The sequence below is a fragment of the Thalassophryne amazonica genome, chromosome 20 (genome assembly GCF_902500255.1).
Source record: "Thalassophryne amazonica chromosome 20, fThaAma1.1, whole genome shotgun sequence".
NCBI classification, from domain to species: domain Eukaryota; kingdom Metazoa; phylum Chordata; class Actinopteri; order Batrachoidiformes; family Batrachoididae; genus Thalassophryne; species Thalassophryne amazonica.
Genome location: NC_047122.1, coordinates 60,531,590 through 60,588,685, shown reverse-complemented (window position 1 = coordinate 60,588,685; position 57,096 = coordinate 60,531,590). Strand labels below are relative to the sequence as shown.

The window sequence follows — 57,096 nt, the reverse complement described above, 5'->3', positions numbered from 1 at the left end:
GTCGCCCCAGTCTGAGGTCAAGAGCGCTCTGGAGCAGGTTTTCATCCAGGACGCCTCTGTACATTGCTGCATTCATCTTTCCCTCAATCCTGACTAGTCTCCCAGTTCCTGCTGCTGAAAGACATCCCCACAGCATGATGCTGCCACCACCATGCGTCACTGAGGGATGGTGCCTGGTTTCCTCCAAACATGACACCTGAAGACAATCCTGCCTTAGAGGTCTACAGACAGTTCCTTTGACTTCATGCTTGGTTTGTGCTCTGACATTCACTGTCAACTGTGGGACCTTATATGTAGACAGGTGTGTGTCTTTCCAAATCATGACTGAATTTGCCCCAGGTGGACTCCAATTAAGCTGTAGAAACATCTCAAGGATAATCAGTGGAAACAGGATGCACCTGCACTCAATTTTGACTTTCATGGCAAAGACTCTGAATACTTTTTTGTTGTTGTTATTATTTAATAAATTTGCAAAAATCTAACTTTTTCACATTGTCATTATGGGGTGTTGTGTGGAGACGTTTGAGGAGCAAAATGAATTTCATCTATTTTGGAATAAGGCTGTACCATAACAAAATGTGGACAAAGTGAAGTGCTGTGGATACTTTCTGGATGCCCTGTAGATTACAAATAACAGTCATCTCTCTCTCTGTGTGTGTCACTGCTGCTGTTTTCTCTATCAAATATTCCACGGAATATGATGCCTAATGAAAAAAGAGCTCAAGGTGCATTTTTACTGTGTGTGTGTGTGTGTGTGTATGTATGTATATATGTATGTATATATATATGTATATATATATATATATATATATATATATATATATATATATATATATATATATATATATATATATATATATATATATAAGCACACAAAATGATAAAAAAAAACAATGAAAGCTCAATTACTGTTTACCAACATGAGAAACTATGAACTAAGAGGTGATCTTTTTTTTTTTTAACAATGGTATTCCAAATTTAATTTTTTTTTTGTATAAAAGACAGCAATAAAAAATGGGGGGGGGGGGGTGTTAAAAGAGCTGATTTTAACTTTTTCTTCACAAATAAGTTAAACGTGTTGTGCAAGGAACTGTTAAGACTGCAGCAGACAGGAAGTGGATGCTTGGCAAATGTTCAGCCACCATCCTTATCACCGCTGCGTCCAGTCTGACCACCACAGAGCCACAATAATGGGAACAAAATTCCCAAGTCATTCTTCTTGATGCACTTGCTGACATCATTATTCAGGAGATTTCTCATTCCTCTTGAGGCTGCTGTTGAGCCTCTGATTTGAATTTGGAGGAAGAAGGGAAAAGGCAGGCAAAGTGCGTACAAAGAGAGCACATTAGAGCACTGCGAGTTTCTGCTGCTCTCAGTATGAGGTGAGATGGGATGAAAGCAAATAGTGTTTGATGCAAGCACAGGCCTTCTGGTTAATGGTGTCGGTCTAAAACGCCGAGAGGGGAGGATGATCTCCACAGTGATGCTTTTTGCCTCCCTGGCTTCCATCCCAAGTGCAGACAACAGACGTCGTCATTTTCCAACTCAATTTACAGACGCATTATGAGATGCTGAGGCGTGCCTGAGCCTCACAAATGCAATCAGCCTGCCTGTGTTTTTAAGAGGCATCCAAGGCTGCTGTCTTCATCCACATCTTATTTTTCTTTGTTTTTCCCTTTTTAGGCAAAGCAGCAAGGACGACGTGAGGCGGTTTGTCTGTCGAGCGTTTACACTGATTCATTTTTTTTAATTAAGGTAAGTTTAAACATTTAATAAATAACTTGGCGTTTAAAAGTTTTAGGCACTTTAGAATTAATCAGTGACACCAAAAAAAATTTAATTTGCATTTAAAATGTCTACATATTTCTATTATAGCAAAAAAAAGTTTTTTTTGTGTGTGTGTAAAATTCATTAAAGAAACTTATGTCCAGTACATGACCATCAAAAATAACTCTAATAACCTGATTAAATATAATCATGTTTTCTTGCAAATTGTAGGACATGACTTAAAAAACAGATATTCTGCTTTAAAAGTGAAAGTTGGTGACACATTTTACCTACATTTATTTATAAATATTAGATATTAATTAGGGGTGGCAGTCGAGAACCAGCTCCAAATATTTCAATCTATCGGAATCGCGTTGTTCCAACCTTATTGACGCCTATGTCTCATTCTGACATGTCTACTTTGCAAAAAAAAAAAACCACACGTCATGATCCCACGTCTGGCATCACAGCGTCAAACTCGACATCTGGCAACAACGGAAATGGCTGCATTGACAGTAAAACCTTGCGTAGGCTTCGATTTTCCCACACGTAAGAGTCATCAAGAATCGATGAAGAACTTGACCAATATGTCCCTTTGGCTGTTCCTTATTCGCACTCGGGGTCGCCACAGCAAATCCAAGGTGGGTCTGCATGTTAAATTGGCACAAGTTTTTACACCGGCTGCCCTTCCTGATGCAACTCCACCTTACGTGGAGGAATGTGACAGGGGTGGGATTTGAACCAGGAACCTTTGTGGCACTAATGGATAAAATCTCATCAATTTGCATCCTTAGTATTATTCAGCTTTTCATTGTTCTTAAATTTGGTTTATTTGTCTGACAGTCAAAAGACATAAAAACCTAAAGCACAGAGTACATCACTTTATCTTCGTCACAATAAAAAACAAAAAAGAAGAATTATGTTCAAGAAGGAGCAGGAAGAAGCAAAAAATGGTTATCAAATCCTACTCGCTCTTCTGTTTTACATGTTCAAAAGGACCCCCCCCCCCATCCACCATCTGCATTAGATACTCAACTTCCTGATTATTAACTCATTAAATTGATTTCTTTTATCCTTGTGATTGTACATGTTCTGCTAACGCAGCAAAAATGCATTTGAATTTTTATTCCCCCTCGTCCAAAATGACGCGTGCCATCCTTAATGTCTGATAAGTTCAAATTTATTCAAATTCTCCTGTTTTAATGTTTTTCGCCTCTTTTAAACCAGTGAAACATTTTCTCCAAATTTAAATTTTACAGCATTAAGCATCACAAACTGTTTTACAATTTTTTTTTTTTAATGTTGAAGAAACAAATGCTGAGTTCTTCGAATTCATATTTTATGCACATCAGTGGGATTTGACATCATGATGGAGATCACTTTTTTATTGTATTTTCTTTGTTTTGACAGACTTTTACATGATATTTCTTTTGTTAAATTGTTCCTGAGTGGCGTTAAAAGGTCGTTTTAACTTTGGCGTTGTGTAAGCTGTCGATGCCCCGGGCTTCTGTTGCTCCGTCCTCATAATTGATTTCACACCTTTGTGCCTCGACAATATGAGCGCACGTAGGGGATACAGGACAATTGCTGGAAGGGGGGGGCATCCACATACTCCATGCCACGTGCACACGATCGCGCACGCCAGCACGCACCAGCTGCCTACAGTCCTGCACTGTGAGCATCCTAATTGACCCTCATGCTAAACATATATGACTAATTGAGAGCATGCGGGGAAAAGTGAGGAGAGAACAGAAGCAGGATGCCAGACAAAGGATGGGGGGCTGGGAACGACGGGAATCAGACATGAAAGAGGTGCTTTAAAAAAGAGGGCATGAACAAAAGAGGAGAAAGAGAACTCTTTGAAAGATGACATCTTTCCTTAGTCTCTCCACTTGGAATCCTATCTGTAGCCATCTTTCAGTTCCTTGATTCTCGGAAAATTCTGCATATCATTCATCCTCCTTTTCACCCTTCATTTCCCTCTCCATCACCCATTTCTTGTAACAGCTGTCTCGTCAACTTCATTTTTGATCTCCTTTCTTCCTCCCCCCCATCATATCCATTCTCCAATAATTTCCTCTTTTTTTCCCCCTCCTTCTCCCTCACATCCTTCAAACATGCCATGTTATTTAAATAGGCGGCTTTCTTAAATTACCCTTTAAGAGGAGCTAAAATGACAGCGGATTGATGTCGCGCTCAAATATTGATCTCTCCCCCCGCTCGCCTTATTTCCACAAACATGTAGACGCACAGAACATCGCTCATATCCGCCGTTCAGCAGCTGTATTGGCTGGGCAAATCGCTCGTGTAAGCGGCGGCGTGAATCTGTAGCGTTCAGGTGGAGGAGGTCTCTTGGAGCATGTGGACATTATCTCGAAACGAGAGGCTGGCTGCCATAGCAACCATATGATGAGGCAGGCAGGGCTATTTAAAGGAATTCAGCCACTGCTGGCGCTGTGATCAGCTTCACATGGGTCCACAGGAGGAAAAAAAAGGCAGACAAAGAAATGGACCGGAATATACGGTGAACACGGATCCTTACGATTCCAACATGACTGACGCCTGATGATATAAAGGAGACAAAACCTTCAGTTACATCTAAACAATTAACTTTAATTGCATGACATTTATTGAACAGTGTTTGTAGTATCATGAAATCAGTTCTGCCTCCTTTAATTAGACAGATGTTCATTCTGATAAAACCACAATGGGGGGAAAAAATCCATACTGATTTGCATGAAATTCACTTTAAGACTTCCACTACTGCTATGCCATTGTACACTATACTACTATATACAACTGTACTACTACTATTTAATAAACATGGGTGCGTATAGACCTTGTGATATTGTAGATTTTCCATGGTGACGTGCCAAATGTGCATTTTTATTTTTTCCACTTTGCAGGATACACCATTGTAATGAATGAAATTATTCATGATGACAAAAAAGAAACCTCTCTTTCTAACATTTATTGCATGAAAGAACGGCACCTGTCACTAAATGTTCCTGTGTCATTTAAGCAGACTGTATATTTGTCAAAATTTTGTGATTTTTGTGAATGGACATGTAAAGTTGGTTCTCCCTTTAAACTAATTTATCTATTTACATTTTGCATCTTTTGTGTTTTCAGTACCACATTTTTGTCTGAAACAGAATTTCAAAGCAGATTTTTTGAATTTTAATTTAGGTTTTTTTTTTCCCAGTCAATTCGTTCCAAGCAGAATCTCTCCTAACGTTGATGGTTTTAAGTTTTACTTAAAGCTGATTTAAATCATAAAAAGAACTTTCTTTGGCACCACTAGGATTTTATTTATTTGTCTTTAAATAGGGTATTCCTAATGTGACATTGCAAATATGATCAAAATTCATGTTGTCTGGAAAAAAAAATTAATAAATAGTTCCCCTGAAGGGGGAAATTTAGAAAAGAACAGACAGCCTTGAACTACTTTCGATAATGACACATACAGTCTATGAAAGCGATGCCATACATCACGTGGGAGCTTCCTCTGACTTGGGCGACAGATGCTGGGAAGCGCACAGTGACAGCCAATCAGAGTACAGAAAGGCACGGTGACATCTGATTGTTCACTTGAACAAAAAAATCTAAGATGATGAAAAATACTCAAACAGCTTATTACCTCCGCCAATTAAGTTGGAGGTAATGTTATTGCCCCTGTTTGTATATTTGTTCATCTGTTTGTAAAAACATTGTGAACAGTCTGGAACCCACAATTTTTCACATATCTTTGACATTTTTACTGAAGATTCATAGCCTAATAGGCAAAAAGGAATTAAATTTTCAAGGGCAGGGTCAAGATTGGAAAACTCCCGCTATTTAACATTGAACGAATTTTCAAAAATTCATAACTGTCAAAAAAGATTAAATTTCTTTCATATTTGACAGTGTTATGTAGGATTGTATCCTTTATTGGTTGACAAAGTTTGATCCAGATTACAGATTTTGTGGCTTTTTAAATTTGACATTGAAAACCCCATTTAATGTATATTATGTCTTAACCCAGTGTGATCCAATCACTCTTACATTTGAAGGTGAGGTGCAGACTGGCACTCACTATCGCCTGACAAAGTTTGATCTGGATTGTGGATTTTGTGGACATTTGAATTTAATATTGAAAAGCCCATTTGGTGCACATTTTCCATTACATCTCAATCAAAAGTGCCTCAATCACTCTCATTTTTCTGTTATGCATTTACCTACACCACCAAAATTGGATGGAGGTTCCAATTTTATGCCTGTTTGTCTTCTAGTTATCAGTCGGAAACCAAGTACCAAAAAGCAATGACAAATTGTGCATACCAGAGATAAACAATGTTCTGTGAAAATTGTCTGAAAAAGAATTCAGAAACTGAAAAAATTAGGAAAAACAAACAAACCTGACAACACCACAAAACTTATATTCAAGTGCATGAATGAAATACATATTCCATATATATCATGCAAGGTCGAAGGTAACTTCCGGTAATTTCAAAAGCTCATGCACACACGCTAACTTCTGCACACAGTATAAGAAGGAAAATAAAATATTCGGGATTTAATTTTCCCCCAGGTAGCTATAGTCTCTTCATTAAATGAGCTGTAATTTTGAAACGCGTTTGAAAATGAACCGACATTATAATGCTTGCATTTCAGTAGAAACTGCGTTCTATCTGAACACCTTACAACCAAATTACATACCGCTTAATAATGCTCCACGTGCGGCTATGTGACATAACGGCATGTATGTTTGACTGTTATCAAAATATGTACTGATTATCATCTGTATCACTCTAACGCTATAGCTAACAAGCTAGGCTACGCTGTACACTGTTGAGGCTAACTTTAGCGAGCTAACTGTCCCAACAATATTTTTCTCCACATGTTTGCCATCAAACATTGATCAAGTTGATGACGTCAAACTGTTTAAAAATATTTACCTCCAGCTGAAAATCGGCAGGCTGCGCCACGATGTTCTCTAACCACCTGCAGCTGGTACATTTCTCTCTGCCATTCAAAGACGCTCAGCGGTAGATGGGAAGTGATCTCAGCACCAACTTATTGCATGCAGAAAATTTGCAATAAAAGAAGGAAATAACATTTCTGATTGCGTTTTTGGTCTTAGCATTTGGTCTGTTGCTTCTGGTTGTCATTTAATTTGCTTGAACCAGTTTAAAGCCTTCATCTGATGATCTTTTTATAACATAAGCAGCGTTGCTGTCATACAGTACTGTGCAAACGTTTTAGGCAACTTTAATGCATCCTAAAAGTATTAAAAATTATGAAAACCTGATAATTATTCATAAATAAATTAAATGTTTGGTGAATTTCAACTTATGAACAGGAGTAACAGGAAGACAGAGGATGGGAAGGAGAGCCAGTAAGCCAGTAGCGGAAAGTATTTATATTTGTATTTACATTTTGCAAATTTTTTTATTTTCATTTTGATACTCTGTGTACTTTTTACCATGTGTGTTGCTATACAATGCTGCCGGAACCTCAATTTCCCTGAGGGACACTTCCCAAGGGATTAATAAAGTTCTGTCTAATCTAAGTGCCACCCTTGTTAGCACGATATCTCAAGAACCACTTGACCAATTTCATTCATATGTAGCATAAGGGTGTCCTTGGGTGATCCCCTGACACCAGTCGATTACGGTGACCTTGGGGTCAATTTCAAGGCCACAGCGAGATATTCAAGATATTGTCATTGCCACCATTGTTCGCGCGATAGCTCAAGAACCACTTGACCGGTTTCATGCATTATGTACTTGGGTGATGCCCCGACACTTTGTATTACTGATTTGTGGGGACCAGTGGGATAGGTCATCTCCTGATGACTTGTATTATAACTCTGGGGGTGCCTAAAACTTTTTGCACAGCAATGTAGAGGTCACAAAATAACATGATAATCAAACATTTAAATGTTTTTAAGCAGCTGTGCCGATGGAGGCCGACTATTGACGGTCAGGACGACAGAGGCCGATTCTTGGTCAAATCCATCAGCTGTCAATCATTTGGTTTGATCTGCAGCAAAGCCACGAGTCCTCACCAGCTCTAAAGATGACCATCAGCTGGATGCCTCGTATCGAAACATTTTCTCTGTAAGAGTCAACCTCACTGACTCCGTGTATGGGTTCAAGAGCTGACCTTTACCCCTCTGTCAATAAAAGCTCTTGCTTTCTCTGCCCTTTTATCCCTCTGATCTTCTTCGGTGTTTTAACTACGAGTGAACCTGTCGGTCTTCTTTAATGTCGGGGTTCAGCCCGCCGTGTGTTGCCTGCAAGAGCAGTTGGGAAAATTTAAAGTGGTTCACAGAAGCAAAATTACAAGTGACCTCTTATAACGCTCACCGTGCTCTCTGCCGCACTCTTTATCTCGCACTAATCCCAACTCATTTCATATGCTAAGTAAAAGCTTATATTCCTCTTCAGCGAATGAACGCACATCCAGACCCGCACATCCCTCACTGCAGTGCTGCGATTATAAAATTTGCATAGAGAGTTGTTGGAGCCGTTGAGCGCGTAAAGCGGCGGCGCTGAAGGTTGCGGGCGGCCTAATACCTGTCAGGTGTAGAGAGGTGGTGCACAGACTCCCACAGTCCACCCTGTGCCTGCCTTCAGGATGAGAATTCTGAAGAAGGTTACCTCACGTCTCAAGTCTCGCTTTTTCACCTTGAATGCCTTCCGCGGAATAATTTGCATGTTCTCTTTTCGCAGCTGTCACAGATGTAGCGGAGATTATGAGAGAGAAGGCAGACTCTGCACCCCTGGGGAGGAAGCACTGAGATGGAACCACTTCTCTCCTTCCCAATGGAAAACCACAAACACTGTTCGGAGCGCCTTCTGCTGGCTGGTGAGGCGGGACAGCTGGTGTTGTGAATCAGGCCGCCACGTTCCAGGGACCGGCTACTTCCCAACACCAGCGTCTCACCGTCACCCCTCACCTCTCAACACGCCTTTATCCTTGGTTTAGTTTTAAAAAGATAAGCCAGTAGACTCTGCAAAACTGTGCTTGGTACAGCAGTAAATGTTTAACAGTATTCTGAGATTGATTGTAGGTCAAAATCATATTTCTGGAGTATATTGTTTCTGCATTATGAGTCAAACTACCTGCTTGCATTCCATTAAAACACTGAAACTCATGCAGTCAAGATGATAGCAGATTTTTTTTTCTTGTACATAAATGATTGAATAACTGCTTGACTCTTTATGACTCCAAAATGACAATACTCAGGAATTAACCTTGTGATGTAGTTTGCAGGAAATGCACTCTGCATTCATTTACAGTGATTTTGTTCAAACTGATTTCAGTTACGCACTTGGGTTTTTAACCTTTTCACAATCAATTATGACTGCTTCACTTCAGAAGGTGACAGTCTACCACTGTGCTTGGGGACCTTTGCTGCACTTCTCTCTTGGTTAATGATATTGACAAATGTGTAGATGTTCTGGTCAGTTAGTAACAAGAATATTTGCCTGTTTTACAAACTGCCATGAAGTAATTTCGTTACTGGCACACAAGATATAGGCTATTCTCTTGATGTGGAATGGATGCCTTATTCCAAAATGGGTGAAAAAAATTTTTTTTTCCTCAATTCTACACACATAATACCCCATAATGACAGTGTGTGTATGGGGGGGGGGGGGTTTCCCTTTTAGATTTTTGCAGATTTATTAAAAAATAAAGTAAGAAATCACATGTACTTAGTCACAGCCTTTGCCGTGAAGCTCACTTGAGCTCAGGTGCATCTTGTTAACACTGATCATCCTTGAGGTGTTTCTACAGCTTAACCAGAGCCCACCTGGGATAAATTCAGTTGATCAGAGGTGATTTGGAAAGTCATACACCTGTTTAAATATAAGGTCCCACAGTTGACAGTGTATGTCAGAGCACAAACCAAGCATGAAGTCAAAGGAATTGTCTATAGACCTCCGAGACAAAATTGTCTCAAGGCACAAATCTGGGCAAGGGTACAGAAACATTTCTGCTGCACTGAAGGTCCCCATAAGCACAGCAGCCTCCATCATCCGTAAATGGAAGAAGTTTGGATCCACCAAGACTCTTCCTAGAGCTGGCCGTCCGCCCAAACTGAGCGATCGGGGGAGAAGGGCCTTAATCAGGGAGCTGACCAAGAATGGTAAATGGTAAATGGACTGCATTTATGTAGTACTTTTCCATCTATAGCAAAAGCTCAAAACGTTTGGCAATGATGCCTCGCATTCACACACACACCGATGTCAGTGCGCTGCCATGCAATGCTCTCACTACACACTGGGAGCAACTTGGACTTTTCCTAAGGGTCGGTAGTGATTGTTTGGCCAGACTAGGGTTTGAACCAGATGCTCTCATCTGAAGCCCACTGCTTTAGCAGCAGACAATCACCTCCCCTTCTGAAGAAATATTGTAGGGAACCTACAATACTTTTTAAGAGGGAGAGAGAAAAAAATGTGGGGCCCAATGATACTTGGGTCTCCTAATTTCAGCTCAGATTGCCTGCGCATGTTTTTTTTTCTGTATTACTATAGAAAAGTGTACTTTTTGGAAAATGATCTTAATTTCTAAGGTTATTGTGTATTGACTGGTTACTATTTTTGTCAAATTGTGATTCCCGCCATTAATTAACACATGGGGCACGTGGTGCAAACACGTGGTTTTAACTTTAAAAAAACAAAACGGCGCTTAAGACAAATTCAAGTTTACATGTATTTATTTACGTGTATATTCCGACACTTTGTGTGACGTTTACGTTAGCAGTGATGTTTTTTGTTTGGACATGCTGGTTGTTTTGTGCCCGGGTCTTAATTAGTCACTGAACGCACCTTGAGTTCGTGCGACGTGCTGCTGCACAGGTAGACCGCCGAACTAAAACAGGAACAAAATCAAACAAAAAAAAATGTAACAGTCAGCAGTAGTTGCAAGTTTAAAAATGTTCCCGTCTTGCAATAGAGTAAAAATCAACCGAGTGGCACTAAAAGACGTAATTAAATCGCCGTTAGTGCCGCGAAGGAGACGAAATAATTCTTTGGGCCGGTACACAAACCCAGAAGACGGGACTGGAGAAGAACCAGCTTCACGGAGCAACACCAAAGAACCGGTACACGTGTTTTCAGGAGTCCAAAGTGCCTCCAAAAGTGTGAGTGACGGTCCTGAAGGAAATGTGGAGGAGAGAAGTCCGCAAATAATGGTACGCCGCCGGCCGAGAGTTGTTCACTGCCAACAAGTCAGGAGGAGGTGGAACAAACTGGTTCCTGCACCGGAGGCAAGTATCAAAGCCAGGACCAGGTCCGTGTCTGTGTAGCTTTCTGCACGTTGCGTTTTTCTTTCGGTGATTCGGCCTGCGGGTTTCGACGCAAAAGAGCTAATTAAGGTCAACCTTCGTTGTGTGCAACCAACACATGGAGGGAATTGGAAATAAAATACCGACTCCGTCAAAGCAAACCGCGTTTGGTAAGAGATTTAATTTTAGACCAGGGAATGCAGAGGAAAGTCTGAAGAGTTTAGATGAAGTGAGGAAGCATCGATGGAGGGAACGTGACCTCCAGCGTCCTTCACCTGCAGCCGGAGGCGCGTGTCTGCTGCTACCCGCTGGCACAAGTAAGCGAAAATAGCCTCAATTTCTGCAACATTTACACGCTGATGTTACCGACAGTGAATAAATTAAACAAAATAATTTTAGCGGGTTAATTTTTCTTTTACCCAAGTTAAAAAAAAAAAAAATAAAGCCCAAACTAATATTTACTACGTTAGCTGGTGCGTGCTAAGCTAACAGCTCCGCGAAAACTTCTTTTCCTGGCTAGTTTTCCGTGCTTTTAAGCATTGATTGCAAGAATTGCGATAAAAGTACAGATACTACACTTATTTATTTATTTTTTTAGTTTTCCAAATATTGTCTGTTGTACAATAATGAACTCCTTCATATTAAGTAAAACTAAAGGAGGAGGGCGCGGACTCTACCTCAGCGCCATCTGTCGGCCATTTTTGGCCGATGGAAACATCGCTTAATTCAATACAAATACATGTAATTTGGTCACTTTTCAAAGGGGTCAGACTCTTTAATAAAGTCAGTGTAATGTACAGTGGTTCATTTCAGGTCAGCATTGTTCCAGGCAATTCTCAAGATCGCTCATCCCGGCTTTTAACCTCTACGGGCAGGTTTTCTCCGCGAAAATATTGCCGAGCTCAATACAAATACATGTAATTTGGTCACTTTTCAAAGGGGTCAGACTCGTCAATAGTCAATTTAATGTACAAAGGTTAATTTCAGGTCATCTTGGTGTATAAATCTCACCATTTGAGGCAATGATGGCTGTCAGCTGGCCTAAGAAGCAAGTTGGAGACAACAAAAACCAGCTGATTTCAATTAAACAGCATACAGCCCGAGCATGTTGTCACAGAAACACAAATTCTCACCTTCGGACTGATGTAGCTTTCACATGGCTGTTAGAAGCAAGTTAGAGATAAAACCAAACCAGCTGATTTCAATAGACGATCAATATAGCCCAAGCGTGTTTTCTTTGGGCGACAAGTATGAATTCTTGCCTTTGGATTCGCCACTTTGCTGGAAGTGACGTGTCCCTCACCCTTCTATAGTTTTGCCAACAGTTTTCAACTGGAAAAATTGAAAACATTTTTATTGTGTGATTAAAAAAAATTGTACAGATGTTACAAAAAAGCACACATCAAAAGTTAGACCATAATAAAACTTAAAAGCCATAACTGTTCCACAAAGTGCCAATGCTATTACAAAAAAAAAATCTTTAACATTTAATCTTGATCTAATAACCTTTAACACTGTCGATTGGCCTCTCGAACCAGTATAATCTGTAAGTTGGAAAAATTGATTAGTCAATATCTCCATAACAGTTTATTTTCTAAGCTTTAATATGGCCCCCACAAACTCTTCTATTTTCGTGTATAGTAAGCCCGAGTTCCTTCAACCAGGTACAGTTTTTGTTGTCCCGCATTGTACTTTTTCTAACATTTCTTTGGCTCTCTAAAATGGGAACCACATTTGCACACAATATTCCAAATGAGGTCTAACATAATTCTTATACAACACTAGGAAAGATTACTTTGTAATATAACACTATGTAACAAATTTTTATTTTTGTTTTGTTCCTGGGTACACAGTGTGTTTTCCTAACCTGTCATGCCTTAAATAAATAGAAAATAGCTGTTATTCCACAGAAACTTTGCTTCTGTGATCAGGACAATGATATTTTGAAATTTGTCTGTTTTCAAGAATATTCTCAATTCACCTTCACTACTACTGAGTAGTCTTCTAGAATATTCTTTAACTGCTAGAACTGTCCAGAATTTTCTAGAAGTTTCCAGAATTATCTAGAAATTTCAAGAAACTTCTAGAACTTTCTAGAACGTTAAAAAAATAAAATCAGTTTGTGCTGAATGTAGTCATTTTTCCATAGACTTTAGAGATAAGCAGTTGAAATATAATACTTAGAAGCCAGGAAAAAAAAAATTGTTACATAGTGTAATTGATCGACCTTTTGACATAGCACTCTATTAGCCTTTACAGCTTCATTACTTATGTACTTGGAAAATAACTTATGGGTAAACAAAATACCTCACTCTTTCTTCCATAAGTGTCTATTTTGTCTCTGTTCACATACACTCAACAAAAATATAAATGCAACACTTTTGGTTTTGCTCCCATTTTGTATGAGATGAACTCAAAGATCTAAAACTTTTTCCACATACACAATATCACCATTTCCCTCAAATATTGTTCACAAACCAGTCTAAATCTGTGATAGTGAGCACTTCTCCTTTGCTGAAATAATCCATCCCACCTCACAGGTGTGCCATACCAAGATGCTGATTAGACACCATGATTAGTGCACAGGTGTGCCTTAGACTGTCCACAATAAAAGGCCACTCTGAAAAAGTGCAGTTTTGTTTTATTGGGGGGGGGGGGGGGATACCAGTCAGTATCTGGTGTGACCACCATTTGCCTCATGCAGTGCAACACATCTCCTTCACATAGAGTTGATCAGGTTGTCAATTGTGGCCTGTGGAATGTTGGGCCACTCCTCTTCAATGGCTGTGCGAAGTTGCTGGATATTGGCAGGAACTGGTACACGCTGTCGTATACGCCGGTCCAGAGCATCCCAAACATGCTCATGGGTGACATGTCCAGTGAGTATGCCAGCCATGCAAGAACTGGGACATTTTCAGCTTCCAAGAATTGTGTACAGATCCTTGCAACATGGGGCCGTGCATTATCCTGCTGCAACATGAGGTGATGTTCTTGGATGTATGGCACAACAGTGGGCCTCAGGATCTCGTCACGGTATCTCTGTGCATTCAAAATGCCATCAATAAAACGCACCTGTGTTCTTCGTCCATAACAGACGCCTGCCCATACCATAACCCCACCGCCACCATGGGCCCACTCAATCCACAACATTGACATCAGAAAACCGCTCACCCACACGACGCCACACACGCTGTCTGCCATCTGCCCTGGACAGTGTGAACTGGGATTCATCCGTGAAGAGAACACCTCTCCAACGTGCCAAATGCCAGCGAATGTGAGCATTTGCCCACTCAAGTCGGTTACGACGACGAACTGGAGTCAGGTCGAGACCCCCGATGAGGATGACGAGCATGCAGATGAGCTTCCCTGAGACAGTTTCTGACAGTTTGTGCAGAAATTCTTTGTTTATGCAAACCGATTGTTTCAGCAGCTGTCCAAGTGGCTGGTCTCAGACGATCTTGGAGGTGAACATGCTGGATGTGGAGGTCCTGGGCTGGTGTGGTTACACGTGGTCTGCAGTTGTGAGGCTGGTTGGATGTACTGCCAAATTCTCTGAAACGCCTTTGGAGACGGCTTATGGTAGAGAAATGAACATTCAATACATGAGCAACAGCTCTGGTTGACATTCCTGCTGTCAGCATGCCAATTGCACGCTTCCTCAAATCTTGCAACATCTGTGGCATTGTGCTGTGTGATAAAACTGCTCCTTTCAGAGTGGCCTTTTATTGTGGGCAGTCTAAGGCACATCTGTACACTAATCATGGTGTCTAATCAGCATCTTGATATGGCACACCTGTGAGGTGGGATGGATTATCTCAGCAAAGAAGTGCTCACTATCACAGATTTAGACTGGTTTCTGAACAATATTTGAGGGAAATGGTGATATTGTGTATGTGGAAAAAGTTTTAGATCTTTGAGTTCATCTCATACAAAATGGGAGCAAAACCAAAAGTGTTGCGTTTATATTTTTGAGTGTAATACTCATAACAAGGGTTTTTTTTTTTTGCACCAAAATGCATTACCTTACATTTTTCACTATTAAAACTGAGTAGCCATTCATTTGACCAAACTGATAAATTGTCTAAGTCATTCTTAATACAATGGTAATCAACTGACAGTATAGGGTGTCAGGTGTTCTTTCAGCAAAAAGTCAAATTTTTGCAGAAAGAACGCCTGACCAATAATTAAGACTAGGCATAAAAATAGGTCCTAGGACTGATCCCTGAGGGACCCCACTTGTTGCATTCAATGAAGACTACTTGTTACCATTTATGCAGACACACTATTTCCTTCCTCTAAGGAAGTCCTCAATCCACACGTTAAGTTTTCCAACAATACCACTTGGTTAACTCAGGGGTGCTCAAGTTCGGTCCTTGAGAGCTACCTTCCTGGCACATCTTAGTTGTCTGCCTGCTCCAACACACCTGAATCCAATGAAATGCTCATTAAAGCCTGCTAACGAGTCTTTCATGGATTCAGGTGTGTTGGAGCAGGGAGACAACTAAGAGTATCAGGAAGGTAGCTCTCGAGGACCGAACTTGAGCACCCCTGGGTTAACGTATAATTAACCTAGCATGTGGGACAGAGTCAAACGCTTTCGAAAATCTAAAACAAAGTATTTAAAGGGTAATCCCTCATCATGTAACTTAGTCCGTTCCTCTAAATTACTTAACAGGTTTGTTTGGCATGATCTGCTCCTAAAACCATGTTGTCACAAAAGATATTGTTACACTCAAGAAAATTAACTCTTCTACATGATCAACTTCTCTCACAGTTTACACACTTGTGATGATGAAAGCTGACAGGTCTACAGTTTTCAGTGAGTGATTTGTCTCCTTTCTTAAATATAGGTGTCGCATTTGCAACTTTCCATACCTCAGGTAAAAGTCCATCATCTAACGATTGCCTAAATGTATAATACAAAGACAAGTACACATAGTCCGCTAGTTCTTTCAGCACCCTAGCATGAGTATCATCAGGGCTCATGGCCTTATTAGGATTAACATTTCATCACAAATTTTAACATCTGGGGTCAAAGTTACATCTTCAGTACTTGCAACACTAGGTATACTTAGGAAATTGAATGGTTCAGAAGCATCAAACACATGATGTATAAAGTCATTAAAGTAAATCAGTTCCTTGTTCTCTTCATTTTACATATACAAATTAAAAACATTGTTCAGCTCATCAGCAGTCTAAAGATCGTTACTTGTAGCAAGACCATCTCTACCTTTAACTCTTAGTGCAGAAGATGAATCTTTGTCTTACTGTGATATACATGCAAAAAGACTTGGAATTCATAATTTTCTTGCACTTTCTTTTTGTACTCTTTCTTTATCTTTAAACTTTTCGCTATTCTATTTCTCACTCAAACATAGGTTCTGTATCTAGCATAGGATCGTGTTTCCTTACAGCTTAACCAAGCAAAATACTTTCTCTTAACATTGAACCAAGGTAGATTTATTCTGTTTCCATTTGTGAACCAAATTTTAGGGACACTGATGAGCAACATCAAGAACCTTGTGATGAAAATACTTCCAGGAACATCTACATTATCACAATCCCTAACAGTTGAGCAGTCAACACATGACATAACTCTCTTAACTGTTAGTCGTATCTGTACAGTATACAATGAGCTGACTCTCTGTGCTTAGTTGGTAGTCCCATACAATTACACAGTGACTCCCCTCTTACCCAAAGAGCAGCGTATTCAATATTCAACACCATTTGGCTCACGTCTGATTGGAATAAGTGTGTTTATCACATTAACTGCTTTAGCTTTTTTTGTTTTCATGATATTTAATGTGGCATTTTTATTTTTAGAGTAAAATTGGATTATATTCCATACTTACATTTCACTGAATTGTATGTATGTATGCACCAAATCATTACCATTTGTGTGTGTGTTTTTTTTTTTTTTAAACTCTCTCGCATCAGTTGCTTCAACCCAGTGTTTATGCCAGCAAAGATCAAGATGGCATGAATCTGTTCAAGGTGTACACCTCACATTTCTCAGTGCAGGAAGAACCCTGACCACTACTGTTGCAGATTCCGATACAAGAACTCTTCTTGAACTTGTTAAACCTGATGTGCCGATCAGGTGCGAACTTGCTCTGTGGTTCTCATTGTTAAGACATCAGCGCGTTTTAGAGCTTTTGCCGACCGGACTGCTACACTGGAACATATTATAGAAAGTTCACTTTAGTTGAGTTGTTTCATTTTTAAGACAAACCTTAAAACTTATTGCATTGTATTCGACGTTTTAATAGAACCATTGTGGTAAGAATGTGAAAGGTCTGCATTAACAAAGGCTGCTCAACTCATTTGCATGAAGTTGCTGTCCTCAACAAGATTTTAAAATGTGTAAAAATAAAAAAGTTATTAAAATAGATGACTACAGTCTGTATTTACTATCCCATATCATCTTGTGAATGCTGGGAAAAAGTCTTAGACTTTAAAATAATTTGGGGGTGACAAGTCAACCCCACCCCACCTTAAAGTTGGAGCTGCTGGTTGAAGCTCAGTAGCTGAATAGTGCCTGTGTGTTTTGTTACGTACAAGCCATTGAGCATGCTGAAGCGTTTGTAGTATTATTAAACAAACAAAACTGCAATTTCAGATCGTTGTTATTCTGATAATACGTGGCAAATTGGTGAATAATTATGCTGCGCTCTACCAGTGGAGGCGCACAGCGCTTTACGCACAGAAGACTGATTCCATCCACAGTAATAATCAGGTTTGCATGTTTTCTCTGTGTGCATATGTGCATTTCTACCTCTGCATGTTTTTTTTTTTTTTTAGGCTAAAGTGTCACGAGCGGTGCGTACAATAGTTGATTTTATTATTTTTAGTTTTCAGGCATGAAGCATCTATTGGCTAATTAAATCTTCTGTCCAGCAGTGGCAGCTGTCATTAAGCCTCTTTTTATAGAGGACGCTGTAGCGCGCTTAGTTTCAGTGTGGAAGGTTCCCGGTTCAAACCCCACCCCTGCCATTTCTCCATGTAATGTGGAGTTGTCAGGAAGGGCATCCAGTGTAAAACTTGTCAAATCAACATGCAGCTCCACCTTTGATCTGCTGTGGCGACCCCAAGTGAACACAAGGGAGCAGCTGAAGGGACGTACCTTTTTATAGACAACGCTGTAGCCTGGTGCAAAACGCCTTTGAAATGGAAACTCAGAATGCAGTGCAAGTGGGCATTTCTCTGCATCAAAAAAAGGACAAATCATGGTTTTTACCAGTAGTAGTACTACTCAAGATTTCTAAGGTTGTTTTTATATATGCCACCCTGGAGATTCAGGTGCAAAGTAGATTAACAAAATTGTATATTAATTTGCCATATGTGACGTGTCGAGGGCGTGGATGGATAAATGGATCAGTCTAGTCACTGTGATATCCGATAAATGAATGACATCAAGATCGGCCCCGATACAATATTGGATAGGGCCAGTCTGTACTTTACACATTTTTATGACAGCAAAAATGAATCTGGATTTATTTTTGGCTCATATTAAAACCTAGGTGTTCAGATCTTACTTCGCACATGGTTTTTCCTTTCCAATGCGGTGTCTATACCGTTTAAACTGCGTACTTACAGTGAAACATGTCCTGCTTGAATGTGTTGGTTTTGCTCATATTTATGTGAATTTTTTTATGATGTTCCTGATCTTAAGATGTTATTTGGAGATGTTCGCGATCATGCATTGTAAGTTTTCATAAGGAGATTAATATTTTTATTAGGTTTTAAGTTGGAAACTGTTTGATTCCCAATCACTCCACTTATATCTTTGGGCAGGGTATTTTATTCCAATTGCCTAGTTTTTCGGAGAGGACTTTCAGCCGTCAGGCCCGTGTAAGTGGAGACGCACCTTTTGTGCGCTAACGGACCTGCTCATTTGTCGTAAAGGGTAGGGAATTATCCCGGTGAAGTAGTCGCATCCTAAACTACTGATAACCTATGATGAAGGACATTGTGGTGTATTTTGTGTTTAATGTACGTAAATATTTAGAACTTTGACACTTATGTTGGTAGTGTCGTTAATTTCTTATCAATCAATCAATCCAGTGCGGTGTCTTAAACGATGACAACCCTCAGATGTCGCACCCCCTTTTTAAAGGAAGAAATACAAATGTTTGAAAGTCTGAATCATGAAACATTATTCAGACAAGTTTACTAGCGCTAATTTCTATATCTGCTAGATATAAAGTTTTTTTTTTTTTTTTGCGTTTATCGGCAGATACAGATATTTTCCCAATATAATAATGCCCTTCCTATTTCTTTATCATAGAAACCACACTAATTTTTTCCTTCTTGTACTTGATTAATCCATAAGTGTCATTTTCATGGCATGACCACAGTTTTTGTTTTCTCTTGCAGGATTTCATAGAAGTGACAATACATGTTCAAATGCCAACTGGAGTTGATGGTTCAGAGGGGTCTCTAAGACGAGTGGTCCGACCCATCCGGCTGTGGTCTCTGTGGTGATTGTACATACAATTACGCTCAGAGGAAAGTGGGTAAGCAAAGGCGAAAAAATACTAACCCAGAGCAACTTAAAGTTGGCATCAAGAAAGAAAGCACAGTCACTACGAGCCAGAAGAAGATTGATGTGTGATTGATTTGTACCCCAGGGTGACTCTTTGTGACATAGCCTAAAATTGTGACGCATGCAATCATGATTGTGCCTATGAAGTACCAGATGTTCTGAAGACCAAAGATGTGTATTGCTTTCAAACAAGATGTGAGTACCGGAGTGCGTTTTGAGCCCATTGTTCAGGGCCAACAAACAAAGTGAGGAATGTTCTCTGGTTGGAAGTAGTGAGTTGCGTCCCGGAAATGGTTCTGAAAAGAGCTTCGGTGTGCGTCTCGAGGAACGCTGGATATACTTGAAAGAAACACAGTCGTTGAGACTTGTCCAGGCATTCCACATGTCCTTTAATGAAGGCTTGGACCAGTGAAGCCTCTGCAAACGGTCCTTTGTTCTCACTGGGTAAACATACAAATATGTGGGAGGTGCAGGAGTGGCCTACAGGACAGAGACATTCGAGGAGGACCCAAGTCTAGGAAAGGGCACCAAAGCAACGGTTATGTGTGAGGCGAAAGAATAAAGCTTGTTCATAGGAATACAAGTTTGCATCCCGTTCCAAATGTACAAAGCAATATTCATAATGATCCAGCAAAGATGCCATAAGAGATGAGGAGAAGGCTTCTCCTGGGATTGTCTGAGAGTCGGCCAGGTTTAAAATCCAGGGATTGGCAGCACTAATACCTTTGGCATACCTGTTGATGAATGCAAGAACCCTTGTGAGCAGGAGGTTCATTCTGAAAAACCTAATGCAGAGCATTTGTTGTCAGAACCGGACTCAAACGTGAGTGAAATAAGCAGCCAGTCAAGTAATGAATTAGAAACCTTCTCCTGTCAGCGATGTGAGGGTCTACCAAAACAAATCTGCTTTTCTTGTGCACGTACATACATGTCCTGGCCCTTCCCTGACAAGGTCCAGAACTCTGCTGCACCTTCTGGTCCCACGCCCTCTCCATCATCATGTGTAGGAGTACCGACTACATGTAACAACAACTGCCAAGTAAATCTAAGTCAACCAGGTTCACCCAACAAACAAACTGGTGTTTCACCTCTGAATGCAGCCACAGACCCCTGTCCAGGGCCAACCCAGCACGCAGACAAGGACGAAGAGGCTAGAGGAAGTGTTGTGTCAGAAAAAACTGAGGAAGACGCTGGATGTGGATCTTCATGCACTTTTAACAGCAAAATCTTGCAGTGTGTGCCTGACTCTGCGGGTACTGAGTTACCGCAAGACTCTCTTACCTCAACAGCATCCATATGCAGTCCGAGAGAGACGGATGCTACTGAAGCCCCGTCGTCGTCTTCTCTTAAAGGGCCTGAAGCGGCGAAGCGGTCTTCAGCATCTGGCCTGACGGACTGGGAAACCGCTACTACTCTGTCTCCCACGTCATTGTCATTCACACCTGACTGTCTGAGCAACTTCTCGACCACGTCGCCGCTGAACAGTTTGAAAGGTCTTGACTTTGCTGACACGCACTCTGCTTCTGCCTCACCCACATCATCTTGTGTTCATTCCAGCCGTGCGGTTGAACCATTGAAACGTTGGTGCTAAATTCTGAAGGAACTCGTGTAACTTCACAAGTCCTCAACTTGTGATCCTCCACGTAATACTTTTCATGTTATCATCGGACAGATCCCAGTCTTCCCTTCTTGTCCCTCTGGAACAAGAGACTAAGGAAGAAACTCACAAAGAAAGGTCTTTTTTGACTGACTTCTTCATGGAACAACCTGTAGGAATTGGTATTGGTTTGTCTTTGCTGCCAGTCCTGCTCTCTCCGGTCACTTCACCACAGAAACAAACATTTACAAGTATCCTTTCCAGTGCTCTGGCTTCTGATGAAGTAAAAGGTGGTGAGACAATAAAGCATAAAGTGATGCCACCAAATTGAGATTGACAGTTTGGGCCTTTCTGTGGATAAAGGCAGCAATCAAAACCAGAAGGATGAGCTTGAGCGTTGGCATGAACAAAACGATTATGTAGCCTTTTCAGATTTAACTCTAAGAGCACCACCATCTTCTGTCAACTGTGATGGTGATATCGATGATGTGGCTGAAGAAAAAAGCAATGAAACTGATTACATGGAGGATCTGGAGCAGGAGAACTTCAACTTGGCACAAGTTCCCTTAGAACCTATAATGATGGTAACGGTCGGCACCGATGATCTCACAGGATCTAGTTCATCTCCCAGTCATCATAAAGATGCTAATCTCTTTGAAGACCGATGGCATGGAACAAATTCCTCTCAAGGAGCCGAGAATGAAAGGGAGGAAACCATAGAAGAGCTTGTCTAAAGAGCCCTTTCGTTATGGATGAGGTCACAGCTTATGAACAGGATATCCTGCTTGTTGACACAGTCCCAGATGACCCAGAGCTTTTTGACAACCTTCCCAAAGAAAATGGGCCAAGCTTGCGATCTGTATGGCTTCGTGATTTTGGCAAACCCAGACCTGTTGAAGTGACAACCTCAAGAAAGGATGGAGCATCACTGGAATTGGAGAAAAGGTAATATTTTATATTTTTATAGCATCTCCTTCAGGGGATTAAGCAGGTATCCTACAATAACCTAAAAATTCTTGTTTTTCCAGATCGATAGCAGTTAATAAAAACTTTCTCTGTGACAGTGCTGACATTCAAGGTATGTCCAAAATTTCACTCGGAATGCATTTGAAGTGGCTGAAAAAGTTTTGACATAAAATTCCACGTTAACTGAATTTGGGAAGTTCTGCTTTCCAAGAAAAATATGTGAAGGGAGCAAACGGAACTGAAACAAGACTTTATTTTTTTTTTTTCCCCCTTACTTGCACTGTAACAAACAAGCTATAATGCTGCGTTTGCACATAACGATGGCACGTCAGGAATGTCATGAAGTACACATTCTTGGCTGCTGATCACGACTGTGATGATTTGGGGGAGAGGCATCAGGTGTCCCCAGGAACTGCTGCAACCTGTTACCACGCGTTATGATTAATGGCACTTGTTACTGGAGAATTATCAGGAACCATTACGCAAGGTCAAGAATAATGTTCCGCGTTGTTTACGATATCCCGCCTAACAGTGCATCATTAAGTTCTGTCATGTTGTGAATGAGGCGAATTGTCTCCACACACACCCCCATATTCATCCAACTGTCAGGTGCTGAACAATTCAGATCACTCCAGTTTGCTCCTTAACAGTCACAGCACAATAACTTTGTGACTGCATGCTTAGTTGGGCTCTGTGCCATGGAGTGGCGCAGAGAGGAGGAGGAGGAGACAGAGAGCCAGATGTGTGGCTCCACGCGGCTCTGGTCTCGCTCATTTTCCCAAACATCAGGCACATGCAGCAGGTGAACATGAGTGGCATGGGAACGTTTGCCTTTCAGTGAACCGTTTATTTCTCTGGGACTATATGATTATACAATGTTTGTGCACAACTTCAAATGATATTGGGTGTTCTGAAGTCAACACAGGTTCAACATTACACATACAGTGTCAACAAATATACATACACCCTCTTAGATTATTACCCTCTGGGGCCGACGCTGTCGTATATGACGGCTGAGACCAACTTTTTACTAAATTATAAATAACTTTTTAATGATATGAAATAAAAACTTACTACTTTTTCTTTGCTGAAAAGTTAACTCCGCGGACTTTCGAGCCAGCCATCCACCATCTTTGTACTCTTCATAGAAGCTGGGTGATGATTGTGCGCAATGTGAGTGTCCAATCGGAATTGGTTCACCATCACATCACATGGTTTTCAATATCCAATCTTAGGGCAGAGCAGTCTCACATGGTATCCCAAGATTGTTTGTAGGAAGAATGCGTTTAAGCCTCGGTCCCACCGAATAATGAAGGCTGAAGAAGGAGCCACGCATGGGTGTGGGGTGATATTTGAAGAATGACCCACGTTTTCATTTAACACGTATCCACTATGAAGGTGCCACTATGTGCCTCTCTGTACCCTGCATGTGCTGCGTAGCAGCCTCTAGTGAGCCACGACCGACCTGTCATTACAGCCTCGAATGGCTCGCATCAGCCACACTAAGCCACGTAGTGCCATGATAGCGCCATAACGCCATGTTGGCGCACGTTTAGGCATGAGTTTGGTCCAAACCTCCAGCCCTCCCACACCTGGTACCTTCAAGTGTGGGTTTTCAATTCACAAGATTCACAGCAGCATTTAAAGATGTCCCTTCTTTTTTTTAGCGCAGTCCAAAAATAGACACTCCATCACAGTTCCGCAGTTGTGCGCTGTGCGCCAGGCTGCAGTCCACCTGTAATGCACCAGACCAGCTAGACCCGAACCATGGGTTCCTGGAGAGCCGCCTCTGTGCTCCTCGCTGGCTCCGCGGCTCTCTGGCTTTTTTTTTTTTTTTTTTTCCGTTTATTTCTGCAAAAGCGCTCTTTTGCGCGTGCGCTGCTGTTGTCCTTTCATGGACAGCCGCCTCTCTGCTCTTTCTGGCTTCCGTTCCATCCATGGCTTGCTGGCTTTATTTTTTCCCTGGCTTTAAGCACAATCATTTTTACAACGTGATTCCACTTTTGACTTTGTGTTCGTCTGTTTATTTCTGCAAAAGCGCTCTTTTGCGTGCGGTGCTGTTCTGCATATACAACCCCTGGCAAAAATTATGGAATCACCGGCCTCAGAGGATGTTCATTCAGTTGTTTAATTTTGTAGAAAAAAAGCAGATCACAGACATTACACAAAACTAAAGTCATTTCAAATGGCAACTTTCTGGCTTTAAGAAACACTATAAGAAATCAAGAAAAAAAGATTGTGGCAGTCAGTAACGGTTACTTTTTTAGACTAAGCAGAGGAAAAAAATATGGAATCACTCAATTCTGAGGAAAAAATTATGGAATCACCCTGTAATTTCATCCCCCAAATTAACACCTGCATCAAATCAGATCTGCTCATTGACATTGACCCTATGTGTCTTTTTGCAAGGAATGTTTTTGCTCTATGGCAAGATGCATTATCATCTTGAAAAATGATTTCATCATCCCCAAACTTCCTTTCAATTGTCCAAAATATCAACTAAACTTGTGCATTATTGATGATGTAATGACAGCCATCTCCCCAGTGCCTTTACCTGACATGCAGCCCCATATCATCAATGACTGTGGAAATTTACATGTTCTCTTCAGGCAGTCATCTTTATAATCTCATTGGAAAGGCACCAAACAAAAGTTCCAGCATCATCACCTTGCCCAATGCAGATTCGAGATTCATCACTGAATATGACTTTCATCCAGTCATCCACAGTCCACAATTGCTTTCCTTAGCCCATTGTAACCTTGTTTTTTCTGTTAGGTGTTAATGATGCCTTTCGTTTAGCTTTCTGTATGTAAATCCATTTCCTTTAGGCGGTTTCTTACAGTTCGGTCACAGACGTTGACTCCAGTTTCCTCCCATTCATTCCTCATTTGTTTTGTTGTACATTTTTTGATTTTTTGAGACATATTGCTTTAAGTTTTCTGTCTTGACGCTTTGATGTCTTCCTTGGTCTACCAGTATGTTTGCCTTTAACAACCTTTCCATGTTGTTTAGACACAGCTGACTGAACAACCAACATCTTTTGCAACATTGCATGATGATTTACTCTCTGAGTTTGATAATCCTCTCCTTTGTTTCAATTGACATCTCTCGTGTTGGAGCCATAATTCATGTCAGTCCACTTGGTGCAACAGCTCTCCAAGGTGTGTTCACTCCTTTTTAGATGCAGACTAACGAGCAGATCTGATGTGATGCAGGTGTTAGTTTTGGGGATGAAAATTTACAGGGTGATTCCATAATTTTTTCCTCAGAATTGAGTGATTCCATATTTTTTCCCTCTGCTTGGTCTAAAAAAGTAACCGTTACTGACTGCCACAATCTTTTTTTCTTGATTTCTTATAGTGTTTCTTAAAGCCAGAAAGTTGCCGTTTGAAATGACTTTAGTTTTGTGTCATGTCTGTGATCTGCTTTTTTTCTACAAAATTAAACAACTGAATGAACATCCTCCGAGGCCGGTGATTCCATAATTTTTGCCAGGGGTTGTAGAATGAGGTGGCCGTTTTATTATATACACCTGTGGATCATTTTCAATATATATATTTCTTTATTTCTTCCGCAGCTTACAAGTCACCATGATACAACTTTTAACTTTGTGTTATGTCTTGAAAATCGCTCTTTTGCGCGCTCTCCACCTGTGTTGCTGCACAGCTCCTCCTCTTAGCTGCTCCACTGGAGTTATCTTCCATGGCTTTAAACACACATCCACTTTCACGCAGTCACCCAAATTTTAACTTTGTGTTTGTCCAATATTGACTGAAATATCACTCTTTTGTGAGCTGGCGTTCTGCCTAAATGCTTGTTTGAAGCGTGATGAGGAGTCACTACTGCCTCAGTGCGCACACACAGCGGAGCTCATGTGATACATTAATTCCAGAAGTGATTACAGGTATTTTCAGCATCCAAGGTTTGACAGAAAATGATTAATCCGCTACAAAATAATTATTTTATATAGAGTCCAGCGCACAGAGCAGGTGGAATTTGGTGCGCAAAGAGGAGACCCACTCCAAAAATATTTGGTCCTGCCTCAGTGCGCACGCACAGTGATCCATTAACAAGCTATTAAATCAACATACTTTTACATACAACAGACATCAACATACAGACATACTTTTATAGCAAGGAACTGTTTTATCAAGCTACAAAAAACATTAAAAATAATTACCTTAAGCTGTTGAAAATACATCCCACATGGAGCAGGAAAGAGAGGGAAAAAAGTGTCCAGATGAAACAGTCCTCTGTGATGCCAGAAGTGATTAGAAGTGTTTTCAACATCCAAGGTTTGGCAGAAAATGATTAATCCACTACAAAATATATAGAGTCCAGCGCACAGAGCAGGTGCAGTTGTGTGCGCAAGAGGAGAGCTGTTCCAAAAATAGCCTCTCAGGTCCTGCGAAGGTGCCAGGCGCACGGATAATGGACTTTTTGCAGACTCGTAAGCACCACGCAAATGCCTCTAAGCCGTCGCAGTAACTCGAATACAAACTGAGCCACGCTGTTGTTGCTAAATTTTGAACATCTTGAAATTAGCGCCACACTCAGAGGAGCCTCGTTAACTGAAGATAATGCCTCTAAGAGCCACTCTGAGCCACTATAATGCCACGATAGCTCACGAAACAAAAAAAAACAGGGTGCGTGGCTCCTTCTTCACTCGGTGGGACCGAGGCTTTACTCTCTGGCATGTGAATGCTGTTTAAAGAGCCCCCTGACTGCTGGCTCCATGCGTAAAAGCGCAGTTTTGCCATATGAATGAAGGTAATCAGCGTAAGAAGGCCTCATACAACCTCACGTGGTCTAACAAAGTGTCACTGGCAGAAATGACTCACTGCTTGGCCAGAAATACTGTTAAATAAGTCGCTCTCGCTCGTAAAGTGCCATTTACGCATATAAATGAAAGGAGGGGTGTTAACAGGGCCTCAGACTGTGAAGAGAGGCTGTTTACAGTGCAGGAACACATTCCAAGAGAGAGTCAAACTCCAGGAAAGAAAGTTTGTGTTATAAGCCTTTGTGTAATAGACGGAAATTGCTTTGAGATGTGGCATAAAGACAAACAAAATGCATAGACCATTTTGTATATATTGTTCAAAATGTGCATTTGTTCGTTAGAACATTTATTTTGTACATTCTGTTCTACAAGACCCCAAATTACATTTAAGTGTCAAAATAGTTATTTTTTGCTGTTTTGAATAAATGTGTGAAAATTATTTGCCGCTTTATTTTTTTCCTTTCTTATTTCTGATTGTTAAACCTTTATTACACTTATAAACTTCACTGTAGCATATATTCTGAAAGTACAGGTTGTCCTGGAAAAAAGAGACATACTACTTGATTGTGGGATACAGGGTGAGCTTTTAACAGCAATAACATTTATGCCAGGCGAGTGAACTGTCCAAAAAAATGCCCTCGGAACCCCAGAGGGCTAATGTGATACTGAAAGTTCCAAAATGGCTTCTTAATTCCTGTTGGTGATGCAGATTCTTTGTCATTGTAACGACAGCAATGAAAGGTAAGGCGCAAGCTTTCAGTGCAGATGTAAAACCACACACAGACTTAAAAGATCTCAGAAGAATAAAAATAAACATAAGATTTAACAGAATGAAAAGGTATGTTCAAAGTGCAAATTACAAAAAGAAATAAACACATAGTAGCAAAAAAGATTTTATATATAGAAAATACAGGGCGAACACAAAAACAATCCTTGGTTTCAAATATTTATATCAAAAGTCACATGAATAATTTTACAATTTTGGTATCTTCAGTTGCAGACACTCAAGATTTTCTCTTTTGCAGATTCTTCTCCAAAATTGTAATTGTCATCAGGTTGTAATGATGGATCCAATTAAAATGATGCAACCAGTCAGACTAAGACTTCATAGTTACTCTGTGTGTGTGTGAATGGTTGTAATATTTGAAACAATCAGAACTGCAGTTTTCAGTTGATCAGCCAATCAATGGATGTATTTCAACTTATGAGTAACTTCAAAGAAACCTATGTCAACAATCGCATAACTTTCCTACGTTATGTCCCACGTATGCGGAACGTATGCGTTGTACGCTGGCATATGCTGAAAATATTGTGCATGCCCACAGTTTTTTTTTTTCGAGGTACTCGCCGTATTATGACATATGGGCATGCTTCAACAGGCTCGTAACTTATACAAAATTTACTCATAATTTATTAGATGTATGACAGTGTTTTTAATGTTATGCATACACTGGGTAAATCATCAAGGTGTGACAGGGATGTAAGACTCTGGTGTGACTTAGAGTCCGGAGAATATGCTAAGTGCATTACTGGGATGTGTAGTGATTTTACAAAAGTCGGGGGGGGGGGACCTCTCACTGTATCTAAGCTGAGAAGAAATTGGTTTGGATGGTCATGAACCACCACATGACTGACATTAACTGGAAGCTGTGAGAAGATCAGTGGACTAAGAAGCTGGCTGCTTTCAGTGAAAAAAGTTGCTGCTCAAAAATTAACACCTTCAAGCTCAATGAAAGTTTACACCTAAATGATGAAGAAAATCTTGAGACAAAGATTTGGAGGTCCTGATTTTCATCCCGGACGCTTCACACTCGGCTGCAAACCGCCCCACAGCATGCTGAAGGTCCTGATTTGACGAAGCCAACAGAACCACATCGTCCGTAAATAGCAGAGATGAGATTCTGTGGTTCCCAAACTGGACCCCCCCCCACACACACACACACACGCTGGCTGCGCCTAGAAATTCTGTCCATAAAGGTAATGAACAGAACCAGTGACAAAGGGCAGCCCTGGCGGAGGCCAACGTGCACTGGAAACGGGCTTGACTTACTACCGGCAATGCCAACCAAGCTCCTGCTGCGATCGTACAGGGACCGGATAGCCTGGAGCACCCCCCCACAGGACGCTCCGAGGGACATGGTCGAACACCTTCTCCAGATCCACAAATCACATGTGGACTGGTTGGGCGAACTCCCATGAACCCTCGAGCACCCGATGGAGGGTGTAGAGCTGGTCCAGTGTGCCGCGACCAGGACGAAAACCACACTGCTCCTCCTGAATCCAAGGTTCGACTATTGGTCAAATTCTCCTCTCCAGTACTCTGGAACAGACCTTACTGGGGAGGCTGAGGAGGGTGATCCCCCTGTAATTGGAGCACACCCTCCGGTCCCCCTTCTTAAACAGAGGGACCACCACCCGGTCTGCCAATCCAGAGGCACTGTCCCTGATCGCCACGCGATGTTGCAGAGACGTGTCAACTAAGACAGTCCCACAACATCCAAAGACTTAAGGTACTCAGGATGGATTTCATCCACCCCAGGAGCCTTGCCACCGAGGAGCTTTCTGACCACCTCTGTGACTTCGGCCTGGGTGATGGATGAGTCCGCCTCTGAGTCCCAGTCTCTGCTTCCTCTTCGGAAGACGTGATGATGGGATTGAGGAGATCCTCGAAGTATTCCTTCCACCGCCCGACAACAAGACCTACCTCACAAATCTTGAGTAAAAACCATCAACTAGAATTAAAACCTATATATGGGTTTTCTAACAGTAATGATTCCAAATTGACATCAAAGCTGTTTTGTAGAATAGATAAAGTTTTTGAATTGGGCTGACCTCCAGCCCAGTCAAAAATTTCTGGACTGTGCTTAGAAGCCAGGAAACCAGGGAATTTAAAGGAACTCAACTAATTTTGCCAAGAAAAGCAGTCAAATATTCAACCAGAATTCTGCCAGTCTTATTAAAGGCTGCTACATGTCTGGTCAAGGTGAAGTTTTGGTGTGCTGTATGTATAACTTTGATCCTGCATGTATAATTTTGACATTGTGCTGATTCCAGGAAACTCAAAATGAGAACTTGTGTGCCAACCCTCATTGCCTTGAGATTCATGTTTGTGCTGAATGTGTATATATGTAACTTTCTCACCACAACTATTTTATGTAAAATCTGTTGAAATATGTAGCATTTTTTGCAACACTTACCATGGTTTGTGTTGTTTTTCAGAGTGTGAAAGCAGACCTTGGAGACCCCAGTGTCGTAGCACCTCTTTCTGCAAGCAGAGCAACATTTGGACTCCGACAGATAAACAAATCAAGCCTATAGTAAGGCTTAGTCCAGTGTGTCGTCAGGATGGTTGTCATCAGTGCTGTACCTGTTTAAATGTCTGCTGTGATGTAGCATAATGTTAAACAAGTGTGACTATTGTCTTGGTAAAGACATTTCTACCTCCCAACAGGGTCAGTGGGATTCCAACAGCAATAGACTAAATGGTACCCTGGAAAGGTATCTGCTTGGACACATTACATAAAAAAAAAAAAATCAACTAGAAGGCACTCAGCACATGCTTCCGCCAAGGCAGCATATTGCTTAAAACTTCAGGATCCAATATGTTTCTGATCAGAATAAAACCCCTCATTTTCTAGGACATTATCCATTTGCTCACCAAAATGTCTTCAACATTTTTTTAGTTGAATACGAGTATGTGCTAAATATTATTCTGGATCTCAGTTCCAGAATATGTTCCCAATCACTTACAAAATTGAATCACTTATAACCACTTATGAAATCCCTTCATTACTTTTGGAGTTATCTGCTAACAAAGATTACTTCCTTGTTGGTAACAAAGGGGCGATGGGGGAATTCTGCTTTACCGTCACAAATTTGCTAACCAGTGCTTGTCTCTCTGATAGAAACCAGCCTGTCCAGGCAGTGAAGTCATTGCATAACATCCCACCACCACTTATGACCACAAGAAACGGTGAGAGGAAAAAAACTTTTATTTTTTATTTATTTATTTTTTGCTTCATTTTGATTGGCTGGTGAGTGCCTCACCTTGTTGGTTGTTTGACAGAATAACATCCCTGTCATACAGGATACATGGTTTGATATGTGCCTGTTGAATCTGGGGTGAACACATTTTGGGCCCATGCAGGTCATAGTGATGGACACCAGTCAAACTTGTTTTTCAGCTAGAACTCGAGTCTGGTCTGAGTCTTCAAACAGCGGCTTCTGCGTGCGTCTGTGGCATTTTGGTGCACTCTGTTGGCACATTTATCTTAGAGGTCATAAATGCTTGAATTTTGAAGTATGTATAATACAGTAATGTGGTGTGCATGTGTTAAAAGAACATTAGTGCACATAAATACAGAATGGGACATTAAGTCTACAACATTTTGGCAGCACTGTAGAATTACATGCTCAACGGGACAGAACGATACTTTCTTTTTAAAATCTGTTGTTGGCTGAAATGAGACATAACATGTTTTATGTTGTGAAGTCAGAGACTGGACTGGCCTAGACACTATGATCTCACAGGTTCCAAATCCTTCCATCCTCTGGAACAGTTTGGGGTGGGGGTGGCCTCTGCAAGTAAGAATATGAATCAAAAACTGTCATCTCCACTGCCTGAGGCTGTGGTCTCCCAGGTTGTATCCTGAGAAAATGATCCTGGAGTGTGGAGCTGGAGGTTCCTTTGTCTAGACCTGGGTCACATAATCCACTCAAGCAAAAAATCAGAAGGAGGTGCATGTGGGTCCAAAATGGATAGTCAGTGACACGGCTCAAGTGACTAATCGATATGAATCGGTATGTAGTTACAAACGTGTGCAATCCAAATGCATAGATTCATTTGACGGGTCGAATTGTGTTGCATTGCTCGCTGCCTGCTTGCAACAATTTTTTATTTTTTTTTCCCCCCTGAAGCGCATTAAATGCACCATGGACGGAAGCCAGAAAGCTTAACTATTTCCTTACTATGTCCTTTGGCTCGGGACACCGAAGTGGCCGTTGTTTTTGAGGGTGTTTATCAGGAAATGATCATTTCTCTATGTTGATTGCAGACTGTGGCAGATCTGCTTGAAGCAACGCTTCGACCCACTATTTGCTGGTTCCCTGCTTTGCTTCCAGTTGCAAGTCTGCAATGTCTTCATTAATCCTTCTCAAAGCCATTTAAAGATGTCAATTGTGAGTCAGCTTTGTGTGGATTAAAGTCACAGGGCTCTTGTCCTGTTGCGGGCATGAAACATTCAACATTCCACACCAGAGTTTTACATGATGGTCCTCTGGCGTGAGCACTAGGCGTGCGTAAACTGAAGTTGTCCATCAGGTAAAGGAAATAATAATATCCTCTGTTTTGTGGGAATAAAAGTGCACAGCTCCAAAGAGTGGCGCAGAGTTTGGTCTGAATTAATAACTTCAGAGCAAATCGCCGTTTTAAATCAAACACCTCTTTCCAAACGTTATAATGCAATCACTAAACTACTGCAAGAGCTCCGCTCAATCTATGGAGTTACATTTGTCCCATTAATATCTGAAAAGAAATACTTTTCACAAAAACTACAGATTTTTATTTCTATTTTTGTCCAAAGATCAAGGATCCAGTGACCAAATTCATATTTATTTACCTTAAGACTTAATAAAATGTTGACATTAAAAAAAACCTGTAAAGCCTACACAGAAAATTCAGAAGAGCTATTGATAAGGGAATCAATAAAGAAACAGATCGATAAAATCTTACTAATACCCATCATTAATCTTATTGCACCAAATTGCATTGTGAGGAATTTAATCGCCATCACATCAGGAACAGGGCTGAATCGTATCGCTGGTAGTGTATCGAATTGTCAGTGACAAGATTCACATGCCTAGTGTAGGCCCTTTCAGATCAGCTGCTTTGTGGGTTTGACCTGCATCACCACGTATTGTATGTCTGAACGAGGTGTACATGTCTCTCGCTTTCTATAAACTGATAGAATCTTGAATTGGTGCATAACTGCTCTTTACACAGGACCATGGCACAAAAATGCAGCCAACATGGATTTGAGTGGCCAGAAATCAAATACTGTGAGTATTACCCAGATACTATCTGTTATATAAAAGAACTTTACCAAAACAAACGAGGTCTAATTGTTTTGTCCTTTTTCAGCAGAAACGTGTTTAACGGTGTGTTATGGTTCAATAATTGTGCCCTGCAACTTACTAGCTTTAGTCTTGCTTGGGATTTGAGCACGAGATTTTTTTTTTTTTTTAGTGTGACATTGGATTAAGAGCTCTGGGTTTTGTGTGACCTTGTGTTAAGGTTAGACCAATTATTTAGGATTAAATACTTAAAAGCCCCATTGTTGCACTTTGTATATGATAGCGCCATTAATTCTCATAAAAATGGCACAAGCTGATTAAATCCTAATTCTTAGGATTTTGACCATTTCTTTAAAATAAGATCACCTATGTGATGGTTCATCTTGATGAGTAAGCGGTTATCTCACAACTATGTAATATGAGAATGTGTATCTCTTCATAAACATTTTATTGGACTTATGAATTGTAAACATTGATTTCTATCTCTGAATCATTTAACAATTTGAAAATGGAATATGTATATTTATGTAAAACATTCAGCTTAAGAGTTGTATTGTGTATTTAGTTGTTGACAAATTTGTATTATTAAAGAGGTACAAAGTGTTTGTTGATATAAATGGGATTTTCCTTCATTTGTCTGCTTGCTGTTTGTGTGATTATTGTTTTGGTCAGACACAACCATCTCTTTCTGGAAGCCGTCCGTACTGCTGGCAGTACTTCAGTGACTCTCTGACCTGTGGTTTCACAATGTGTCGGTTCCTGCACGTGCCTGCAGAGGGGGATGAGAAGGTATCTTCAGACTAGGGTTCTAGCCCGAACCATTTTACTGCCGGGTAAATTACATGATCGAGACTCATGGCTGGGGGCCCCAGCGGGGTTCAAGGGGGCAAAACCCCCTGAAGCTATGGGATTTTATTCCTCTAAAACATTATTGGCAAACCCTATTTTAACAAATTCGGAGTGGTTTAGATGTAAGAATAATAGACAAACAAAAATGGCATTTATGATGTAATATTTGTAATACCAAAGTTCTTTTTTTTAAATGTTTCTAAGTTGATGAAATAAATAACATTGAAAAGGTTTATAAACACATTAATATTTAATGGGCATATAGCATTTGCTCTCCTTCAAAAATGACACACTGTACTTCTTAATCCTGTGAGCCCCCCCCAACATGTTTCAGTGGGATAGCATTATTTTTTTATTATTATTTTTTAAACAATATAACCTCTAACTGCCTTGTTTGAACAAGAGCTGAACCTGGACTGATTTGATTGTCAGTTTTTCACTGAGTCTCCTCTCGCCATCTCTCCTCTGCCCCCCTCGCTCTCAGTCTGTTTTCCTTCAACCTTTTTGGAAACAGGGAACCTTTTAAACTCTAAAATAAACCATAAATGTCTGAGTATATTATCAGCATATCTGCCGATACAGAAGCAACTCTAGATTATGAAACATTTTTCTGGAGGATTCCCCCCCCCCTTAAGTCTGAGCCGAGTACGTCACTGTCGGGTCTGATCTCCGCTTTCAGCATTCTGCGGCTTCAGAGAGCACTAAAAGCAGTTGGCTACTTATGTCTCCTGTTTATACTTAGGTACGAAGAGAATGAGAAATAAATTTCTTTAATTATTTGGTTGAAATCGCAAAATAAAACAAGTACGACTCTATAAGCTTGAAATGCAATCGAATTGGTACATTTTTCAGCAACATTTCAATGTTCCCCATAATGCCCCTGGAGGCCGCCTACACTTTCCAGAATGCGTGGTGCCAGCAGAGTTCCACTGTCTCTCAGCGCATGTAAACAATGGCAAAGCGAGGATGTGGATGGCGTTAATTTAGCGGGTTCACGGGCGATTATGATGTTTATACGCTCTCCCAAGTTGAGAGGGTTATCGAGAGGAGGTGTTGCACCTGTGATGGACTTCTGCTGTGCCCCAATGTTGTCTCATTGGGCCTCATGTATCAGCGTTGCGTACAAATCAATGCATATGTTACATAAATAACACTTTCCTGATTATACTACATAATAATCAATACAAATCCCGCCTTTGCGGGATTGTTATGGAGCACGATCCGTGGCTACAGCGCTGACTGCAAAGACTGCCTTTTTCTCCAGACTTCGAGCCTGGAGCCAGAGCAGCGCTGAGCTTAACTTCATGTGGTGTGATCGTTTTAGATTATGAAATTGATAATAACAACTGTAGTTTCGTCATTCCCTTAATTCGCCCGTGCTGCAACCAGGTTTTGTCGTCTCCATTCGGTTGTCACAATAAAATAAATACAGAAATACATTTAAAAAAATAAAGAAATCTGACAGATTAGGCGTGTCTTATTAATTGAGTGAGCAAATATCCACGTCAAGAATTATTGACATGTGAAAAGAGAATACAGTGGTCCCTCGCTATAACGCGGTTCACCTGTCGTGGCCTCGGAGTCTCGCGGAGTATTTAGTCCAATTTTGCATGCCTTTTTTTTTTACAGTGTTCTGCGTATGTTTATAAGAATCTTGTTGCCCAGAAGAGAAAAGAGCACCAACAACTATTCATAACTGTGTTTGTCACATGGAAACAAACACCTGCTGCAGCCAGGTGTGAGTGGAAAAAGGTGCAGCGCCAGGACGCAGAGGCCCGATCTGTGAAATACTGGTCAGTCAAGCAGAAAAACATATACAGAATCACTGAAGAGACTTGACCCAAATTTTTGTTTACAAGTAAAGTTGTTAATACATGAGGCAGTTAATCAGATACCTATTTAGTGGTTATAAAGTGGAGGTTCTTTCATTCTAAAGCTGGCGGGTGAGTGGTTGAACCCAGATTTTAGTGTCATCCTTTGCCTTGTAATTCCAAACATTTTGTCCAAACTCCACATTGACTTTTATATATATATATATATATATTTTTTTTTTTTTTGTTCTTCTAGTTTTGCATGGACATTGTGATGCAGTTTACCAAAAATCCAATGTGTCTCCAGAAAGCAGGTATTTCATTATTTAACTTTATTAAAAATAGAAAACCATGGTTTTAATACAGTGTTTAGTTTGACAATTTCTGATTTACCTTTCATAACTTAATGAAGTCACTTGTTACCATTTATTAGTATTTGCTGTGGTGTTGTAGCACTTTACCAATTAAAATGTGTGTAGTTCAAGGGGATATGTCTGAACTAATGCGTGAAAGGCGCGTTAATACTTTAGAGTGAATATAACAGTATAGTGCAGTCCTGATGACATAATTATTAGCATTACTGATGACAGAATTTAATGTATGTTCCAAAATAAATTCAGATGAAGCTATTTTATGCCATCTGAATACTAAGACGTAAAAAAAAAAAGACTGAACAAACGAAAATGCTTCCATATACTGAAATATGACACAAAATGTAGGTTTGGCATGATTAGAGGCACACTTTGATATATTAACAGTAAATCCTGACGTTCACAGCCATATCTGTTAAAAACAGTATAGGCTTTATGCAAGTCTTCTGTTCATACTGACAAATGGTCATAATGTTAAGTCCCATTAAATTATTTCTCTTTTAATGGATTGACATTTACTTGTGGCACTACCTGTCTTCAATGCATTATCCTCCTTTACTTTTTTAATTTTCTGCTCTGCCTCTATCTTTTGCCCTGCTGACATTTCTTCCTGTCCCCAGGAGCTGTGTTAACAGGTTACTACCAGAACAACTCACCAGGACCAGATTTTTCCATGCCCGTGCTAACAGCCCTTTTCTGGGCTCTGCTTAAAGCCTGCATGATCTCTGATCTTTTTTCAGTCCTCAGCGTCAGCTTGGTCCACAAGATAGTGGTCAGTCTGGTTTTCATAATTATATTTGCATTTGTAAGATTGATTGATCCACCAAATGTTATGTTGGTCAGCTTAAAAAAAACAAAACAACAACAAATAGTCACCTCTTATGCCGCGTTCACACCGGGCGCGATCAGACGCTACAAATTCGCGTGGGTCGCCAGGCGACGGGCGCGCCTCCTTCGCCCAGTGTGTCGCTGTGCTTGGGTGGACTTTTGCTGCGAAAATTCGCCCCGGTGCGTCATCAAATAGGAAGAGCTTCCATTCCGCTTGCCGGCTCTGGTTGTCAGTCAAGCTAACATGACGGACCTTGATCACACGGAGCGAGTTGTTGTGAAAAGCTCCCAATACAGAGAGTATCATTATTTGCTGCAGGAGCTGTGTCTGGGTGACGGCCGCTTTCAGCGGTCCTTCCACCTCTGCGGGACCCAGTTTCAGGATCGACTGTCCCGTTCGCGGCGCACATGTAAACAATTTTAAAAAAACAAACTCCGCTGCTTGCTGCAGCTGGCTCGTCCCCCAAAAAACTCTGTCATAATTGTGTTTAGAAACCAGTCACATCTGTAACCTGCTTATCTTGGTTAAGGGTCTATTTTTGCACTTTTATTACATGTTGTTTATTTTAGTCCAGTAGAGGGCAGGATACACTAACAAATGTCTAGTTGTCACCTTAGCTCATTAAGTGTTTTTTTTTGGCGGCTGAAGTGTCAGTCATTGTACTCTATTAACCATGGAATTTCCATCTGAAAAACAAAACAAAAAATCTTAAAGCAAGTTAAAATAAAAGTTACATACAGCATTCCTCTTTAAAAAAAAAAAAAAAAAAAAAAAAACCTGCTTATCTTGGTTAAGGGTCTATTTTTGCACTTTTATTACATGTTGTGTTTATTTTAGTCCAGTAGAGGGCAGGATACACCAACATAAACCAGCACAGTACATAAGTAGGTGAGGTTGACTTGTTGAAGTGTTGTGTTGCAAATTGGGGAGAGTGTTTGTAACGTGCACGTCAACAGGTCAGCGCAACTGTGCATGAATTTTACTTACATAATTGTTTATATTGTAAGTGGAGAAATGGACAGGGAACCTCTACATTGCCCCATTCTTGAAGAGCTTTAGAATATTTAGGATTGCTTTGTAAACATTTATGAACTGTCAGAAATGTAATCATTTTAGGCAAATGATAAACCTTCTCAGTCCTGGTTTTTATCCTGTTTTTATCTTCCCATGTTGAAACCACCAAATCAGAAAAATTTGGGATAATGTTGGGGAAATTTCTTCCATCCCCCAACACACACACTTGAACTCACCTCAGCAGATCCAAGCTGGATCTGCATGTTGAGTTGGCACATGTTTTATGGGCGACGCTCTTCCTGATGCAACTCCACATTATGTGGGGAATGGCCAGCAGTGTTCTTGAACTGGGATCCTTCTCTGGAAACAAGCGCACTAATCACTTGGCTACTCAATGGCATAGAAAATGCAAATCCCCCCCCCATGTTTCTTACATTTACTTTGACTTCTAGTTTGTTGCAGACTGTAGACACTAAAGTTATTTTATGTTTTGTGTCAACTTCATTTGATGTTCATCCAGTCCTGTATTTCAGACTTGCAACGCATTCCAAAAATGTTGGGTAACTTTAGAGATAGTATTTCAAACAGGTGATAACAATTGATTGTAACCATGATTTGGTACAAAAGCAATATCCATGAAGGACTTGACTGTTTGAGCAGCAAAGATGGGCAGAGGGGCAACAGTTTGTCAACATATGCGTGAGAAAATTATTGAAATGTTTTGATAAAACAGTATTCCACAAAGAAAGATTTCAAGGGATTTGCATATTTCTTCTTATACAGTACATAATTGAGCAATTTAAAGAATCAGCTTGTTGCATGGGAATGTGTACGCAAACTCCTTTTTATTCTTGTCAGGCTTAAAGTGTAGGTGACACCAGGAAATGTGCACAAATAATCACTAAAAATTATGAAATGTTGATATTTAAAAAAAAATCCTGAACAATAGAAGTTAAGTGCGCAGGTGAAGGATAAACAGCTATCTGAAGCCTGCGCTCTATTTCAGCCCTCAGCTGCGGCCATATTGTTGCTACGTCATCAGGAGAACGGCACCTGCTGATTCAAGCCCAAATCGATTGCAGACACAGCGGAGGTCGAGCTGTTTTCGGACGATATTTTTCCTTGTGTGGAGCTTCTTTTTTTTTTTTTTTTTTTTTTTTTTTTTTTTTTTGTCCAGTCTGAAGGTCATTTTGAAGAAACTGTGGGGGACACAGTGTCATAGTTTTGAGCCTTATTTAGACCACAATGAGAGAGTCTAATCCTTGGAGGAAAGCCTTCAGTCTGACAACAGTGCCAATATTGGCAGAGTTCAGAACTCAGAAGGGTGATATAAAATAAATAATGCGGATGATTTTGGTATGCAGGAGATGATAAACTTTTTTTGGGGGGGGCGGGGGTTGCCACCTCTTTAGTCGTAATCATCTAATTAAAAAGTTTTACTATTTGTGATATCAGAAAAAAGTGAAGTGTGGATTTATATATATATATATATATATATCTCGCTCTCAGACTGCAGGCTTACTTGTAGTTCCTAGGGTTTGTAAGAGTAGAATGGGAGGCAGAGCCTTCAGCTTTCAGGCTCCTCTCCTGTGGAACCAGCTCCCAATTCAGATCAGGGAGACAGACACCCTCTCTACTTTAAGATTAGGCTTAAAACTTTCCTTTTTGCTAAAGCTTATAGTTAGGGCTGGATCAGGTGACCCTGAACCATCCCTTAGTTATGCTGCTATAGACGTAGACTGCTGGGGGGTTCCCATGATGCACTGTTTCTTTCTCTTTTGCTCTGTATGCATCACTCTGCATTTAATCATTAGTGATCGATCTCTGCTCCCCTCCACAGCATGTCTTTTTCCTGGTTCTCTCCCTCAGCCCCAACCAGTCCCAGCAGAAGACTGCCCCTCCCTGAGCCTGGTTCTGCTGGAGGTTTCTTCCTGTTAAAAGGGAGTTTTTCCTTTCCACTGTAGCCAAGTGCTTGCTCACAGGGGGTCGTTTTGACCGTTGGGGTTTTACATAATTATTGTATGGCCTTGCCTTACAATATAAAGCGCCTTGGGGCAACTGTTTGTTGTGATTTGGCGCTATATAAAAAACAATTGATTGATTGATTGAGAGATATATATATATATATATATATATATATATATACACACACACTCAACAAAAATATAAACACAACACTTTTGGTTTGCTCCCATTTTGTATGAGATGAACTCAAAGATCTAAAACTTTTTCCACATACACAATATCACCATTTCCCTCAAATATTGTTCACAAACCAGTCTAAATCTGAGATAGTGAACACTTCTCCTTTGCTGAGATAATCCATCCCACCTCACAGGTGTGCCATATCAAGATGCTGATTAGACACCATGATTAGTGCACAGGTGTGCCTTAGACTATCCACAATAAAAGGCCACTCTGAAAGGTGCAGTTTTATCACACAGCACAATGCCACAGATGTTGCAAGATTTGAGGGAGTGTGCAGTTGGCATGCTAACAGCAGGAATGTCAACCAGAGCTGTTGCTCGTGTATTGAATGTTCATTTCTCTACCATAAGCTGTTTCCAAAGGCGTTTCAGAGAAGTTGGCAGTACATCCAACCAGCCTCACAACCGCAGACCACGTGTAACCACACTAGCCCAGGACCTCCACAGCCAGCATGTTCACCTCCAAGATCGTCTGAGACCAGCCACTCGGACAGCTGCTGAAACAATCGGTTTGCATAACCAAAGAATTTCTGCACAAATTGTCAGAAACCGTCTCAGGGAAGCTCATCTGCATGCTCGTCGTCCTCATCGGGGTCTCGACTCCAGTTCGTCGTCGTAACCGACTTGAGTGGGCAAATGCTCACATTCACTGGCATTTGGCACGTTGGAGAGGTGTTCTCTTCACGGATGAATCCCGGTTCACACTGTCCAGGGCAGATGGCAGACAGCGTGTGTGGCGTTGTGTGGATGAGCGGTTTTCTGATGTCAGTGTTGTGGATCGAGTGGCCCATGGTGGCGGTGGGGTTATGGTTTGGGCAGGCGTCTGTTATGGACGAAAGAACACAGGGGCATTTTATTGATGGCATTGTGAATGCACAGAGATACCGTGACGAGATTCTGAGGCCCATTGTTGTGCCATACATCCAAGAACATCACCTCATGTTGCAGCAGGATAATGCACGGCCCCATGTTGCAAGGATCTGTACACAATTCTTGGAAGCTGAAAATGTCCCAGATCTTGCATGGCCGGCATACTCACCGGACATGTCACCCATTGAGCATGTTTGGGATGCTCTGGACCAGCGTATACGACAGCATGTACCAGTTCCTGCCAATATCCAGCAACTTCGCACAGCCATTGAAGAGGAGTGGACCAACATTCCACAGGCCACAATTGACAACCTGATCAACTCTATGCGAAGGAGATGTGTTGCACTGCATGAGGCAAATGGTGGTCACACCAGATACTGACTGGTATCCCCCCCCCCCCCAATAAAACAAAACTGCACCTTTCAGAGTGGCCTTTTATTGTGGGCAGTCTAAGGCACACCTGTGCACTAATCATGGTGTCTAATCAGCATCTTGGTATGGCACACCTGCAAGGTGGGATGGATTATCTCAGCAAAGGAGAAGTGCTCACTATCTCAGATTTAGACTGGTTTGTGAACAATATTTGAGGGAAATGGTGATATTGTGTATGTGGAAAAAGTTTTAGATCTTTGAGTTCATCTCATACAAAACGGGAGCAAAACCAAAAGTGTTGCGTTTATATTTTTGTTGCGTGTGTGTGTATATATATATATATATATATATATATATATTAGTCTTACCTGTCCTTTTCAGATGATCTCACTGAAAACATATCCACCTTTACAAAATGTCTGAAAATAATTTAATTCCTTCTGTCCTGGTTGAAGAAAAGTCCATTTGTCACACGGGAGGTTGGTTCCAGCAGTGCCGGCTGTAATCCATTGTTACTGTGAATGGATCCTGTTGTTCCACTGTTGTAAATTAAGACTTGCAGTCTCTCATCTGCTCCTAACGTCTCAGTCTGCACGTGATGAAATTCCCATGATCCACAAAACAATAAAGTAAAATCTGTAGTCAGTTTTGCGAGTCGAGTTGAGCTACAGACACGTGCGCATGTGCTCGTCAATATGTGTTCCACCTGCCAATCAAAAGGATTCTGCCAGCAAGAATTGACGGTTCTGACACTGAAAATGCAGTGGAGTTCCGACCCAAACCACTCAATGAAAACGGGGCTGTTCGTAGCCTGCAAAAATCCATGAATTAATGGGGCTATTAATATAATGGTTCCGGTGTTGTGATCACTTGCTCTTTCTCCGATGTCTAGACTCGCCAGGAAGTTTCCTGGATTTTAGTGGTGCGCAGTTCAAAATCGGAATATTTTTCTCTTCAGTAAGTGCGCACCAGGAAAGGATCAATTTCAAACTGTTTAATTTTAGTCTTAAACACTCAAAAAATACATATTGTGTCACCTACGCTTTAAGCTCTGAAACTGTTTGTGACTTTAATGACATTTTAAACAGACCTTTGTGGTGAATATATAGTATATTTGCAGAATGTCCCTCATGGTGTTAAAACTGATTTTCAACATTTTCTCATCCATTTCACTTGCTAGCCATCTCACGAGTTCCTGCTCGCCCTCTTTAATGTTCTGAGAGAAAAGGGCCTCTTTGGATATGTACCTGAGCTCATGCAGCTCACATTTAAGGTATTTTAGTTCTTACACACCTTCAGTGATTTTACTGCATTGGGGCATTTCCATGCGACTCGTGGTTTTGGTCACTCTTAAAGTTATGTTTTATTTGTGTGTGTGTGTGTGTGTGTGTACCTCCCACACATACATTTTTAGACACCATTTCTTGCATGCGTGTGCCAGTTGACACAAGGTGTGAAATTACCTAAAAGGAAGATAAATCTTTATTCTTTTAATTACTCCTAATTAGAGCGACTTGAGTTACACCAAAGTCCTGGAAAAATTTGTATATTTAGCAAACTGAAAATGCAAGAGAAGTACTGGTTAAAAAAAAAGTTGCCTAATTTTCCCATTCAGCATGGAAATGCCCATAAATCACATTTACCGGACATAAATATTTAGCTGTGTGTGTGTCTTAACAGATGGCCAATGCAGGCCTGGTTCTGAGTTTGGACTATCTTGAATGTGTAAAAAACATGCCAGAGTTCCAGCAAAATATACAACTTAATTCAACTATGACAATGTCGGGCAACAACAAGTGAGTGATTAATCACATCACGATTGCAACAATATATATATTGCTTAATAAGTTTTTTTTTTTCCCTCCTCTGCTCTACTGTGAGATTTTGTTTATGTAGTTAGTTATTTTTGCTAAGAAAATTAATAATTCAGTGCACGTTTGTCACCAAAGGTTACCATTGCCCGTGGGTGCTCCCTTTCCAGAGTACCTAAATTTTGCTCAGGCCATTCTGGAAATTGAGGTTGGTGTTATTCTGTAGCCTTCGCTTGGGAATAGTTTTGTCAGATGAATGAGTGTGTATTTGTGGTTATCTTGTTAATGCAGCTCATTCTGTAGTGCAGATCAATAACTAAAAATTGCCAAGAACCCATGGCAGTAAAATGTGATGGAATGCAGATCTTGTAGTTCTTAAGCCTAACTTTACATCTTTGTTTGTCAGCTGTGTTCCAAGCAGGAGGACTGGAAGCGCATGGGGGAGGTCTTCAAGTCCATCTGCCAAACCAATCACCACCCCACCAGAGTAGAGCGCATTAGCGCTCGCATTACCGTTGCACTCTTATCAGAGAGCAAAGACAAGCTCTTGCTGCCCTTTGCTTCCTTCACTGAGACGGGTCAAAAGCTCTTAATTAAACATGATTACATTTGTATTCAGCACGTAGTTCTGTCCACATTAATGAAGGGTCACATTGGAATGAACCTTAATCATTTTGTTCTTCTCAAAGTAGTGTGTCAGAATGAAGTTGACAGCAGCCTGGTCAAGAATTTTTTAGGCAGAATTGGTGTCTCGCTCATGTTGCGGTACCACAAAACACATCAGTGGGCTAAGGTAAGTGATTGTGAGCATTTTCACAGTAAAGTCCCTTTCACACTGGGCCTGCTTCGAGTTGCTTCATGCGGCGTCATGACAACACAGGAATGTCTGCGTCAGGTGCGCGCAGCAGGGGGCAGAGAAGTGAGAAGGCAGAGGAGGTTCTGCGGACAGACTGTGCACTCTGATTTATCTTCTAGTTTATTTGTTCTTGTGCATGGCTGCAGGTCTGCACTCTGATTTCTGTTATAGTTTGTCTTGCTTCCTTTGACCGTGAGCTGCGCGTGTGTGCAAAACGAACCGTCTCTGTGTAAAGGTGGAGATGTCTGGAGTTATACTTGATGTGGACATGTCCTGTCTCTGGCAATCAGCCTGTGAGCAGGACTTTAGTGGACTTTATTTAAACACAGTTGTGAGAGAATTTAAGAGCGAGTGAACTGATGCTGGCTCACAGATCTGGCAACTTGTTTCCGACGGATTGTTTGTTGTGACGTTATTCTGAACTTCACACGGTTGTATATACGTTTCTTTTATTTCTGTTTAGCACTCTTCTGGTTATTAATTGTATCTACTCTGAACATTATTTAACTATAGTTCTGTTGTAATTCGCTAGCAGTTAGCATTCGCTAGTGTTTAGCTTTCGCTAGCTAGTTTGACTCCTCCCTTCCCACCCATCGTTATTTTTATAGCTGGTTCTTTTTACCTGGTTAATACTGTTAGTTTTTTAGTGAAACTGCTGTGAATTTTAAGTAATTATTTTACTCCTGTGTAAGTCTTAGGAGCGGCTAGCATTTTCGCTAGCAGTTAGCTTGCGTTAACGACTTCGGACCCTCGTTTTCATTTTTTCATTTAGTTTTTTTATATACTTCTGTTAGTGTAACTGTTGTGAACTTTAGCTTTTACTTTACTCTTGTGTTAATCTTAGGAGTGGTATATATATTTACTGTTCCTACATTTCTCATACTTATACTCTTTCAGTGTAACTGCTGTGAGCTTTAATTCATTTATTTGCGTCTGTGTGAGCCTTAGGAGTGGTTAGCTTATCCATTATTGGTTAGCTTGTGCTTGCTTGGCTATACTCTTGAATTTCCTAGTGCACAAAGTACACTACTTTACCTACTTTACACCCTCCATAAATCCTACGTGATGTTGGAAGATAGGGTGGCTCTCTTATTGAGCCATGTCTGTAAGTTAGAGCAGCTTCTTAGCGCAGTGGAGTTAGATGTTACGGGCACTCCAGATGAGGCTAGTGCTGGGCCGGCTAGCGAGCCCATTAGCATCAGCCTAGAAACGCTGGCTGTGGAGGACGGTTTTCGGACTGTGGTGAGGCGGAGGAAGCCCCGTAGGGCTTGGTGCCCGGTTGTGGCACCCCGATCACACTCGCCACTGTGAACTGGTGAATCGGTTCTCCCCCTTGGATTCACCTGATGTGAATTCTCCGAGCCCACAAGTGACTTCCACTCCTATCTCCAGGCCGAAACACCAGACTTTAGTGATAGGGGATTCTATCACCCGCAAAGTCAGGTTACAGACGCTGGCTGACGTTAAATGTATTCCTGGGGCCAGAGCTCCCAACATGCATCCCATCTTAGGGTGCTGACGCTGCAGAAGGGAAGACGGATGAAGGAACATGACATGAGATATAGTCACATAGTTATTCACGTCGGCACCAATGATATCAGGATGAAGCATTCAGAGGCACAAAAATGGACATAGAGAGGACTTGGGACCTTGCCAGAAAGATGTGTTGGCATCGATTAATACTCTGGTCCCCTCCCCTCCCGGGGTACTGATGAGGCGTTTAGCAGGCTGACATCATTAAATAGGTAGCTGGCGCAGTTTTGTCAACAGCAAGGCTTTAACTTTATTGATAATTGGCCTTCGTTCTGGGGCCGCCATGGCCTTCTGATGCCGGACGGCCTCCACCCTACTGAGGAAGGCGGCGCCATGTTTTCTGCGAACATAGATAGAGCTCTACAGGGAGGGTAACATTAGGAATCTACAGCAGGCCACGGAGCAGGTGATGAGAGACCCTGCAAGGCTTATGACAAATGTGGATGTGGAATCCATTAGCTTAGCGGGGAAATTGGTGCAGAAAATACACTAGGGTGATAGTGCAGTTTATCTGCCAGGGAGGGAAATTCAACAAGTTGAGACTGTGGCCTGCTCCCGTAGATGTGTCCATAAAAATCATAGAGGGATATGCTTTGCAAACTTAATACCCATTACTATATTGGATCATGTTGAAATTGAGGATGGCCCAGTGGTTGTTCCAGTAATAGCAAAGATTTTATGTCTGCTACCTACAACGCGCATGGAATATCTCAAACCTAAACCTACTTCTAGGCATCTAATATGTGCTACTCTGGAACCACCCCTAAACCCAAACAGGTCAACTGTCAACCCCACTGAGATCCTTAGACTGGGTCTCATTAACATAAGATCACTGTCCTCAAAATCATTGTTGATTAATGATTTAATTATTGATCATCACTTAAATATGATTGAGTTATGTGAAACCTGGCTTAAACCTACAGCTGTCCTCTCCTTAAATGAAGCCTGCCCACCAGCATATACATGTAGTCACGTCCCTCGTGATGCGAAGCAAGGCGGGGGTGTTGCTCTTATTTATAAATCTAGGTTTAGCTTAATTAGCTGTTGGGCGTCACAAATATAACTCGTTTGAGCATCTGATTCTCCGCTCCGCTCAGGATATAAGTCATTGCCAAGGTCAGAAGAATAAAAATCAGCCGTATTACTTTGTCACTGTATATAGGCCTCCTGGCCCATATTCTGAATTCTTAGATGAATTTGGTGCGTTCATCTCTAACTTCTCAACTAGAGCAGATAACATTCTGATCATTGGTGACTTTAACGTTCATATAAATAAGCCTTCTGATCCCCTCTGCAAATCATTTATGGAAATTGTGGATGCATTAGGATTTTGGCAATGCATTCGGAATTCGATGCACATTAGTGGAAATACCCTGGATCTGGTTCTCGCACGTGGTATTGCTGTCACGAATATTGACATCATGCCTCTTACATCAGTGGTCTCTGATCACTCACTTAAGTTTACAGTTTCGCTGCTGTGTTTAGTGGAACAACAACCTTATTTATCACTGCAGCGATGCATCAACTCCTCAACTAAGACTGAACTACAAGCTAGACTGCCTGATGTCTTAGCCTCACTTTTGGCAAATACCCAGTCAGTAGACAGACTTGTGGATAGTTTAAACTCAGTGCTCAAAATCACGCTCGACATGATTGCAACACGTGTTGAAACTGCACTCCCCCAAATCGCAGTCACCTTGGTTCACTGATTACCTGCGTGACCTCAAGCATAAAGCAAGAGGTCTAGAACGGAAATGGCGTCGTTCAAAATTAGAAGTATTCCACCTTGCATGGCATGATGCTATCTTAGACTATAAGCATGCATTATTGGCTACAAAGCGGACCTATTACTCTGATTTGATCAACAAAAACAAGCATAACTCAAAGTTCTTTTTCAACACGGTGGCAACACTTATTCATGGACAGCCACCTGTAGCTTGCTCTCCTTTTACAGCACAAGATTTCCTAGATTACTTTGAGAAGAAAATAGATGACATTAGGTTGAACATATCCCAGCATGCCTTAACCCAGCCACTACACCCTACTATTGATGTGGGCGCCACTACTGAGGTATTACCTAGATTTACAGAATTTAATAGTATCTCTGTAGACATGCTGACGAAACTCGTAACGTCAAGAAAAAGCAAAACCTGTTTATTTGATCCTATACCAACAAAACTGTTTAAGGACCTGTGGCCCACTCTTGGGCTGATTTGTGCTGAAATGATTAATCTTTCTTTAACTTCTGGATCTCTTCCTAAAAGTTTCAAATCTGCAGTGATTAAACCATTACTTAAGAAACCTAATCTTGACCCTAGTGTATTGAAAAACTATCGGCCGATAACAAATCTATCATTTTGCTCTAAAATTCTGGAAAAAGTGGTGTCACGACAGCTTGTAGACTATTTTACTGAGAATAATCTCTTTGAGCCACTGCGGTCTGCTTTTATAAAATAGATCATTCCACAGAGATGGCTCTCACTAAAGTGGTGAATGATCTTCTGCTTACAATGGACTCGGACACCACTACGGTTTTGCTGCTGTTAGATCTCAGTGCTGCATTTGATACAGTGGATCATCATATTCTACTTGATAGGCTGGAGAATCATTTTGGGATTACTGGGAGTGCCCTTGCATGGCTGACGTCATACTTGACCAGTCGTTCTCACTGTGTTTTGTACAGTAACACTACCTCTAACCTTAGTGACATGAAATTTGGGGTTCCTCAGGGGTCTGTCTTAGGCCCCCTGCTTTTCTCCCTTTATATAGCACCCCTTGGGCACATATTGCGGCGTTTTGGGATTACCTTTCACTGCTATGCAGATGATACTCAGTTATATATGCCGATAACTGCTGGTAATCTCGTTCATATAAAATCCTTAGAAGATTGCCTTGCAGCAGTGAGAAGTTGGATGTCTAGAAACTTCCTACTTTTAAACTCTGAAAAGACTGAAATGATGGTTCTTGGTCCAGTGAGACATCAGCATCAATTTGACCAGTTAACACTCAGCCTAGGCTCATGTGTCATACATCACACTGACAAAGTGAGGAACCTTGGGGTAATTTTTGATCCTTCGTTGTCCTTTGGCCTCCATATTAGAAATATTACTAGGACTGATTTCTTCCACCTGCGAAATATAGCAAAGATTCGTCCCATCCTGTCTATGGCTGATGCTGAGACCCTGATCCATGCGTTAATCTCTTCTAGATTGGACTACTCCAATGTTCTATTTACTGGTTTACCGCATAGCATTAGGGCTCTCCAATTGGTTAAAATGCTGCAGCCAGACTTTTGACACGAAGCAGAAAGTTCAACCACATTACACCCATTTTGGTGTCTCTTCACTGGCTTCCTGTCCCAGTGAGATCAGATTTTAAGGTTCTGCTACTAACCTATAAAATTACTCACGGACTGGTACCTCCCTACCTAGCTGACCTAATTAAACCTTACGTACCAGCCCGGGCTTTACGTTCTTAGGGTGCAGGACTACTTTGTGTCCCTAGGGCAAATAAGAAGTCTGCGGGTCACAGAGCTTTCTCTTATCGTGCCCCTATTCTATGGAATGATCTCCCTGCGTCAATAAAACAATCAGATTCTGTGGAGACTTTCAAGTCCAGACTTAAGACGCACTTATTTTCCCTTTCATATGGCTAGCATACTGGTACAGTTTTGTTTTACACTTTTTACTCTTTTAATTCATGTTATTAGTAATTGGAGCGGGCCGCGGCCTCAACTTCACCTAAATTCTGGGTCTTTTAGTGAAGCTTAGGGCTAGTGGCCGGTGATCACCTTAGTATTTACTGTTTTTCTTGTTGTTTAATGCTGGCAAATTATACAGTATTTTTTTGTCTTTCTGATGCCTGATTGTTTTTTCTCTGTTTAAGGTGCAGCTCCATCCAGAGATGGGAGTTGTGTTTGTGTTGGCGACCCTCCTGTCCTGTGCACCAACAGCAATTCTTGTATATTCATCCGTGAATTGTTCTGTGAATTATTTCAGTAATTTATGTTTGTAGCATGGCCCAAGCAGAGGGTCACCCCTTTGAGTCTGGTCTGCTTGAGGTTTCTTCCTCAGAGGGAGTTTTTCCTCACCACTGTTGTTCTTACCTTACCTGTGTGAAGTGCCTTGAGGCAACTCTGTGATTTGGCGCTATATAAAGGAAAATAAATTGAAATCGAGTAGCTGCAGTAGCAGCCAGGCTGCAATCAGCATTTTTTTTTTTTTCTGTGCCCTTTGAGCGTGTAGTTTCTACTGCATTGTGTACACGGTATAAAAACAATCCTGCGTGATTTATACTTCGGGAACATTGAAACACAGCAGGAATCCTAAATTGGCATCAGGTAACATTGTATTGTGAGGGTGTGGCTTACAGTCACGTTGAGTACCATTGCTTTGCCCTGACTTACTTTGAAACCACTTCCTTTCTACATCCTGTGCTCGATGCAGTAAAAATTAAACGTGTAATTTTTGGCATCCGATTCGCTTCGTCCTTTGCGTGCATCTCGGTGTTCTGGTGTTGAGCTACACTAGGTTGCATCCACGTTGCGGCGTCATGACGACACAACTCGAAGCAGGCCCGATGTGAAAGGGACTTTAAAGTTAAATCTAGATTGCATGGTTTGCCCTGCTAACTAACAGTTAATATCCTTCACTGACAACATATTACACCATTTCTGCAAAGTTGCAACACATGAATGAAGCTGTATTATCTGGTTAAAGACTTAAGTAGCATGTTGCCCGTGGGGATCCATGGACTCTAGATTGGGTCGTGTTTATAAAATGGGCAGCTGACATTTTTCAAGGGTGGTAATATTTATGCAATGTTTCTATAATGATTTTAACTGAAAGTGCAGGAAATTAAAGTGAGTTTTGTGAATAATTGTATTTATTTGGTGAATATAGTAGATGTTTTACAACTGGCAAGGTTAAGATATTTCCTTTGTTCAGAGCTTGTCGGGTTACCAGGGACTAATTAATGGTTAGTCCTATCAACTTTCTGTTTTTGCAGCATTCATTCTTGACCCAGAATGCATAAATATACCAAACGGCAAGTGTCAGCTCTCCCCAGTTTCTCCGTGATCGAAGTTGGATACACGTACACAGAGGCCGCTTGGCTTTTAATATATAGATTACGGAATATATGCTTAATCGCTCTGTTTACGATCTAATGTATAATCATGTTTGTATGGTGTCGGACTTGTTTTATGGTCTGTGTGTGCATGTTTTTAGGGTCGGAGGGTGGTGGAGGTGATGTCATTTTCAAAGATCAACTACTCCGTGCTGAAGGGCTTGTTTGGGAATGAAGATGGAGCGTCACGCTGCTGCTTGGTCACTATTGCAGCTGAGCTTTTCTTTCTCAGTGGCAGTGTGGAAGGAGCTCTAAACTCCCTCAGAGGTAACACCTGCAGCAATTAGCGCAAACTGAGCCTTCAGCGAATAGTTTGTTACTTAGAAGGTAAAGGCCCTCTGATATTTGCACGACTTTGATGCATCCACTTGCACACCCTGTGCCGTGCAAGAGAGTAAACTCATCTTTAACAGGTGCAGGCTGAATGCAAGGGGGTCAGCAGCGCATGCAACTATGCAAAGAGTTTTGAAATGTTCAAAAAATCTTTCACGCATAAATGTCAAGCAGCATGGCACAATCTGCTCTCAAACACTATGTGCAGCTTGTCAAGTGGAGTAAAGAAGTGAACAGAGCGAGTGATTGCATCAGCTCACCGCATCAGAGCGCAGCTTGTCTGAACAATTATAAAGAGATGTTAAATCCATCACAAACATACTTTTACAGCTGCACACAAGAAGGAAAGAACATTACAAATAATTACCTTTTTAGACTGCTCCAAATGCTTTCTCCAGCTCGTTCAGCATGCACATGAACGGCTCTGACTGGAGCTCTCCTCCGTCATTCAGGAAGCAATTAGAGCTGTTTTCAACAGCCGACTTGCAGAGAAAATTATTAATCTGCTATGAAATAATTATTTTATATATGCAGTGCTCAGCGCGTAGCAGTTGGTGGAACAAAGCATGGCATCCAGCTGTGAACACAGCGGGTGGGGTCGTCACCACGACGTGCGTGCATCAAAGTCGTGCAAGTGTCAGGGAGCCTTAAGAATGGCTGAAATCAAATATCTTTTTTTTTAAGATAACTGTTGGTTCCTGAGTTCATGTGCGTGGCCGTGTCAGCCTGCTGATCTTGAGAGCAGGAGTCGTGTGCTGAGACGTATAGCTGAGAAAACCTCTCACCGTGATACACTGGAGGTCCTCTCTAACCTGCCTGGGCTCAAAGAACCAAATGGTGAGGACATTCATCTTTCATAAACACACACGGCAGTCAGTTTGCATCATCTTGTGTTTTTAAGGTCCAGGAATCCATGTGCCTGAAATGTTTCACACACAGGAGGCTTTGTCATGATTACATACACCAAATGCATGAACATTTTGAGGTTACTGAATAGGTCTTGGACTTCATTTGCATTATTCTTGGACAGGTGGGGGGAGTGTACACCCTGGACAGGTGATGAGTCTGCAGGGCCAACACATATCAACAAACACATTCTCACCTATGAATAATTTAGTCATCGGTTCACCTAACCTGCATCGTTGGAAGTGGGAGGAAGGCAGAGCACTGATGGAACCCACGAGAACACTGGGAGAAGATACAAAGTCGACACAAAACCAGGACCTTCTGACTATGAGGCAACAGTGCTAACCACAAAACCACCGTGCTGCCCTCCTTTACATCAGTCATTGAGAAATGCAAACAGTATGGTACTGCATGCTAAATCGGTGTTAAGTAGGCAGTTGTCAGAAACTCTGACACTGCAGGGAGTACACTAGTGAGAGAAGCCCCCAAGACACTCAGACAGGCTTGAAGGAATTATAGGCTTCAGTGGTTGTGATTGGAGAAACTGCACAGTCTTGATCCAGGACAATACAAACCCTGACGCTCAAAGTCCTCACGCAACTTCTCAACTGCTGCAGTCAGAGTATCCCTTGAATCTACGAAGTAAAGGTCAGTCAACTAAGCTGCTGGTTTCCACAATCCTACCCAACACCCAGTCTGTGCAGCATTGAACAGTATGATAGCCAGAACACACCCCTGATGACCACCAGTAATCACAGTACCTGGAAAAAAAAACTGGTTATGATGCCCAGTAACTTTTTGGGGAACTTTCTTGCGCCAAGATGTCTGAGTAGCAAGTGTTTTCTTTGTCAGAGGACTTCTTGTCTACTGGGATCAGCCTTAATTTTTACCTTTCACAAGCTTGTCTGGCTGAAAGATCAAGCAACTGAAATTGCTACAAGCAATTTTTTGTGTACTTGCTATACAGTTCTCTTACCATAAATATTAAACTCCAGAAGAACACAAATGCTGAGTTTTGTGGGCTGGTAGCAGCATGATGTGGCCCCCCCCCAAAAAACATCCATTATGAAGTTGACATCCAATTTTATGTTAATACTCTTAACAAAAATCTAGATTTTGTTCAGGCCATTCTAAGTGTTTTTTGTTGTTGTTTATTTTGATCCTCAGACTTGGTAGATATCTCCATGTACAGTGCTGTTTTTCACGGTCACCTACAAGTGTGGGTGGACAGACAGATTCTTCCAGTGGCTTCAGACACGGTGGACTTCATGCTGTCCAAGAAGCTGGCAGTCGACTATGCTCTGCTCCAGACGCTTGTACTTAAACTCGGCAAGCAAAACCACTGGCTCCGGGCACGGGAAGTTTTCAAACGCAAGTGTCTTTTTTTTATTTATTTATTTTTTTGCCTGCTGTATTTGAATTAATAAGTGAGCCAATAGATTTGTGTGAAATTCACTTCTACCCATCAACACTGATGCACAAAATCAAAACTGTCCAGAGTCCTATGAAGTCTGTCGTGGAACCAGATGGCTGCATCTTTTGGGGATTGTGCTTTATGGTGATAAAACCCAAGTAATATATGACAGTTAACTGCAAATATTCGCTGGGATACACAATAATATGGTTCCATCATCCTGTGACTTTGCACAGAGCAGCCCTGTAGACTTCTACAGGGCTGCATGGGTAGGCAGATAGAAGGGTAAAAACTAAATTTATATTTGCATCATTGCCTTTGAGGGCAGTGCACATACTGTTAAAGTTTAATAAATGGATGATACTTGTCAAAATAGTGCAAACCTCCACTAAGTGAATGTGCATGTTGTACAACATTGTTGGAGTTGGTAGTCATGCAGTTGCCCCCTTAATATTCCAAGCATTTACCAGCACACAAAGGATGTGGGAACAAATTAAGAAATATTAAACTTCATATATTACAATTATTCATAATTCTGATTTAACTGGTGAGTCGGAGTACATTCATTGATATTGATGGTCCTGTAATATTCTCTCCAAATGGTGCCTCCCATAAGAGTGGCACAGTCATGAATTGCTTTATTTCTGGACGTTATGCAGTTTAAATCCATTACCTAATCCACACATGGAGAACGGGCCCCAAATGAACTTGGGTCAGTGTGGTCCTGTGCTCATGCTGCATTATGGAGGGTTTTATGCAGACAAGACAGTTTAATGAAGATGATTTTCAGACCAGACTCATGGAAGCTATCACGATCTCCAAATGTCTTAATGAAAATAGACATAATTGGGGACTAAACTTCTAGACCTTTGCTGTGTGAGAGATAAAAGTTGAAATTGTAAAAATCTGCTAATGGTAGGTCTGAAGGATACAGATAAGGTTCGAGGAATTTTTTCTGCTCTTATCCTCTAATCTGAAATGGCTCATAACAGCAGTGGCCTCTTTTCAGAGTTCACTTCAAATGAGCTCACGCTTCTGTCATTGTTAGTGCAAATTTTAATACGACAGTGTGTGTGTTTGTCAGATGCTCTGAGTGCGGGCTACTTCCCGGATGTACTGGCTGCCCCTGGTTTCATGGCCCTGACCGTCCCCTGTTGTCTGGGAGAGGTTATGTTGGCGCTGACCTTCGAGATGTTCATCACTGTCAATGCCGCGATCATCTTCAAGCCCGCAGAGGCGAGCTCCTCCGGTCTCAGCATCACGCTGAAAAGGTATTTGCGTTTTGTCGTAAAACCTGGTTGTGCTTGCTTTGTGTGGCACGTGTGTACTGTGATTCTGTCATTTGTTCCAGGACTCAAACCTGTGAGAGTGAGTACCTGTCGGCTGGTAGTCGCCTCCTCTCTGCAGCACGTATCCCACAGCCCGCACTAACTGTTCACTATACGGCCGTGAATGCCTCGCAGGAGCAGGTGTTCACACTTGACACTCTGTCGGCCCGACAGTGGCTCCGACACAACCATTTGTGGGCCAGCGAGTTGTGGGCGCATTAGCTCCCACTCACTGTCACCTAAAATACTGAAAATACTTCTTACAGGGCAAACCACACCTTCCAGAGACAACACCAGAAATTTTGTTTCAATTCCAATTCTTATATATTTTTTTGAAAGTTGTAAAATGTTAATTTAGTGTATTTCTATTTATTTTGTTCATTCAGGGGATGGGTTCCTTTTTTTGTCAGTTTGAATTTGATTTGTCACTGATTTTAATTTACAAGAACAAGCAAGGTGAGTGTGTTGGTGTACAATTTTTGTTTACTTATAAATATCTGTAACTGTATATATTTATTGTGGTGGTCAGTCTTTGATATTAGTGTATCTCTAGTGTTGGTAGTTCAAGAGCTGCAATTTATTTCTTTTTGTATGAAATATTTTATACATGTATATAAAATGGTTCTGATCTGACAAGTTTGACTGTAGTGTTTATTTGTTTTGTATTTATGTTGCTAATTTTGATTTTCAACAGACTGGAGGAACAAGGAGTTAAGTTATTTTTGCCATTGGTCAAAGAGTGATGTGATAGTTTGACATGCAGCATAGCATACAGAGAATTTTTCACAAAGGACAGATTTGTGGACTTAGTCATTTTTAGATCAGCCTGTCGAGTGCTGCTGTAATAACTTGTCCTTGACATCTTCAGGCTTTTTACCGTGTTAATTTGCTAGCATGGAGGTATACGTCAGGTATCTCTATTTCTAGCCACATTATGTTATGAAGTTATTGTACTTGGCCCCACAAATCTTAGAAACATGGTGTCTAACCAGATCCTTACTCTGGATGGCATTACCCTGACCTCTAGTAATACTGTGAGAAATCTTGAGTCATTTTTGATCAGGATATGTCATTCAATGTGCATATTAAACAAATATGTAGGACTGCTTTTTTGCATTTACGCAATATCTCTAAAATTAAAAGGTCTTGTCTCAGAGTGATGCTGAAAAACTAATTCATGCATGTATTTCCTCTAGGCTGGACTATTGTAATTCATTATTATCAGGTTGTCCTAAAAGTTCCCTGAAAAGCCTTCAGTTAATTCAAAATGCTGCAGCTAGAGTACTAACGGGGACTAGAAGGAAAGAGCATATCTCACCCATATTGGCCTCTCTTCATTGGCTTCCTGTTAATTCTAGAATAGAATTTAAAATTCTTCTTCTTACTTATAAGGTTTTGAATAATCAGGTCCCATCTTATCTTAGGGACCTCATAGTACCATATCACCCCAATAGAGCGCTTCGCTCTCAGACTGCAGGCTTACTTGTAGTTCCTAGGGTTTGTAAGAGTAGAATGGGAGGCAGAGCCTTCAGCTTTCAGGCTCCTCTCCTGTGGAACCAGCTCCCAATTCAGATCAGGGAGACAGACACCCTCTACTTTTAAGATTAGGCTTAAAACTTTCCTTTTTGCTAAAGCTTATAGTCGGGGCTGGATTAGGTGACCCTGAACCATCCCTTAGTTATGCTGCTATAGACTTAGACTGCTGGGGGGTTCCCATGATGCACTGAGTGTTTCTTTCTCTTTTTGCTCTGTATGCACCACTCTGCATTTAATCATTAGTGATTGATCTCTGCTCCCCTCCACAGCATGTCTTTTTCCTGGTTCTCTCCCTCAGCCCCAACCAGTCCCAGCAGAAGACTGCCCCTCCCTGAGCCTGGTTCTGCTGGAGGTTTCTTCCTGTTAAGGGGGGTTTTTTCCTTCCCACTGTTGCCAAGTGCTTGCTCACAGGGGTCGTTTTGACCGTTGGGGTTTTTACGTAATTATTGTATGGCCTTGCCTTACAATATAAAGCGCCTTGGGGCAACTGTTTGTGATTTGGCACTATATAAATAAAATTGATTGATTGATTGATTAGGTCAATCAGATCAGCTGCTAACGTCCATCATAGTTGTCAATTTATTGCAATATCTCAGACTTTTAACTTTCTAATTTGGCAAGGGCTTAATATGGGTCATTGACATTGTTCCCATCTAAAAATCATTCATAGATTAGTTTGTTTGGAAATGGCTCCCATTCTTATGCTGAAAATAGCCATTTTGAGCACTTAAAGGTAATTTCCTCAAAAACTGTCTGGTAATTTTTTTTCTAATTTGTCAAGGGCGTAATATGGGTTGACACATTTCAGGTAAAAAAAATTATAGTCATACATTTGGAAATGGTTGCCATTTTTATGCCAAAAACAGCAGCCAGTTTTGGTATTTGGATTCATTTTTCTCAAATTGAATCTCTAACTCTTTTTTTA

The 57,096-nt window shown here is 41.1% G+C and overlaps 2 protein-coding genes across 2 annotated transcripts; both read left to right on the top strand.

Annotated features, from left to right (window-relative positions):
* Positions 1-21,521: 21,521 nt before the first annotated feature.
* Positions 21,522-54,081, top strand: LOC117501527 (protein TOPAZ1-like). The gene is made up of 17 exons (XM_034160418.1): positions 21,522-22,131; positions 22,215-22,264; positions 30,152-30,249; positions 30,384-30,430; positions 30,838-30,905; positions 32,934-32,989; positions 33,677-33,793; positions 35,921-35,978; positions 36,656-36,807; positions 42,508-42,600; positions 43,008-43,123; positions 43,277-43,346; positions 43,545-43,931; positions 50,756-50,921; positions 51,672-51,824; positions 53,061-53,268; positions 53,967-54,081. The coding sequence occupies exons 1-17, from the start codon at positions 21,935-21,937 to the stop codon at positions 54,079-54,081; spliced, it is 2,151 nt and encodes a 716-aa protein (XP_034016309.1). The 5' UTR covers positions 21,522-21,934.
* Positions 54,082-54,397: 316 nt separating this feature from the next.
* Positions 54,398-54,880, top strand: LOC117502360 (protein TOPAZ1-like). Its single transcript, XM_034161395.1, has 2 exons — positions 54,398-54,578; positions 54,659-54,880. Exons 1-2 carry the CDS (start codon positions 54,442-54,444, stop codon positions 54,855-54,857), a joined length of 336 nt encoding a protein of 111 aa, XP_034017286.1. The 5' UTR covers positions 54,398-54,441; the 3' UTR covers positions 54,858-54,880.
* The last annotated feature ends 2,216 nt before the right edge of the window (positions 54,881-57,096 follow it).

Coding starts and splice junctions, on each gene's coding strand:
- LOC117501527 (XM_034160418.1), top strand. CDS start 21,935: ATGGATGAGGTCACAGCTTATGAACAGGATATCCTGCTTGTTGACACA. Junction 43,347..43,544: donor AGGCCATTCTGGAAATTGAG/GTTGGTGTTATT, acceptor TTTGTTTGTCAG/CTGTGTTCCAAGCAGGAGGA. Junction 50,922..51,671: donor AGCTCTAAACTCCCTCAGAG/GTAACACCTGCA, acceptor TTTTTTTTTAAG/ATAACTGTTGGTTCCTGAGT.
- LOC117502360 (XM_034161395.1), top strand. CDS start 54,442: ATGGCCCTGACCGTCCCCTGTTGTCTGGGAGAGGTTATGTTGGCGCTG. Junction 54,579..54,658: donor CTCAGCATCACGCTGAAAAG/GTATTTGCGTTT, acceptor CATTTGTTCCAG/GACTCAAACCTGTGAGAGTG.